Raw genomic sequence first — 72,089 nt, 5'->3', positions numbered from 1 at the left:
TCCTCGGTCCAGTGTAGTGAATTTTTGGGCTCATTTACTCGTGTGAATTCTGTGTTACTAGCCCATCTATCCAGAGGTCTGCTTCTCGACGTTTTCCAATTGATTGTTCGTTTGTTTTCCATCATTTCTCCTCCATTTATATGTGCTTCTCCTGCGTACATTTATATGTGCTTCTCCTGTGTACATGTTAGTAGCATAGTACATAGTGGAAGTAGATATTTTATTTACAAATTATGCATTGCAAGCATAGCTAGTCTTCATTAAATAGGCAATATTGACGGTCGAAATTGGTCGATAATGATCGTCAGCACTCAGCCTCTTCTTGGAGCCGAGTGATGCGGCGGTGGCGGCATTGGTGGATACGGCGGCGACGACGACGACAACGGTGAGAGGATGGCTGTGGCGGCGACGACTCGAGCGGTTGCCCTGGAGATGAAGCCAATGAAGAAGCCGAGACCGATCGAAAATCGTCTAAGTGTTGGTGGAGAAGATGATAACGTCTCGGGCCCATATGTAATGAAGATCTTTTCCTGCTATTTCCAAATTCTTTTTTGAATCGGCTAGGGTTATGTTGGGTCCCAAAACTAATTACTTGGATCCGACTATGATTAATGTATCAATCCCTGGATCAGTAAATATTGATACATACAATATAACTGGTTTTTCATTGCATACATTAAAGTTTTACAATAATTGGTACTCACCTAATTAAACATAGGTGCTAATATTACACAGCGGAAGTTCTAGTACATTCTGACTAGGAAGACCTTTTGGGATTTTCTAAATTATTGGGGTCATCATAGTAATAGTCATAGGGGTCCTCCTCTTGACCCAGATCTGAAAAAGGGGTTATAAGAGCAAGGATGAGTATTCATAATACTCAGCAAGTTATCATGAAAATATGTTATGCATTGGCATATAGTAGGGTTCTTTGCAAAAAGCAGTAATAAACAATCTGGAAGAGTTATAGCAAGAATTTATAAATATATAGACTTTAAATTTCTAACCAGGGTACCATATGAGTCCCGGTACTCAATTCCATGAGTACGGCTATTCGAATAGTTTTAAAGATATTCTACTGCAGTAGATGTACGCTTTACCCGCAGTCCACGACTTGCTGATAATCATTGGCTTTAGTCATGGCCCAGTATTAAGTTATTAACAATTGTGGCACCTGTTCTATGAACTTATATCCTCATATGCTCTGAACGTAATGTGAACAGCAGCAAGAGGAGTTTTGGCGTTCCCGAGGTATTTAAGGGGAACTGATCGTATGACACCACGTTATCTCGATCAGGGTTTAGAAATATACCATATAATTTATACTCGAGTATCACAAACCATTTACCGCCAAAGTCGCCTCACGCGCCTGTCGCCGCCGCCGGTCGGACCGCCCGTATGCTGCCGGTCTGACCGCCGGTAGATCGCCGGTTAGACCGCCGAAACCCGGTAAACACAAGTCGAAGAACTCTTAAAGTGGATGACGACTTTATTGATTCTCTCTGTGTTTACAAAGTGCACCAACAGCACTTCTTACAAAAGTTTCGACTAAACTCGAAACCCTAACTCAAAACTCAACTCAATTGCTCTCAAAAGCGATACCGGGAAGCCTCACGCTCCTCCTCTATTTATACCCGAGGTAGGCAGCCTAAAGCCACAAACCAAACTCATACTAGGAGTCCTAAACACCTTAGGAAACCCTCTAGTACAAGAAAGAAACTTTACATAACCAATCGTACCAAATTTGGACTCCTTCCAAATTCGACTCCGCATCCCATACGCACACAATACCTCCATCGTATGCCATATGGAATCTCCATCAACCACGTGCATCAACTCTAGCCTATGTATCCCGCATGATCTCTGACCACCACGGACGTCGTCTTATCCCCAAGCCGACTCCCGGTCCATCACCACAAATACTCTCCCGAGGTATCGAGTCACCTACACATGAAATAAACAAAGAAACCATATTTCGAGACCAAGCTATCTCCAACTTGACTCATTAGTAGCAAACAACAGTATTACATACGTATAGTATCCATCTAGAAGTTATAATCATGAAATAATCACGGATATCCAAACAAACAACCCGAAACCGAAACCGACACAGCGTCGGCCGGCCAGATCACGGGCTGGCCGGTCCGACCGCTCAATACACGCCGGTCTGACCGGCACACACTGCCCGGTCTGACCGGTCACATGAAATAACAGCCGTATCCTGTAGATTCACCTGTAAATTTCAATCATCTCCAAAACCACTTTGTGGATAAATTCCAAATAACAAAACCAATAATCTCCAATGCCAATTGTTTATCACAGAATAATAATCAAAAACACCTTTGATTTTACATTATGAACTTGTAGCAGCTCGCCAGTACTCATCCTGCTATTCTACGTGTCGACGGTGCCAGTCTCAGACACGACACAGAATACACACCAACAAAGCAAGAACTATGACGTCGATAGAAGAAGGTAGATGCAAAGCACATATAGCTAAATAACTACAGACTAAAGAAAGAATGGAAGTTTGATTTGAAGGAGGGACGATAAAACAACAAGAGAGTCTGGCTTAAATAGAGAAAGATAATGGAATTACAGCGAGAAAGATAAGCACTAGGGGTGTGTTCGGCAGCCCAGGTTTCCAACACTAAATTTGCGCACGAAAAACAGAGCGGTCCATTAGCACGTGATTAATTAAGTATTTGCTTTTTTTTTCAAAAATGGATTAATTTAATTTTTTTAAGCAACTTTCGTATAAAAACTTTTTGCAAAAAAGCACCACCATTTAGTAGTTTGAAAAACATGCACGCGGAAAAAGAGGGAGGGGTTAGGAAAATAGGGGGCCGAACACACCCAACCCAGAAGAAAAATACGGAGTATGAGAAACAGAAATATCACGGGCAGCAACAAAACACATTGGTATATATTCAATCACACCGTGTTTAGTTCCAAAGTTATTCTTCAAACTTCCAACTTTTTTATTATATCAAAACTTTCCTACACACATAAACTTTTAACTTTTCTACTTTTCTGGTATATCGTTCCAATATCAATCAAACTTCCAATTTTAGTAGCAACTAAACACAGCCTACGTCACGAAAAAAAACCTACATAGAGACACGTGAGTGTGCGTGGGAGCACGTGGAATACGCATGCAGCCTTTGAGGCAGCGCATGCCAGCACAAGGCAAGCATATAGCTGAGCATGCTTGCTCACACGCTAGCTTGCTCACAAGTCACAACTGGGCACGCTTGCTCACAGCAGCGATCACAAAAAAAAAAAGGACGAACCAAAAACACAAACTACGAATCAGAAAACAACATGTGTAGATGGAACCGGCTGAGCAGAAAACAATACAAACAAACGAAAGAAATCACTGGCACGTACGCGGGGAGCGTCTACCATGAGGTATAATCACCGGATACGTCGCCTAAATTAAGAAACCAACCGGTCACCCAACAAAAATAAAATCTCAGAGATAATCAGCAGAACTCGTGGCAAGCAGCAGAATGGTCAGAAAAAATTTCAAAAAACTGGAAAAATCAGAACCTAATCGGTGACTACTCGTCGAAATAAGATTTCGGGAATAATAAAAGGTGGTGGCTATCAAGCTAGAAAAGTGGATGGGTTTGGAGACAAGGGATTTTATACAGGTTTAGGTCTTCTTATTTAAGAAGTAATACCCTACTCCTGTCCGGGGATGATTCCGCCGAGTATGTTATTGATTGTATAAACTGGAAAAAAGAAAAAAGCGCCCCAAGAGGCACACGGACCCTCCTTATATAGGAGAAGGAGTCCGCTTTACAAAGTACAGTCCATATCCTAACGGAATATGAGATTATAGATAAAATACAATCGTAACCGACCAGGATCCCGGGTATTTTCTTGACATACAAGTTAAAAACTAACCCAAGTCCTCATAAAGATATTCTATCTATATTTGGTACTGTATATCCGACTAAATTATAACTGTCATGCAGATATAGGGTATCCATAATCTCCACAGTAGCCCCCGAGACCTTCGCAGTTGACGAAATAACCTTCTCGAAACAAAAAACGATAGTCCGAGTGCTTCAATTCAGCTTGCTCCAGCTTGCCGAGTGCTAAAATCAAAGACTGCGAAGGGCGAAAATAAAACATGGTGCATCGAGTAGATGCACCTAATTAGGTGTAGCCCCCGACTATGTGATTAGTTGAAAAACTAAACATATAGTCAAGAACCGAGTGGTTTTATAGCGAAGCACGCATGGCACTAAATAAGATATCCAGCCGACTGCTTCTCAACTTGAACATATCAAGGACAAAAAATACAAGAAGGGCCGAGTGATAAACACTCAAAGGTCCAAAATAAGACATGTTGATAGGAATCCGAGTAAAAATCTCACAAAATGATCCACCAAACATGATAGAAAATCATGGCAATTAATGAGTCTAATAGCCTAGGCTGTGACCCTTACCATAACCCAAATAAGCATATAACATGCTAAAGGAATGACTATTAATAAACCAGTCATCTCAAATCAACCCAAACATCTTTTGCAGCCTAATAAAGCTTACAAAAACGGTATAACACCTTTCTGTCGGGCACCTTTTTATGTGCATCATAATAATTCCAAAGAATTATTGAATCGTGTTAAAAAGGATTTTAATAGCATTGGGCCACACTATTGTGAACACAAATTGCCAAAGCAAAAAGTGCCTAAGTCCCTAGGGATCATAACAGGCCACGCTGATTATAGTATTGGGCTGAAGTACTGTACAGGCCCAGGCCCATTAGTACTCCCGATACCCTAATAATACCGAAGTGAAAAAACATCTCTTCGTCTTCCCCACCGAGACTCTCGCCATTTTCCCTATTTCCTGCTACAGTGCAAAACTGCGCCGGGCAAACTAGGGTTCATCAATCCGCTCCAATCCACCCTCAAAAACTTCATGAAATTTCTCCCCACATCCACCGCTCCGATTCCCCATCCCTTTCCAGCCGTATCTCGAACTAAATCAGACCATCCAGTTCACATTCATGGCGGAAGAAAGAGAAAGCTTCGAGAGTCAATGGGCGCCCTCCGATGTGATGGAAGACAATCTGAAGGAGATTGTGGCACACGGCGTTCTTCCACCAAAAGAGATCATCGGGTGGCGACCGGCATTTGGTGAGGCATTCCCGACCCCCGATACACACGAAATCGTGGTATTTGCTCATTTCTTCTATGGCGGATTTTCTCTTCCAACCTCAAGATTTTTCCGGGGAATTCTGAACTTCTACGGGATTAGCTTGCATCATCTGAATCCAAACTCCATAGTGCATATTGCCAATTTTATTCATGCCTGCGAAGCTTTTCTGGGCATTAGGCCTCATTTCGCCTTGTTCCGCCACATCTTCTTCCTCAAGCCCCAGCCAAATAAGAGCAAACCATGTGTCGTTGGGGGTGCTGGTTTCCAACTCAGGGGAACACTAAGCCAAAAATACTTCTCCATGCCCTTCAAGACCTCAAATAAGGGCTGGCACGCAAATTGGTTTTATGTTCAAAACCCCAAGCCTGTTCTTCCCGAGTACTCCTGTCTTCCTCCAGTTTATCGGGATACTTGAAACTCACTGCCAATGGGAGATGAAGCTGCACAAGCAGTAGAACTGATGGAGAGGATGATCAAGCTGAAAGAACAGGGCCTTCAAGGAGAACAGATTACCCGGCACTTTATCAAGTGTCGGTTAGCTTCAATCAAAGAAAGATCTCGCACAGCCTTCAAATTTGACGGCAAGCATGACCCAAACCGTGAAGATCCAGATTCTCTTGACTTCAAGGTCATGAAGGAAAGGATGTATAAGATCTTCTCAAACGCCATCGTTGTCAGCTACTCACACTTGCTGCCAGTCGTACCGTTCAATGCATTCAATCCTCCACCGGTATGTATTCATACACTTCAACCTTTCTCAAAATATGATCTTGTTTTCTTGTTGAATCAGTTAACAATGAAGGATATTACACCCAGGAATTTGCTTTGATGAAGTCGGATCCCCCAATCGCTCAACGCCGATCTCCCCGCCACCAAACTGGGCAAGGGAGCGGAGGACCAAGAATTCGGTTCGAAACTCAACGAAGTGCTTCTAACCCAATCGGCCAGTTAGATTCTCAAAAGAGGAAGCTGGTTCTAAGTGACGATGAAGCCGATGATACCGCCAGGAGGCCTGGAGACCGAGAGACAACCAAGAAACTACCAAAACAGGCTACTCCAAGGAAGAAAACATCCAGTCGCCCTGTGCCAAAGATCAGGAAGTCTTCTAGGTGCAACTCATATAACGATCTCTCTTGCATTGATGCGCACCCATTGCGGCAATAATACTGATAATCAAATTTGCAGGAAACCATCTGATATAGATCCGTCTGGGAAAGACTCTGACCCGACTAACGTGGACACAAGTTCTTCCAAAGAAACCGGGCCAACTGGTGAGGATCATCCGAGTGACAATCAGCCGGCAACCGATAATGTAGAATCCGGTGATCAACCCCCGACTGGAAACCAGTCGGCCGAAGCCGAAGCCGGAGTTAATCAGGAGCCCCCGACTGGAAACCAGTCGGACGCAGGGCTAAGCCAAGAGATTCCAGAAGTCGAAACCCAAGCAGGCAACCCTCGCGGACAAGACGCCAGCAATGACCGGAGATCTGGATCCCCTTTAAAGGCATCTGAATCCACTCATCCTCGTCCAGAAATCATTACGGGTAAACACTTTGTCTGAAACCATGTTGACCCAAATAACTCTGATCAATTGTCTAACCTTTGTCAATGGATGGATTAGGACCAATGATCGGTGATGAAGAAGAAATTCCCCGTATACAAGCAGCCGAAGATTCGTGCCCTCCAATTCTGGTCAAGTGGTGGGATGACAACTTGCAACCTCAAGGAATTGTAATAAACCGGCAAAAAGAAGACGAAGAGGTATGCCTACTGAAAAAGGCACTCAACCAAGCAACTCGCATTGTAAATGTAAGTTCCTTGACGCCTGACCTCAGCCATCTTGTTTGTCGTCTGGCTCGAGCGCTGATTAAACTGCTCCGCAGAGGATTCATCTTAGGAACGAGGCGAAAACCGCAACCCTAGAGAGACTAGTTCCTCATCTCGGAACCCTCGAAGCCACCAGGAGTCAACTGCACGAGGCCAGAAAACTTGCCAAGAAGAATGAACACGATCTGAGGGATCGGATTGCTGAGCTCCAGGAGTCCAATTTCGAACTGAGTGGCTCAACAAAAGGTTCGTGCAAACTCTGCCCAACTAATTTGTGCTGTTATCTCTGTAATCTTGATTAACCAAAGTTATTGTAGTGCAAGCTGCCAAGATATCTCAACTAGAGAAGCAGATCCAAACTCTGGAAAATGACAAGGCAGAGCTGGCAAGACAGAGGGATTCGGCTTTAAAGGAGGTTGAAGGTACCAACAATCAATACCTCATAAGCCATTATCCTCTATATGCTGATTCATTAATGTGAATCTGTTGACGCAGACCGCAAGATCAAGTCTCAAGCACAATTTGATGTCTTAGTTGACAAGATCAACAAGCTTGAAGGAGCCAGGGATAAAGTCGCTAATGCTGCTACTCCACTTATCCAGGCCATGTTCTTCAATAACGCTGGTTCGAATACACTTGATGCTGCCGAAATCTTCGACAAGCTGAGAGTCGCTCCAGATACTTACTTCAAGAACATCAAAGAAGCTGGAAGTATGGGAGCAAGTCTGGCGTTGGCAATGACCAAATCCCTTTATCCAAGAGTTGACATTGATGCCATTGATGGCTTTGCAGACGGGAAGAGCGAAGAAGCTGCTCTTGACCTCATCAGTGATGCGCAGAAAGCCGCTGACAAGATTGCTGCTGATGTAGTTGAGAGATTCCAAGATGTCGACCTTCGGCCGACTGGGTCTGATAAGTCTGATGATGAAAAAACTGATACTGATTGATATAACAATGACAGTGGAGGCTCAATTTGTACAATATTGATGAATTTATGCTATGCTTGGTGTTCCATACTTAGCTTCTGATTTCTTAAAAGCCTTTGTCAAACCTTATTGAGCCTAAAACCCGCAAAAGCTATTAAAAACCTTCAGTCCTCATTGGCTAAGTCGAAAGACCAAATAGGGCAATGATAAATCAAGTAAGCAAATTGAATTGATAAAAATCACACTCCATTATTTTCATAGTAGCCCCCTGACTGAAAACTTCAAGGAAAAACTTGAAGTTAGCAGTCAAAGAGGAAAGATACAAACGAAATGCCTAAGCATAAAATCGACGAAGGTGTTCAATATTCCAAGAATTGTTGATGAGAGTACCGTCTTCGCGCTTGAGTCGATAAGAACCTGGCCGAGTGACTTCAGCAATTATGAACGGTCCTTCCCATAAGGGAGATAATTTATGCCGATCCTGTGTTGTTTGAATTTTCCTCAGAACCAGGTCGCCGACTAAAAAGGCTCGCGATCGAACATTTCGATTATGATAACGGCGCAACCCTTGCAAATATCGAGTCGACTGAATTAAAGCTGCTTCTCGGGCTTCTTCTAATCGATTGTTGTCGTCTACTCGGCCCTCTTCATAGCCCTCCTCGTTGAAGTTCCGAAATCGTAGTGATTCAAATTTCACTTCACTCGGCAACATTGCTTCTGCGTCATAAACCAAAAAGAACGGCGACTGGCCGGTAGCCCGACTAGGAGTAGTGCGTAAAGACCAAAGTATGGACGGCAGCTGATCTACCTACTTGCCAGCATAGGGACATAGTCGGTCAAAAACTCGTGCTTTGATCCCTTGAAGTATCATGCCGTTAGCGCGCTCGACTTGTCCGTTACTCCTAGGGTATGCCATGGAGGCGTAACAAATTTTAATGCCGAAATCTTCACAAAAGTCTTTAAATGCTCCGCCAGTGAATAGAGTGCCATTATCAGTGATGATCCGATTAGGTACCCTAAACCGATGCATAATGTTGATGAAAAAATCTCTAGCTTTATCTGCTGTGATCGTGATGACCGGTTTAGCCTCAATCCACTTGGAGAATTTGTCGATAGCCACAAAGAGATGCGTGTAACCGCCAACTGCCCTTTTAAACGGGCCGATCATGTCAAGCCCCGAGACCGCAAATGGCTAGGACAACGGGATGGTTAGCAACTCTTGGGCTGGTAAATGAATTTGTCTGGTAAAAAATTGACAACCTTCGCATGTTCGCACAATCTTGTCAGCATCAGACACAGCTGTAGGCCAGAAAAAACCTTGCCGGTAAGCTTTGCCGGCAATGGTCCGTGCAGCAGCACGATTACCGCAAATACCCGAATGTATATCCTTCAACAATTGTCTCCCTTCTTCCAAAAACACACAGCGCTGTAGTATTCCTGACGGACTTTTCGTGTACAGCTCAGTCTCGTGAATAATGTAAAGTCTGCTGCGCCTGGAAATCCGCTCGGCTTCACTTTTGTCTTGGAGGAGTTCTTGTTTGGTCAAAAATCTTATGAAAGGTTCTCTCCAGTCGGCTTCGATCATGCTTACGCCTTGAGTATCTATGGCTTTGACTGTCTCTTTTCTGGGCACGGTCGGTTCGTAAAGATGTTCGACGAACACATCTGAAGGAGCTGCTTCCCGTTTTGAACCAAAATTGGCCAGTCTGTCGGCTACCTCATTGTTATGTCGGAGGACATGGGTGAGCTCAAGTCCATCGAATTTATTTTCCAGCTTGCGTACCTCTTGTCGATAAGCGGTCATATTATCATCCAGACATGACCACTCTTTCATGACTTGATTAACAACCAACTGAGAGTCTCCACGGACGATTAGTCGGTGAATTCCTAGAGATATTGCAATTCTTAGTCCATGGAGTAGCGCCTCGTATTCCGCCACATTATGGGACGCAGAAAAATATATCCACAATACGTAGCTCAATCTTTCTCTAGTCGGGGAGATTAAAACAACCCCAGCTCCAGTGCCTGTAAGCCTCTTCGACCCATCAAAATGCATAGTCCAATATTCCATCTTTTCCTCTGGCATGTCTTCTTGGCACTCGGTCCACTCGGCAAGGAAATCAGCTAAAGCTTGTGACTTGATCGAAGTTCGTGGCTTGAACGATATGTCCAAAGACATCAATTCTAAGGCCCACTTCGCAATCCGTCTGTTTGCTTCGCGGTTATGAAGTATATCCCCGAGTGGAAACGATGTGACTACCGTGACCGAGTGACTTTGAAAGTAGTGAGATAATTTCCTGACGGTAATTAAGACACCGTATAGTAACTTTTGAACCTGAGGATATCTTGTCTTGGAGTCGACTAAAACCTCGCTAACGAAATAGATTGGACGTTGGACTTTTTGAATATGGCCTTTCTCTTCACGCTCGACAACCAGGACCGTACTCACAACCTGGGAGGTCGCCGACGCATATAATAGTAGCGGCTCTTGCGGATGTGGCGAGGCCAAAACTGGTGGAGTGGTAAGAAGTTTCTTGAAGTCTTCAAAGGCTTTCTGTGCTTCGGGCCCCCACTGGAAATTGTCAGTCTTCTTCAGCAGCTTGAAGAATGGCATCCCCCGCTCGCCGAGTCGTGAGACGAACCGGCTGAGCGCCGCCATGCAACCAGTCAGCTTTTGGACGTCTTTTTGAGAGCTTGGCAGTTTCATGTTGAGGATGGCGTTGATTTTCTCCAGGTTGGCATGTATGCCTCTTTGAGATACCATAAATCCGAGCAATTTCCCAGACGGTACTCCGAAGATGCACTTTTCAGGGTTTAGTTTCATCCTGAAAGCACGAATGCTTGCGAAAGTTTCTTCTAAATCCGCGATCAGGTCATCCTTCTGCTTAGTCTTGACGACTACATCATCAACATAAGCCTCAACATTACGGCCGATCTGAGTTGAGAAACACCTCTGAATCATGCGTTGATAGGTTGCTCCTGCGTTCTTCAATCCAAAGGGCATGGTGATGTAGCAGTAGGCCCCAAAGGGTGTAATAAATGAGGTCTTCAAGCAGTCAGATTCTTTTAGTCGGATCTGATGATATCCCGAGTAACAATCCAAAAAGCTGAGTAGCTCGCAGCCGGCCGTTGAGTCAACTACCTGGTCAATGCGAGGTAACCCAAAAGAATCTTTGGGACAAGACTTGTTGAGGTCGGTATAATCGACACACATGCGCCATTGCCCCGTCTTTTTCCGAACCAGGACTGGGTTAGCCAGCCAGTCGGGATGAAGGACTTCCTTGATGAAGCCCGCTGCTAACAGCTTGGTTAATTTCTCCTTGATCGCATCCTTCCTGTCCTGTGCAAGACGGCGGAGTCGTTGCTTGATGGGTTTGGCGTTTTCCTTAACATGTAAAGAGTGCTCAATCACCTCTCTAGGAATACCAGGCATATCAGATGGTTTCCATGCAAAGATATCTTTATTATTTTGAAGAAAGGTGATGAGCGCGCTTTCCTATTTACAATCTAACTCAGCGCCTATTACAGCAGTCTTATCAGGATCAGAGGGATCTAAGGGAATCTTTTTCGTCTTAGCATCGCTTTCTTCGGTCTTGGTCAGCTTGGTTGCAGGCACTTCTCCCTCGCTTGCCGTGGTCGCAGCCAGTCAGATCTCTTCTCGGGCGAGTGTGATCTCGCGGGTCTGGGCCATCTTGCAACTTTCTTTATCGCATGTGACGGCTTGCTTAATGTCGCTCCGTAGGGATATGACTCCTCGAGGACCAGGCATCTTCATCATCATGTAGGTGTAGTATGGGATGGCCATGAATTTGGCTAGAGCCGGTCGTCCGAGTATAGCATGGTATGCTGTCTCGAAATCAGCAACTTCGAAACAAACGTTTTCTGTGCGAAAATTCTCCCGAGTGCCGAAGGTAACTGGAAGAGTGATCTGGCCGAGTGGCGTTGCTGATAGCCCTGGGATGACTCCGTGGAAGGGTGCATTACTCGACTTTAATTCTGTGCGAGGGATCTGCATATCGTCCAGGGTCTTGGCAAAAAGTATGTTGAGTGCACTGCCACCATCGATGAGAGTTCGTCGGAGCTTGACATTGCGAACCACTTGGTCTAGTACCAGGGGGTACCGCCCCGGGTGGACCACTCGGTCGGGATGATCCGAGCGGTCGAACTTAATTGCTATCTCTGACCACCGAAGGTATTGGGGTGTGTTAGGCTGAACCGCATTGATCTCCCGTTCTGTTAGCTTCTGCTTTCTCTTAGATTCATAAGCCAGGGGTCCACCGAAAATGTGATTAAGTTCTTTGCGATGATCTTGAAAACCAGTCGGGGCATCGTCTTCATCATCTTTCTTCTTTGATGTGCCTTGATCTCTGTCTGAGGGCTTACGTGCGTTCTTGACGTATTGCTCCGCAAACTATTTGTAGACGAAGCAATCTTTGGCCACGTGGTTGGAGTTGGGATGATGCGGACATTGAGAGTTCATTATCTTGTCGAAGGTGTTGACGCGGGAACGTTGTCGGGAAGATGGAGAGATTGTGGCCACAAGTTCTTCGGGCTTACGCTTGCGATCCTTGTGGTTGTTACTTCCACTCCCTCCCACTACTAGAAAAATCATTTGTTGCCACGAAAAAAAATGTGGCATCAATACTAAAATTGTGGCAATAAATGCATGTTGCCACAATTTTAAAATCGTTGCTAGCCGTGGTAATAGGTTATTGCAACGATTTTTATTTAGTGGTAATAAATTTAGATGTTGCCACGGAATGGATGTGGCAAAAAATCATATTGCAACACTTTACATTGTTGTAATAAAAATTATTGCCACCACTCCATATGTGGCATTAGTTCTACGTACCAAATTAAAAGTTCAAATATTAATCTATCATCCTATCTATTTATATTTATTTCTTTATACCATGTCTTGGCTAGGATTCGAACCCAAGACCTATCCTTCAAGCATGATCACCTTTACCAACTCACCTACGCATCAATTCTGTTGGAATATGCATATCGTTCCATTTGAGCCTACCTAACTGAGATTTGAATCATATATTTGAATATCTAAAAGATTTCAAATGAAAAAGTTATCAACTATAAAATTATAGATCTCGTCGAGAGCTACAATTTCCACATAAAATTTGTCTCAATCCATATCCATATGAAAAAATTAAGTTAAATTATAAGATGATAATTTTTTTATTGCAACAAATTTGTTGATCGTGGCAACAAAAAAATAGTGAAAAGTACCATGTATTATGTAAATTGCCACAAAAAATAAAATTGTGGCTATAGAACATGTTTTTTGCAACAGGAAGATTTTTCGTGGCGATATCTCATTTTCTATTGCAACAGAAGTACTAAATAAAACAACGATTGTAGATCGTTGCAATAAAACATAATTATTTGCCACAGAAAAATTATCATTGCAATAGTACAATATATTGCTACGAAATATTTTTTGTTGTAATATTTTGGTGGCAATAGCTCAATTATCATGTAGTGTCCTGCGGTCGGCGTATCCTTCTTTGGTTTCCAAGTGGTGCCCAACTGCTTGGACGCCGTGATAGCATCTTCAGCTTTGGCATACTCATTGGCTTTTTCAAACATCTGTTTGACCATCTTGGGAGGTTTGCGTCCGAACTTGCCGACTAGGTCCTCGTGGCGAATGCCTTTAGTAAAGGCGGCGATGATGACGTCGTCGGTGATGTCGGAGATCTTGTTGCGTTGGTCGGAGAAGCGTCGAATGTAATCTCGAAGAGATTCTCCATACTTCTAAACGATGTTGTAGAGATTGAAGTGTGTACCGGGCCGTTCAAAAGTGCCTTGGAAGTTGGCGATGAAGTGGTCGCGTAGCTCTGCCCATGATTCGATCGTGCCGCGGGGTAGCCCGTGAAGCCATGACCGGGCAGAATCCGCTAGGTCCACAGGTAGATAGTTCGCCATGGCTTTGTTGTCTCCTCCTGCTGCGCGGATTGTGAGACCATAGACGGTGAGCCAAGACTCAGGGTTGGTGGTGCCATCATATTTCTCGATTCCAGGCGGCTTAAAGCTGGCTGGCCAATCCACTCGACGCAGATCGCTTGTGAAGGCAGCAACTCCGTCCACGTCGTCGTCGTAGCGATCCGGTGAATGATGGCCTCTTGCTGCACGGCGCTGGTTGATGGTGTCGCGAAGATCGATGGGGCGCCTTCGATGTGGGGAGTGTGGTCGTTCAACTCGGCGCTCCCTATATCGCTCGGGAGGCGAACGAACAGACCGTTCATCATGTCCCCTGCTCCTGCGACTAGATTCGGTGCCGGCAATGCTGAGGCTTGGCTGGTGATAGTCTTGAGATCGAAGATGAGGGACTCGGCTACCAGTCAGGTTGCGGGTGTTTGCGGAGTTGGCTGGAACCGAGGCAGCGATCATGGTCTTCGTCTGGTTCAAGATGTTGACTACATGATTAGCTTGGTTGAGTGCGTCTTCCTTGAGGAGGGTGTCGAGGAGGGTGATTGCTGCAACCGCGTTCTGCTGGGGGTGCGAAAGACCGCTGTCCCATCGACGTCTTGTTGCCCAATGAGCACTCTTGCTCGCCGCCCAGATTCCAAGGCGCGTTGTCGTCGATCTTCAGCCTCCTTTGCAATCCGTTCGCGATCTTGTTGCTCACGCTATAGTCGTTCTCGCTCTTGTCGCTGTCGCTCTTCCTCCAGTCGGCGACGTTCAGCTTCTTGCCGTGCGCGATCTTGGTCCGCTTCTCGGGCTTGGCGTTGTTCCTCCGTTTCATTGTCAGCCATGAATACGCCGAAGAAGAGGGGCGTGTAGTTATCCTCATAGCTGTCATCGAAGTTGTCGAGGTCGCCATGGTCGTAGTGGTAGCCGAAATCGTCGTAGTCGAGGATATCGGTTGGTCGAGAACTGACGCCGGGGGAGCTGAGGTAGCCATCCAACTCTTCCGTCGAGATTGTCCCGAGAGGTTGGAGTATAACGCCAACCTCCCTGGATCTAGATCGGATCGGGGCCGAAGCCGGAGCTCGCCTAGATCTTCGAGTGGGAGATGTCTTGACTGTGCAGACAGCGGCCAGATCATCAGGAAGTTTCATCAGGATTGAGGGATAGGACCCGTCGTCTTGATCTGGTTGCGGAAGAGTAGATTGGATCTCGTCCGAGTGGTTTGAAGCCGACTCGGGAGAGATGATCTTGGAGTAGGCCTTGGCCGAGTTTGGAATACCGAACGGCACGGGGACCTGGTCTCTCCCTGACTGGTTTGAATCTGAGTCAAGGGGAAAGATCTTGCCGAAGTCATTGGTGATGAAGTTGAGGCTGCCGAACCGGAACGCCTGCCCGGGGGGGAAGGCGAAGTCGTCGATGCCAGAAACGAAACCCATCGCACTTAGTCGGCGAGAACTTGACGCTGCCCCTACCTGGCGCGCCAACTGTCGAAACAAGATTTCGGCAATAATAAAAGGGGGTGGCTATCAAGCTAGGAAAGTGAATGGGTTTGGAGACAAGAGATTTTATACAGGTTCAGACCTTCTTATTTAAGAAGTAATATCCTACTCCTGTCCGGGGATGATTCCGCCGAGTATGTTATTGATTGTATAAACTGGAAAAAAGAAAAACGCACCCCTAGAGGCACATGGACCCTCCTTATATAGGGGAAGGAGTCCGCTTTACAAAGTACAGTCCATATCGTAATGGAATATGGGATTATAGATAAAATACAATCGTAACCGACCAGAATCCCGGGTATTTCCTTGACATACAAGTTAAAAACTAACCCAAGTCCTCATAAAGATATTCTATCTATATTTGGTACCGTATATCCGACTAAATTATAACTGTCATGCAGATATGGGGTATCCATAATCTCCACACTACTAGGTAAGTATGCAAGCACTGGCCAAGTTTTAGCTTTATATGTAGGTTGGTAAGGAAAAAGTTTTAAATTCACTAATTTAATTATGAGAACTAGTCATATTAGTCTCACCTTATGTCTTTTGGGGAAAAATTGTAGTCATAAATTTGGAAACACATTTCTATTGTTTTATCGAAGTCAAAATTTGAAAATTGAGTTTTAGGCATGTTAGATGACGATGACGGCACATGGAAGAGGAGCAGCTGGCTTGGTTCGGCAATGACGATGTGGCTGCATAGTCGACGACGAGACGAAAACGACATGGCCACCGGTAGATCAACAACGCCGGGAAGAAGAAGCGACGACGACGGAGCACAAGTAAACCCCTTGGTTGCAGGGAACGAAGCAGCAGGGGGACGATGTCTCAACCACAGCGGAGGAGTGGAAGAAACGATAAGTGGTTGACGGTGAGACGGTGGCAAACTGAGGAGATGCAAGTGGAGACGTCAGCGCTGAGGCGTGATGGCAGCTTGACGGCAGCTCCTATAAACGGCAGCTGCTCATGCTTGCGATGGCAGCGGTGGCTCGATCTTCGCATGCTGCAGCTTGTGTTCTTCGATCGATCACGAGCAACAGCAGCAGAGCGACGTAACTGGGGGCGATGGTGTGGAGGAGTGCTGCAACTTTTTGTATAGGAGAAGAGGGATGAACATTGAACAACCAGGAGATGTAGATGAGAAATTGAAGAGGCTTCAATTTTTGGCATTGAAGAGGAGAAATCGACAGTGGAGATGGAGAGGTGGGTGGGGGATTTGAAAAATGGATCAAGCTTCATCAAGTTGATTTATTTTTTTAGATAATCAATAGAGAGATTGATTAGGGAGGTGAAGAAATTGATTGGTGCATGATTGAAAGATATGACACTGCTTGATGGAGGAGCAGAAAAGCTGGAAATTAAAATCAATTCAGGTGATTAAAATAGATTAGGGAAGGAGAAGAAATTATTTACTGGGAGAGGGATGGGAAGAGACAGTGGTGCTTGATGGAGAAACTGAAACATCGATCCTTTAGAGGTGAATGGGAATTTGAAAAATGGATGCAAGGGGTGAAGGTGATTCAATTTCTGGCATTGGTGGAGAAAATTAATGTAGAGCAATAGATTAGTGGAAATTGAAGAAGGGGGATGGATTGGCCTGGAAACCAGGACAAGTGTGGAGGAGTGGCGTTGGCTGCTGGGCTTCAACCCCTCTGCGCACCGAACATAGAGAGAGATCAAGGATCGGAGAGAGATAGACCGAACTGAGAGAGATTGATAGAAATAAACAGAGAGATTAGGAGGCAACGAGAGGAAGGAAAATAAAAATGAGAAGAAGAGAGGAAACAGGGAAAAATAGAAAGGAGGAAATTTGGATTTATGGAAAATTCAAAATCCAGAGATTTTGGATTGTTAGGAATTTTGAGGAATTTTTTTAGATATGGAATTTTAGGATTTGGAAGAATTGATCAAATTGGGCTCCAGTTCCAAACTCAAACTAAAACCAAATAACTCCAATTAACTAACGATAAAATAAAAGCGCGATGTAATTAATTTATTTAGTCAAATTAAACCTTTTTCATTCATGAAATTTTTACTAAGCTAATTTAGGCAAATAAACACAAATGTGAATTTTCGAAAATAGGAAAATTAAGAAATACGAAAAACGGGACGCGACAACTAGGCCTTTGGGCCGTGTTACACAAGGTGGGCCAGCTATGCCTAAATCCCATCCGACATAATGTAACTTGGTAAAATGGATTAGATAAGGCTATAAAACCTATCCCATGTAAATAGGTGGTAGGTATCTGGATTATAAGGGATAACCTAGCAATCTTTGCCGGCCGCCCCTATGTCTATATAAGGGGATCCGAAAACCCTAATACAGGTCATTGATTGATTCCCTCATATACACTACGTGCTATTTACACGCCGTATCATGCACACATTACAACCTAGGAATATTACTAATGTCAACTACTCTAGATGATACAAAGTTAATAAATGATCGTATAAATGTGTATCTACAAATAACAAAACTAATAGATCTTATAAGTGAATATAATTAAATGAAGAGAAAAGGTAAATGAAATTTACCGCCCCTTGAAGAGAAAAATATTTTATTGTCTATTTAAAACCGTGCAGAATAAATATAATGATGATTTTATAATTTACAAGCAAATTGGAATAAAAAATTATATACAACTTCAAAAATTTAATTAATATTACATCGTGTTATACCTCTGTATACTACTCTATGAATATTATTTGAAGCACCTACTAATAAATTTTACGGGCAAAGTCAACTACTGTTATGTAAATACTTCAATTCAGTATTATCATGTGGTCTCCTTTGAGGATGATCTAATTAAATGGACACAAAAAGAATAAAAAATATTACCAGTACAACACAAATACAAATAATTTGTTTCGGTTGCGCACTTTATACGTGTACGTAGCAAATGGTTCAATTCAACATACAAGAGTGAAATGGAGTGAGAAATAATGGAAACTAACCGTGTACTCTTCAATCTCCAACGTAAAAAAAATTAGAGGAAAACCTCCCCATCCTCTAACTGGTCGAGCAATAACAAGTGGCACTGCTCTGCTATGTTCTTTGCCCGGTCACGTCGAGATAATAGGTGTCGGTTCTTAACTAGAACCAACACCTATGTCTGACAAAAAGATATATGTCGGTTTTTAAGTGCCAGCTCTCCGACGGCTACTAGTAAGGGGAATAGTCAAAAGGTACCGGTTATATCTATAACTAATATAAATATTCGTATTTTTTCGGTCGTCACATGATTTTCGTCCATATGCCCGATTTGTCATGTATCCGTGCGATCCGTCCCTCCCCGAGTCTGAGTCTGTCTTAAAAAAAAATCCCCGAGATAGATCCCCAAATCAATTAATCAACCAGACAACCAAAAACAACACGAAAATACCAAATTTAATCTCGACCTCATGAATTTGATCCCTACAAGAAACCTAATACCCCATGTATTTCCTCCCTCCCAATCCGATCCGGCAATACAGAAAGTTAAACAAAGACAATCATATATGAATTTGCTGGCAAACAAAAGGCAGCAAGAGGCATGTCGGGTTGTAGGCGACGTGCGGCGGCGGAAGTGCTTGGCGCGGTTGTCGAGCTTGTGGACGAGCTCGACGCGGGCTGGTGGCAGGGACAACATCAAGGCGACCGGCGCATTTGGTGGCGGCGCGGCTCTGAAGCCCTTCCTCCCGCTGGATCTTGGGAGGGATAGCGCCTCCGGGCGGCTTCCACTCCTCACGCCACACGCCACCGAAGCCGCTGCCATGGAGGGGTGGGTGCCGCCTCCCGTCGCACTGGGCCGCACCGTCTCCACCCGCCGCCGCCACCCGTCACCAGCTGTAACGCCCCGATTTTCGTTCGGGATTAAAAATCATTTAATAATGCATTTTCTAGAAATTAAATAAAAGTTAAACCAATTTAATCAAGTGGAATTATGGAGGAAATTAAAATTTCCTTTTAAAAATCATTGGGCGAGAATATTTTGTAATATTCTTTGTGCCTTAAAATACTCTCCGGATTTTTCCGTGAATTTTCGGAGCTCAAGAAATAATTTTAAAGTCACAAAGTTCATTTTATCAATTAAAATAAAAAAGAAAAGCAATAAAATTTCCTCCTCTTTGTTTTTGGGCCGCTCGGCCCAATCCCCCTCCCTCCTTCTTTCCCCTCCGGCCCAGCCCGGCTCGCCCCTTTCTCCCTAAGTCCACATAACCCCCTCCCCCGACTTCCTCTCTCCTTCCCTCGCCGACAGGTGGACCCGAGGGCCCCACCTGTCAGTTCCTCCCCCTTCCTCCAGCCACCTCGCCAGTAACCACCCGCGGCCGCCATTGCCGCCCACTCCGCCGCAAAATCCGCACCACCCCGCCCCTCCCGCTCGCGCCCAAGTGGTGGAACTGCACCCCCACCACCTCCTCCACCGTTTCCCCCATTTTCCCCCAAGAAAACGGCGCCGGTTTGCCCCGCCACGAGCTCCACGTCGACACCCCGCTTCCCGCCGGTTGCCGCCCCAAATCCACCTCGCTCCGGCTCTCTCCCACCCTCTCGAGGCTATAAAAACGATCCCTGTGCCCTCCTCTCCCATTTCCCCAACTTTCCCGGGCCCGTCGCGCCTTCTCCCGCTCACCCCGCGCGAGCCCGAGCTCCGCCGCTCGTCGCCATGCTTCCAGCCGCACGCCACCATCACTCCCGCCGCCGCTGCTCCGTGCAACCGTCACCGACGGCTTCGTTGCGTCGTCCCGTACCCCGGCATCCCCTCCGCTCCTCCATTCCGCCGCTGGAACCGTCACTCCACCACACCACCCGAACCGCCATCATAGCAGCCCCCTCCGGCTGCCACTCGCCGCCGCTCCAAACCATTTCCGGCCTCACGTCCTCCTCCAGTGGCATCGCAGCGTCGATAGGAAGCCCGGCATTCCCCTCATCCGAGCACCCTGTCGCCGATGCCCGTTCCCGCCGCGCGAGGTTGCGGCCACCCTCATCCGCTTCCTCCCGGGCGCCGCTTGTCGCCGGAGCAGCGCCGCCATCCTCCGCCCGAGCTCCGCCGGCCGCCTTCCGTCGCCGGCGCCCCTCGGTGAGGACCCCCTCTGTCTCGTCTCCCTTTCCCCCCTTTTTCTTCGCCTCCCGCGCGTGCCGTCGCACCGGTGGTCGTCGCCGGCGACCATCAGGCCGTGCGCCGTCGCTCCCGGCCGGCCGACCGGTGAGCCGGCTCCCGCTCACCCGTGGCCGCCTGATCCCCCTTCGGGGCGATCTGGGCCGTCCACGTGGCCTTCCCGTGCCACCCGCGTCGGTGCCTCTGTGGCGCCACGTCGGCGCCACATCCGCTAGCCGTCCGTCGTGGCCGCTACGTGTCTGCCACGTGGTGTGCCCGTGGACCAGCGCGTGCGTGTACTCGGTCCACGGTGCGCCCGCCACCCGTGAGTCACCGACAGGTGGGGCCCGCTTGCCGGCGCCACCTCTCCCCCGTCGGATGACGTCATAATTGATTTAAATTGCGCAATAAATCGGTAATAATTCTAGAAATTCATTAAAATGGCTCAAAACCTTCTAAAATTCATATCTAATTCATACGAACTCCAAATTGGGCCATTCAACTTGCAAAATTCATCTAAAATTGAGCTCTACATGTTTGTTTACTTTTTATGTACTGTTCCCTTGGTTTTTATTAGAGTTTTTCCTTGTTTTGCGTGCCAGCGTGTAGAATCCGTCGTTTCGGAAGTCCGCGGTCGCGAGGAAAAGAGTTCGGAAGATCAAAGTGAAAAAGCAAGGCAAGTCACACATTCCCCTTGAGCATGTTGATCCCAAGTTATAAATGTTTTACCGTTTGCAAATAAACATGCATGTCTTGCTAATTACATGGGATTCGGGTATTACCTATCTGCTCGCTTGTGCCATGTTTACTTGATATCTGTTGTTTGTCAACCGTGGGTAATAAATCGCCTAGCTTGTGTTACTTTGATGACCTAGCTAGAACTATATGCTTAGCCATGCTTAATTACCACTAGCGCAGTTGATGGGATAATTGCAGTATTAGACCTTCTAGTATCTTGTTGAGCTGCGTGCTCGAGACATCTGGCCATGCTTCATGGTCGTAATTATCCAACTAAAATGCGACTGAATGGTGGGCTGTGGTTGCATGGTTTTGCTAGTCGCACCCATGGCAATTAAGGACCGGTTCACGGGATGCCCTGGAAGAACTTATCGTACTTACCACAAGCCAGCGTGGGCAACGGCTGGGCTTGTAGTGTAGCTTTCCTCTAGCTGACGCATCCAGGCAAGGGTGGGCGTGATGGAGCGGGGCGGGCCCTGCGACGGCCTCTGTCGCTTCCGGATTCACCTAGGCACGAGAGGGGACTGCCCGTTGCCCGCTGGGGACGGGGGTGAAACCTGAGGTGTGGTGTGCTTGGCTAGAGGTGGTTGTGCGATGGGTCCTGTCACGGCCTCTTTCCGGTATGTCGTGGTGGCATGTCGGCGCACGGAAACGTGTCGTGGGGCTGTGTCTTGTGGGTACAGTTGTACACCTCTGATCAGAGTAAAACTATTCGAATAGCCGTGCCCGCGGTTATGGGCGGTCGACCAGATTCACCGTGATTAGTCCCATCTTAATAAATCGACCCAATACACTGTAGTTCAGGTGGGTTGGTTGGGCCTGTTCAACGTGGTGTAGCGTTGATCAGTGGAGATTTAATGTTACTTTAATTACTCAACAGTTTTACTGTTTTGCTCAATAAAATGTTTTACAACCGCCTTTATGCAAATAGCCACAAACCATCCTTGTATCCCCTAGCACGTCTGCATCGTTGGTGTGGCTTGCTGAGTATGGTGGTTGTACTCAGCCATGCTATTATTTCCCCTTTTTAGAAGTGTAGTGCTTCTGAGCTGAAGACGAAGTTAGAAGACCAAGGCTCAGACCCCAGTTGAGTTTTGCCTGTGGAGTGGAGCTGAAGCCCCGCTAGGATCGCCTTTTACCGTTGCTGCTGCTTTTGTTTCGGTGTGAGGACTAAGTGCCTCTTCTGTAAGTATTTTACGCTTTATTTACGTTTGGAACTGTATATTACTTGTCGTTTTGTGTACCCTGGCTGGTCCTGGACAGGGATTTAATACATGAAATAGTCTGGAAATTTGGGCTAAATTTCTGGGCGTGACAAAATGGTATCAGAGCCAACTTGATTGTAGGTTGAGCCAAATGGTCAAACCCTAAGGACAAGCTTTCTGAAAACCCTATTTGCAAAATGTCTCCTCTTGCCCTTCGGCATTTCTTTGCGAAACGGTTTTTAAATTTCTCCTCCCTGCCCCTCCAATTCTTTTAGTTGTCAAACCTGGAGGACAAACCGCCAGCGTCATGCCTGCTCGGAAGTCAAGTCGAGCCTCAAGCTTCGTGCAAAGAGCGAAAAGATCTGCCCAGAGTCGTCGTTCCACGAAGATTAAAGAAGAGTTTCCTCGAAGATGACCTAAACCCAATCTGTCCCAGAAGAATTGTTTCGTTAGCTTCTAGATCATGTGTTGTTTGCTTGTGTGTAGGGGTATGGTTTGCGTCATTGGTGGGGATGCGACCATACTAGGTTGTTTCCTTAAGCAACTTGAATCAATAAAAATCTACTCGCAACAGATCATTAGTCAAGTGGTTTAAGGTCTTATCTTTAGCAACCCCTCTCTTCCACCTCTCTTCCGCCCTGGCAGAAGATGGTCAGTGTTAGAGAGAAGAGCAACGACGGTATATTAAAGTCACAGATCAATGGTTCAGTTGAAAGCTGCAAGGTACCCTAATGCCAGAAGAACCCCTGCTCATGATTAACTTTGGGTGTCCAAGATCAGATGATGGGTGTATTGATGCAGGAGATGCAAAGCTTGATGCAAGGTCAGATGTAGCGGAAGTAACTCCAGCCGCAGTGTGTTGAGGTCAGAATCAGTGGATCAGTCCGAGACAACAAGCTACCAGCTGAGTCAGAGCACCTCGCTCTGGTCAGATTATGGTTAGCCAAGGTCAGATGATGGATGTATCAGATGTTGATGCAGCAACCACAGAGTCCGATGCAGCAGATGCAACGACAGTGTCTCCAACAACAGGTACAAGCTCAGATGCAAGCCGGAATCAGGATCAGAGCCAAAGCCAGTTTTTTTCCAAGAGCAAACACCCGCAACCTCAAACAGTAGACCACCAAGCCCTTAGCAGACCAGCACAGCCAAGCCGCCACTAATCCTAGGAGCAACAAGTGATACCTACAGAAGGTACGGGTTTCAAGGGCACCGATAAAGATTCTATTGTTTCGCTAGCAACTGCTTCAAGGCTACAGAATCAGCATTAGTAGGGCAATCAATGTCAGGGAATCAGTGATCTACTTTAACTACAGAGAAACAGCTCAATTCTTCAGCAGCAACTGCAGTCAATGTCTCAAGCATCAGACTTCAATGTGGTTATCAACATCAGCCATGCACCTCATGCTGCTCCAGCTCAGTGGTCTGGCAAGAAATTAATAGAAGAGTTGCACCAACAGTGAGAAGGTCTCGTTCCTTTCAGCTACCAAGAGGATTGATGGTTGTCTTAGGAACGTCATCAGTCAAAGTTTTGTTCTTATGGGAGCTTCAGCTCGTAACCAACAAAAGGACAAGTCAACCATGTCAGAATCACAATGGGTAAATGTGCTACCGATTAGCAGTTCGGTAAGCAAGAGTCAACAATTGTGCACAGGCCTTTGGTGTTCAAATACCGTCCTCGTGCATAGAAGTTCCAATCTAGTGATATAGTTGGAAAGGGAATATTGAATAGAGTAGGAGTCAAGCGGTTCTTTCCTTTTCACCTTTGAGTATGCAAAAGCAAGTTAACATGTGTATCTGCAAGTTACAAGAAACCAAGAGTTTCCCCTCTAACTCATCGCACTTTTGTTGTGCTCCAAAACCTGTTTGCGAGCCAGTAAAGAAAGGATTAACCAATGAAGTGACAATGGTTGGATCCATAGCTCTCAACACTATGAAATCTCTCTAAAGGCAGTATAAAGGGTATTCAAGTGTAAGGAGTAATGAAAAAAAAAATTCAGAAGTAACACCATACAAGGAATCTTGGGAACTCTCTACCCGTGGAAACCGTTAGAGAATGGTAAGCGACAATTACACCTTAGTGGTACGATTATGAATCATGGATGGTTCTCCATAAGTTGGAAGCAACCACTATGAATTCCAGAAATCCTCATGATGTTTCCCGGAAGTTGGCAGAAATTGTTCCATACATGGGCAAGAAATATACAAGAATCAGGTTCAGAAATGTGTAGTCAGCAGGGTGTGTGGCAGAGAACCTCTTTTCTACATATCAGTTTTACCGAAGATATGAATGTGAAGTTGTTATCATCAGAGAGTAGAAACTCTCGGCGGCATCAAAGTCAGTTTTCAGCAGACGCCCAGATTGCAGTATTTTGGGGAAAGCAGTTGCAGGGCTTATAGTACGTCAACCCAGGAAGAGTCAACAAAGGAGGATCGACGAAGTGTAATGTCGTGTCAAGAGAAGGACTCTTGAGTTTGATATGCTAAGTGATCAGTGCTTGTTTCACAAAGTGACAGCTATGCAATCTGTTCAAGCATACGGTACCGAAGTCAGGCCAGAAGCATGCTAGTTATGCCAGCAGTAGAACTGATGGGGAAGTAGTCAAGAGTTAGTAAGATCAGGAGCTAAATGAGAATTTCTTTACAAGGAGTTTCCTATCAACAACTGAGGGTTAAGTTCCAAGTCTTGTCCTGGATGAAAGTGCATCGTCATTGCTTTATTTTGATTGATCGATGAAGTTTTCTATTTTCAAAGTCAGGGCCATTCGTAAATTCGAGAAGTGACGATTTTTCTTCAAGGACAATAGTTCAATTATTCCCGGTCACGCGAAAGTATGACTACTCTCTGTAAGGGGGGTAGGTCGCAGAGATGAGTTTTGGTTCACCTCATTGCCGTTTCCCTTAAAGATTCAACCCAGTGCAGCAAGTTGGTTAGTACTTGAAAGAGCCAGTTGCAAGGCGTCAGCAGAGTAACACTGATCCCAAGTCGTCTAATTGAATTCGAAGGTACGCCGGTGAGGCCAGGTCAACCGTTCGGCTTAAAGAAGTAGCATCAGGAACAGCCGCAATCCAGACAAGGACAGACCAAGCCAGTTTCCTGAAAATACTTGTGGTTTGAATCAAGAGCAAGTCGAGCAAAGTCATTGTCTGTGGGTTACAGAAGAAGTTAGTTTCAAGGTTTCGGAAAAACTACACCGATCCCCTGTAAGCAAAGTGAATCCTCAGTTTATCTAATTGCCAGCATTAGCAATTCAGTCCAAAAAAAATATAGAAGTTCTATGGGCACCAGCAGTTCTGGTCAAGGTCAGACTAATCAGAGTCGGTCCGTCAGTTTATGGGAAGCAACAGAACGGCAAGCTTATGCAGGTTTGGTTCATCGAGCAAACGGTCAGTTGAATCAGAAAGAGGTAGCATGTGTAAGCAGATCAGTCAGACTGCCCGCCAGCTCCAGCTTTCTTTCTAGCCATCCCAGAATCTCGGGACGAGATTCCTGTAAGGGGGGTAGATTTGTAACGCCCCGATTTTCGTTCGGGATTAAAAATCATTTAATAATGCATTTTCTAGAAATTAAATAAAAGTTAAACCAATTTAATCAAGTGGAATTATGGAGGAAATTAAAATTTCCTTTTAAAAATCATTGGGCGAGAATATTTTGTAATATTCTTTGTGCCTTAAAATACTCTCCGGATTTTTCCGTGAATTTTCGGAGCTCAAGAAATAATTTTAAAGTCACAAAGTTCATTTTATCAATTAAAATAAAAAAGAAAAGCAATAAAATTTCCTCCTCTTTGTTCTTGGGCCGCTCGGCCCAATCCCCCTCCCTCCTTCTTTCCCCTCCGGCCCAGCCCGGTTCGCCCCTCTCTCCCTAAGTCCACATAACCCCCTCCCCCGACTTCCTCTCTCCTTCCCTCGCCGACAGGTGGACCCAAGGGCCCCACCTGTCAGCTCCTCCCCCTTCCTCCAGCCACCTCGCCAGTAACCACCCGCGGCCGCCATTGCCGCCCACTCCGCCGCAAAATCCGCACCACCCCGCCCCTCCCGCTCGCGCCCAAGTGGTGGAACTGCACCCCCACCACCTCCTCCACCGTTTCCCCCATTTTCCCCCAAGAAAACGGCGCCGGTTTGCCCCGCCATGAGCTCCACGTCGACACCCCGCTTCCCGCCGGTTGCCGCCCCAAATCCACCTCGCTCCGGCTCTCTCCCACCCTCTCGAGGCTATAAAAACGATCCCTGTGCTCTCCTCTCCCATTTCCCCAACTTTCCCGGGCCCGTCGCGCCTTCTCCCGCTCAGCCCGCGCGAGCCCGAGCTCCGCCGCTCGTCGCCGTGCTTCCAGCCGCACGCCACCGTCACTCCCGCCGCCGCTGCTCCGCGCAACCATCACCGACGGCTTCGTTGCGTCGTCCCGTACCCCGGCATCCCCTCCACTCCTCCATTCTGCCGCTGGAACCGTCACTCCACCACACCACCCGAACCGCCATCATAGCAGCCGCCTCCGGCTACCACTCACTGCCGCTCCAAACCATTTCCGGCCTCACGTCCTCCTCCAGTGGCATCGCAGCGTCGATAGGAAGCCCGGCGTTCCCCTCATCCGAGCTCCCCGTCGCCGATGCCTGTTCCCGCCGCGCGAGGTCGCGGCCACCCTCGTCCGCTTCCTCCCAGGCACCGCTTGTCGCCGGAGCAGCGCCGCCATCCTCCGCCCGAGCTCCGCCGGCCACCTTCCGTCGCCGGCGCCCCTCGGTGAGGACCCCCTCTATCTCGTCTCCCTTTCCCCCCTTTTTCTTCGCCTCCCGCGCGTGCCGTCGCACCGGTGGTCGTCGCCGGCGACCATCGGGCCGTGCGCCGTCGCTCCCGGCCGGCCGACCGGTGAGCCGGCTCCCGCTCACCCGCGGCCGCCCGATCCCCCTTCGGGGCGATCTGGGCCGTCCACGTGGCCTTCCCGTGCCGCCCGCGTCGGTGCCTCTGTGGCGCCACGTCGGCGCCACCTCCGCTAGCCGTCCGTCGTGGCCGCTACGTGTCTGCCACGTGGTGTGCCCGTGGACCAGCGCGTGCGTGGACTCGGTCCACGGTGCGCCCGCCACCCGTGAGTCACCGACAGGTGGGGCCCGCTTGCCGGCGCCACCTCTCCCACGTCGGATGACGTCATAATTGATTTAAATTGCGCAATAAATCGGTAATAATTCTAGAAATTCATTAAAATGGCTCAAAACCTTCTAAAATTCATATCTAATTCATACGAACTCTAAATTGGGCCATTCAACTTGCAAAATTCATCTAAAATTGAGCTCTACATGTTTGTTTACTTTTTATGTACTGTTCCCTTGGTTTTTATTAGAGTTTTTCCTCGTTTTGCGTGCTAGCGTGTAGAATCCGTCGTTTCGGAAGTCCGCGGTCGCGAGGAAAAGAGTTCGGAAGATCAAAGTGAAGAAGCAAGGCAAGTCACACATTCCCCTTGAGCATGGTGATCCCAAGTTATAAATGTTTTACCGTTTGCAAATAAACATGCATGTCTTGCTAATTACATGGGATTCGGGTATTACCTATCTGCTCGCTTGTGCCATGTTTACTTGATATCTGTCATTTGTCAACCGTGGATAATAAATTGACTAGCTTGTGTTACTTTGATGACCTAGCTAGAACTATATGCTTAGCCATGCTTAATTACCACTAGCTCAGTTGATGGGATAATTGCAGTATTAGACCTTCTAGTATCTTGTTGAGCTGCGTGCTCAAGACATCTGGCCATGCTTCATGGTCGTAATTATCCAACTAAAATGCGACTGAATGGTGGGCTGTGGGTGCATGGTTTTGCTAGTCGCACCCATGGCAATTAAGGACCGGTTCACGGGATGCCCTGGAAGAACTTATCGTACTTACCACAAGCCAGCGTGGGCAACGGCTGGGCTTGTAGTGTAGCTTTCCTCTAGCTGACGCATCCAGGCAAGGGTGGGTGTGATGGAGCGGGGCGGGCCCTGCGACGGCCTCTGTCACTTCCGGATTCACATAGGCACGAGAGGGGACTACCCGTTGCCCGCTGGGGACGGGGGTGAAACCTGAGGTGTGGTGTGCTTGGCTAGAGGGGGTTATGCGAAGGGTCCTGTCACGGCCTCTTTCCGGTATGTCGTGGTGGCATGTCGGTGCACGGAAACGTGTCGTGGGGCTGTGTCTTGTGGGTACAGTTGTACACATCTGATCAGAGTAAAACTATTCGAATAGCCGTGCCCGCGGTTATGGGCGGTCGACCAGATTCACCGTGATTAGTCCCATCTTAATAAATTGACCCAATACATTGTAGTTCAGGTGGGTTGGTTGGGCCTGTTCAACGTGGTGTAGCGTTGATCAGTGGAGATTTAATGTTACTTTAATTACTCAACAGTTTTACTGTTTCGCTCAATAAAATGTTTTACAACCGCCTTTATGCAAATAGCCACAAACCATCCTTGTATCCCCTTGCACGTCTGCATTGTTGGTGTGGCTTGCTGAGTACGGTGGTTGTACTCAGCCTTGCTATTATTTCCCCCTTTTCAGAAGTGTAGTGCTTCTGAGCTGAAGACGAAGTTAGAAGACCAAGGCTCAGACCCCAGTTGAGTTTTGCCTGTGGAGTGGAGCTGAAGCCCCGCTAGGATCGCCTTTTACCGTTGCTGCTGCTTTTGTTTCGGTGTGAGGACTAAGTGCCTCTTCTGTAAGTATTTTACGCTTTATTTACGTTTGGAACTGTATATTACTTGTCGTTTTGTGTACCCTGGCTGGTCCTGGACAGGGATTTAATACACGAAATAGTCTGGAAATTTGGGCTAAATTTCTGGGCGTGACACCAGCCGCCTCCCCTCTTGCGCCACTGCCTGCCGCCTCGGCTCCGCTGCTCCGAGAGAGAGAGGAGAGCGAGCGAAACAGAAGACCGAGAGAGAGGAGAGGAATACGAGAGAGCGAGAAAAAAAATCAGGGATCTCAGGCTCTCGTCCTTATCTCCTCGGTGGGTGGGCCCCGCCGGCTCGGTTCCTTTCAATATGCTCGCCAGCTCCCCTGCTTGGCCTTATCTCCGTTGTGGATGGATGGATGGATAAGGCACTGCTTAGTCCTCGAAACAAAAAATTTCACGCTATCGCATCGAATATTTGACACATAAATATAAATATAGTATAAAAAAATTAATTACATATATTGCGTGAAAATTGTGAGACAAATTTTTTAAGCCTGATTGCGCCATGATTTGACAATGTGGTACTACATAAAACATTTGCTAATAACGGATTAATTAGGCTTAATAAATTCATCTCGCTGTTTCCTAGAGGAATTTGTAATTTGTTTTGTTATTAGACTACGTTTAATACTTCAAATGTGTGTCCGTATATCCAATGTGATAATTAAACCCAAAAATTTTCCCCAACTAAATAAGGCCTAAGATGACTCTGTTCGGTTTTTTAGGTTCCAGTAATATAATATATTATAGTTGTCGATTTTAAATTAACTGACACCTGTAAAATATTACAAGTGTTGGTTTTTTAAAACAACGCCACCTCTTATCTTATCTTAATTTTAATTAAAAGATCCATTATTTTCCTTTCGTCACCTTGTCCGTTAACGCGTTAAATTTTTTTCAGTGTCCTAAAAAAATCCCTCATCCACAACATCCGAGATGAGAGTACAAGACAAAAAGAAAATCATCCAGAGTCCGCAGCAAATGCACGAGCGATTCAGCGAAAATTCATTGCAAACATAGATACAAAATCCAATAGGACAATCAAGCGAAAGAGGAAAAAAAATAAAAACATCACCGGAAGCCGTCGCCACCATCGTAGCCGTCGGATCCAACGCGGGAAGCAGCCGCTGCAGCCGCCACACACGTAGCCGTCGGTGCCGCCGGATCCGCCGTGGGAACCGCCGCCGCCGTCATTGCCGTCGGCGGATCGGGCCGCGGGAAGTCGTCAGCATCGTCGTCACCGTCGGATCCTTATATTTGTTATAATTTTAGTTTACCCGTTGCAACGCACGGGTATTTACTTATTAAAATTGTTTAAATAATAAAAAATTCTTGACTTATCCCCTCTGTTTTTTTTCTCTGTCTATTGCCTAGTTTTGCTTTTGAGTGCGATTTGAACTACTTTTCCAAGGAATCGGTTTAAGATTCAATGGAATACATTTCTTTTTTATTATAGTATCGGCAAGGAATGTCGATTATTAACTCGATATTTAAATATTATTAAATAGGCTTTCTTTGTACCATGCATAGGACTGCCCCCTCCCCATTTCCAAATTTTGGTTGTCTGCTCTTGTTTTTTATTATTTTTCCCTCATTGTCTAATCTTCTTTCATTTTTTATGTCGACCTCAAATACAATTTGTAAATCAAAAATAATATTCACTCTCACAAAATTAATAAGATTTATTTTTATGATTTGTTAAACTCCACACATTTTCCTTGTATAACAATACACAGGTATATTCCCACAAATGTAAAGTGGGTATAGTTTAACCGGATAGGTTTCTTGTGGTGGAACCAGTTAACCTGGATTCAAATATTTGATTTGACACGAGTGCTCGGGGCATTCGTCGTAACTTCGTCAATCTCAATGCTCACGTCGTGAGCGCGTTTTATACTATGTGTTTCTAAAAAAAATTATATTCTCGCAATTCAAAATACATTGAGTACAAATATTCCACTCGTATTTTATTACACTTACCTACATAAAAAAATAAATATTTTCGTGCATGATACAAATTTCCATCTGTCGCCTTTTGGGCAAAGACAATCGCATTGTTCGTCCATCCATTTTCTCTCATGCTACAAATCATCCAAACTAAACTCATATATATTCCACAAATATATAGAAGATTATTTATCCAAAAACAAACAATTCTTTTAGCAGATTAGTTGTCTAAACCAAACAACAATTGTTGTCACTGTACACACTCCGTAATCACCCGGTGTAACGCACGGACACTTTTGGTAGTATATATATGGGTTAGGACCAACACCTTTCGTTGACGACCTTAATGGTGCCGGTTTTATTATGGGGCCCACAACCAACAACATCGATGAAACGTAGGTCAAAGGTGCCGGATTTTATACGGAATCAACAACTATCTCTAACAGGAAATATATGTGTTCGTTCCATTTAAAAACAAACAGCTATTTGCACTGAAAGATGCCGGACCTTTCCTTTGTGCCACCATGGGCGGAAAAAATACCATAGGTGTTAGTTTAGTTGCTCCGGTACCTATATTATCTTGGACCACTATTACCTTCGAAATCTCTATCTGACTTTCCGTAGTAGTGACGGAAGGGGAAACAGTGTCAGTTTCGAAATGTACCACAGAGATTTCGTCCCGAGCCTAGGACCACAGCACTTGTGAACGGAAGACCTTTTTTATTTTTTAGACCTTTTTATTTTTAAATTTTATTAATAGACCTTTTCAAAAAATATTTTCAAAAACTGAACCTCTTAACCATACCAATCGAGTGGCAGCGTTGCTTGGCCACGCCAGCCACACTGGGATGGCAAGGGGCTGGCATGGCAGGACAGCATTGCCACGCTAGCTGCGCGTGGCGCGACAGAGTTATTTGGTTCAGATTTAGAAATATTTTTTAAGGGTTTATTAATAAAATTAAAAACTAAAAAAGCCTAAAAATAAAAGAATATTCTTGAAGGAAAGGCATATATAGAGATTCCAGAGCCCACCTTATTAAGGCCTGGTTTAGTTCCTAAAATTTTATTTCTTAAAAATATCACATCAAATTTTTGACACATGCATGGAGTATTAAATATAGATAAAAATAAAAACTAATTACACAGTTTGTATAGTACTTGCGAGACGAATCTTTTAAGCCTAATTTGTCCATGATTAGCCATAAGTGCTTAAGTAACTTATATGTGCTAATGATAACTTAAACATGCTTAAAAGATTTATCTCGCGGTTTCCAGGCGAATTATGAAATTAGTTTTTTCATTCGTGTTCGAAAATCCTTTCCGATATCCGATCAAACATCCGATGTGACACCCAAAAATTTTCTTTTCGCTAACCAAACACACCCAAACTTCTATTTGAACCCGGTTGCGAGTGTGGAAAGAGACTTCTTACTTTATTATTCAACGGGTTAAGTAAGATTCCTACTCCCCGTTGAAAATTCAACTAGACCGCCGACCACACATATTTGTACTGCTGTACGTCTGTTATGTTTAAGTTCTAGTGGCTACAAATATCACACGTACATGTTAGTAGTATGGATATTTTAGTGGCAAAAGTCCAGGACGTACGAGTACCGAGTTGGACAGGATTGTATTCATTGATAAACGTAGGATTGTATTCATTGATAAACTACGAGATTTCATACGTTTTGGTGCAGAAATTACCAAGCAATTTTTAATATATTTTTTTCGATAATCGAGTTAGAAGTACAAAGAAAAAAAATAAAACATCTTCTATAATAAATAAATGATACTCGCGCTTTAATATATAACATTTTGATAAGTATATGGTAAATATAAAAATGATAGTTAGATTTGTTAAAATATGGTGGCAATGATGTGAGATAATGATTGGATATGCTTGTATGTTGATTTGTAGAATTAAATATATTGTAGATGATGTTGTATGCTTGACTAAGGTGAAATATGTAATTGTTGCTAGTAGTGATGATGTAGTATGGTTGCATGTAAGGTTTTAAAGTTAGTGGGTTATATCTGTATAGAATGTATAGATATAGATTCGGCATGCTATTTAGATATGTAGCATTAATCAATTATATTTAGAACAAATTTTGAACTGCATAAGTTGTTATATTTTAATACGAGAGAGTACCAAGAAGACAAAAAAAAAATTGTGGTTAGGCGAGGAAGCACTGAAAACAATCATTGGTGGTCCGGTGTTAAGATGTTCCAACCCATTACTTCAACTCATACTAATCCTCAGACATGCGTTGAGGACTTCATCTTTCAGAAAGGCATGAGGATTGTGAGAGTTTAGAGGCCTTATAGGATTCCCGCATAGATATGCAGTTCTTCCTTAAGTTCTTTCTTCTCAAAGATATCTGTTTTGGGGCTCCGAGACGTCGAGGACAAAGGTGTAATTAAGCGTTCTTTTCAGCTGGCCTCTAGTGTTACCATTCGACAGCCCAGGGAGGACGAAGAAGAATACAAGTTCAACTATAACCATCTTAGCATGGATTGATGATCCAATAATACACAAGGAGGTATGCACACTACATCGGACATCTATCATCTTTCCAACCATAGTATACAAAGTTTCTATTCATACTTCTCAATTTTTTTTCTTCATCAGTTTTTTCTATATGTCTTCGTGATTTTTAGCAATTTATTATTTTCCTGTCCGAAGAAATTTGGGTATGGATACTACTTTTATCGGAACGAATCAATCGCTAGCTTGATTCGTTTTGTAGATGGCATATGACAGATATTAAGAAATTCATATGAAATTGACTGGTGTGGAACTTCAAAATTAGAAAACCATTGCAAAACAACGGCGGCGACGGCGATTCTGCTAGCCACAAAGAAAATTGCCATTGCTCTGGCAGGTTAATTAGATCCGTGCCAATATAACTTTACAGTTTGGGAATATATCATTATTTAACTATTCATAATTATGCCATTATAAATTTACGGTACTTAGCCATTCATCCCAGTTTCTAAGACTTATTGTGAGATTTATGGACTAAACCGTCCAGCCTTTGTCCCCTCTTCTCTCTCCTGTTCATCATCTTCAACCCTTGTGCGGGCCGATGTTTACCAGCCTGTGGCATGGGCACCACCATGTGCAGGCGCCGCCTCCGCTTGCATCGGCTGACGGTGGAGTTGTAGTTGTTAAATATGTGATCTGATTTTTGACCACAATATATTCAAATTAATTTTCTAATAGTACTCTGCATTATAGGATTAGTTTCCTGTTAGAACTTCTAGTCTGTGCCTATTAGGACTCCTAGCTAGATTTCTTCTATATATATATATATATATCCCTTTTAAGCCGCACGAGGAGAATGCGATAACCCAATGTATCCTTGCGTTTGTATTCAACTCCTCAACAGTGGTCATTGCCGGTTGGCGCCTGTGGTTTTTTCCGTAAGAGTTTTCCACGTAAAATTCGTGTCTTCGTTGCACATCTATTTTCATAACAGTAGTGTTCCGTTTGCGACAAGTCCTCTAGCTCCAACTACCCAGGCGCTCGGCGGCCCCAAGACGAGAAACCGGGCCGGTCAAGCTGCCAACATCACCAGGTCCCTGTCACCGCCTTGCTGCGTTTGGCCAAGGAATGCGAGCCAGGCATGTCATCCACAGCTCTGATGGTGCAACGAACAGAGCCCGTTCAATCATACAGAGATTGATTCGTGTACAGTACGCTGTAACAAAAACACAGTACAAAATTGAAACCCCTTGATTTTGCAGTCCTTGTTTTGCCACCTCAATCTCCCTAGCTTACGGACACAGTTAAGAAAAAGCCTCTAGTTAATCAATTCACAGCACATAACAGAAGCAAAGAAGTGCGCTAACCTAAACCTTCTGCGAAGTGCCAGCTGCCAATCAAGAGCGTTCTTCATCACGTTGGGGTTTCTGCGCCTCCTGCCACTGCCGCCGAGGCGGCTCCCGATGACAGCTTGGACTGCTTTGTGGAAAATCGATGGAACCGCTTGTGTAATTTCTTTGGATTTAGGGATGAACAGTATAGAAAGGAGGGGATGAAGGTGAGTAGGAGAGAAGAAAAGGGGAAGAAGACAGGGATAATTTGGTTCATAAATTTTAAAAACTATGGTGAAGGAGTAAGTGTAACAGCATGTTCCATTCAAAGAAAAAAATTCCGTTCAAAAAGTGTAACAGCATGTTCTCCAGAACTGCGTAACCCAACCCATCCAATAGACGGGCCCACTTACACATACCACTCTAATTAAAATTTTCATCTTTGCTTCACGTAAAATGATTAACCTGAGAATAACATGTTTGGAGAGAAACCCTTATAAATTGGTTCCACTCTTACTAAACTAGCAAAATGGAACTAAACATATATACACAGGCCAAATCCAAATTGGCTAGGATGTCACGGTAAGTATGGAGGCACACATCCACTAACTATAAATTATAACAGCATATGGTTTTAAATAAACGAATAATAATTATAAAGGCACATGGATGTATTAACCCATGAAGTAATAGTAGGCCAGGGCAGTGCCTAGTTTGCAAAACATGCAGAGTAGCTAATACATGTCTAGACCCTTGCTTGTTCTTTACCTTTACCATAACATGGTCCATCGTGACCAAGCATCATTTACCTTCCCCAGCTTTTATAGATAACCATTTCAAACTCCACATCTTTAATATCTTTCACTTTATTTTTCATTAATCGATCTTCACTTCAATATCTCAACTTTCTTATCCTTTGACCAAGGAACACATTCATCTTCATATACTTATGTGCCATGATACACCTTCTTTTAATTATTGGGAACTATTTGTTTTATTCAACACAATGAAATTGTTAGTCCTAATAATCTGATTTTCAATCTCCACTTACTGACAAACCGATCACATATATATGATATGAATATAATGAGTATTGACTAACACCACCAATACTAATATATTTGCGCAAATGCAAATATCCCAATCGGATATAAGTGATTAACTTCTGTCAAATACATACAAGGTTGATCTTAAGGTAAATATATGTATATATCATTTGCTCCCCCAAAATTTATGTGTATAAAGCAAGTATATGCATAATTAGAGATGAATAATTGGGAATATATCCTATACAAGAGTAGAAAGCATTTATGAAAAATAAAACAAACATATAATAATAAATACATGTGTTCACCATTTCTATGTTCTCAGAATAAAGGGACCAAATAAGATAAAGCTAAAATAAAACACCGTTGTGACATGCATATGTACATTACATGGAAATAATATACAAGAACAGGTTAATACACATGTTGATGGAGTAAAAAAGCGATACATATAGTGCGATCTCCAAGCATTTCATCTTCGTTAAGGTTAAGCTCCACTGTCAACGGAAACATTTCTATCTCAACTCTTATAAGGTCCGAGAATGGACTATTTGCCAACTCATGAAGAAATGTTAGTACCACCATACTAGTTTATCATAAATCACTAAAACAATAATTACAAATGATTGAGCATAGATCAATTGATCTGTTTTTAGTGATGGATGACAATCCGTTATAAAATTATTTAATAAAGGATACATATGGATACGTACAAATTTTATATAGGATAATGCAGGAATTCATGCTGTATATTTGGCCTATGAGAGAAAAAAAATAGAACATGAGCAGTTTCTTACATACATCTTGTCATTTTAATTTTCAAATACATATGGGACGGATAAAAGAATATTCATACAAATATTAGTCTCATATATAATTAGATTTATCATTAATCATCAAAATCAAATAAATTAAATTTGAATTTACATTAGCCTACAATGATAAAACTAGGGAGAAAACAATAGGACTCAAACTAGCTTCAAAATTAGAAGCTCCAAGAGGATAAAAATATTACCACAATGAGATATATTATACCAATGGATAACACGTGATCTTCTTTTTCTTTTGGTAGTTGATGATGGTTTGGACCTGTGTTGACAATTTCATCAACTAGCACTGGTGGAGAAGTGCTTTTTACTCCCGGTTCATAACCCCATAGTCCCAGTTTTCCAACAGGGACTACGAATTCGGGACTAAGCGATCTTTAGTCCTGGTTCAAATAACCGGGATCTTTAGTCCCGGTAAAGAGAGGGATCTTTAGTAATAGCGGCAGTCCCAGATGGTCCCCTTTTTTTTTTTATTTTCTCCCAAATCAAGTGTGATGCATATCCCCAAATCAAAGTAATATCCCAAATCCACTTCACAGATAAAGTAACATCCTAAATCCACATCACAAATGTTAATGTTATATATACACACAAATCAAATACATCACAAATCCTAAAAAATTACACACAAATCAAATACATCACAGGTCATCGCAAATCCATCCAATACAAAATTATACATGTGAATCACAAATTTTTTTAAAAAAGAAAACAACGCCGTTGCCGCCGCCCGCCATGGACCCGCCACTTGCCGGCCGCCACGGCCCGCCGCCGGCCGCCGGCCCACTGCCGAGCACGGCCCCGCCAGCCGCCGCCGCGAGCGGCCCCGCCGGCCGCCGGCAGCTTGATGGGAAGGGGAGGATGGGCAGGAAAGGGGAGAGGAGGAGGTGGAGGAGAGGGGAAGGGATGAGGAAGGGGAGGAGGTGGAGGGGATGGAGGGGAAGGGGAGGATGGGCAGGAGAGCAGGAGGTGGAGGAGAGGGGAGGGGATGAAGAAGGGGAGGAGGTGGAGGGGATGGATCGGGATGAGGAAGGATCGATCTGATCTGAACTGTAGGAACGGGAGGAGAAGGGAAAGAGGGGGAGAGATTCGATATGTGGAGGAGAGGATAAGGGATAGGGATTATATACTATGCTTGGAATTTTAGTTCCGGTTGGTGTTCCCAACCGGGACTAAAGACCGGAACTAAAGTGGTGATCTTTAGTACGGTTGGTGACATCAACCGGGACTAAAGATCCTCGGCACCCTGACATTAATCTGATAGGGGATGAACCGGGACTAAAGATGATCTTTAGTCCCGGACTAAAGATCGTAGAATGGCCCTGGGGTTTTCAACCGGGACTAAAGATCATTTTTAGTCCCCTTTTTTTGTGAACCGGGATTATTGTGGTTTTGGGTCGATCCAGCAAAGATCATTTCTCCACCAGTGTAGGAAGATAGCCTGCGCATTTGCGCGGGCATATGTATTAATTTGTTTTGAAAATAGTTTTAAAAAAGTAAATTAAATTAAAGTAAGACGTTTTCTATTATTTATTGAGTGTTTATTGTATCTTTTTTTTGAAAAAATATCGACAAACTATAATAAATGTATTTTTTTTCCCACCATGCTAACCCTTTCTTTAATTGCTTCATATATATGCTATTCGTTCGTTATGCATGTGAATCAACATATATAGAAAAGTTCTTTAAAAAATATGTAATGTATTTTGAATTTTGTGATTGAGTCTAATTTCGAATTTGTGTTCAAATCAAATTATTGTTTTATTCTAAAAAATTGGAACCTCGTAAATTTTGATTTTCAAGATCCGAATGGTAGCAAAGGTTGCAAACAAGTATGTTCTAGTGATTGACAAGACTCAAAAAAAATATAAAAGGGGACATCTGGAACATAAGGTTCTGTTTTTTAAGATCCTTAGGAGAGCGCGAGCAAGTTAAGAGTGTCAAATTGAATGGATGGTGGGCCACGTGAGCAAGTTAAGTGTTATGAAACAACAGGATGATCTCATTCATATAAAAGGATAAATCACAACCGAAGGCAACCGCGCCTCTTCCCTAGGCGCTCCTTGGCAACGGACGCGATGGTTCCCAACCATTGCGTCTCCGGTTGCCACCCCTTCCCCATCTATAAATTTTACTGCATTGATCAATAAAGAAATCCGCTCATTCATTCCCTCTACATTCTTGTGTTCAATTCTCTCTCGCTCATTCTCTCTAGCTCAATCAATTCTATTCACAATACGTTATCAGCACTTTCGCTCTCGCGAAGTGAAAGAAGGAAATATCGCTTTTTGATCTACAGAAAAAGCGAACAGAAGAACAGAAGAAACTAAGGAAATCGCAGAAGGTATGTCTACCTTGATTCCATCCTCGATGCCGTTCTCGGAATCCCTCGCCGTGATCACGCATGCCGTCTTTGCCATCTTCGTCGACGATCGACGAGGACGCGCCGGGATCTCGTGGAGGCAGGGCTAGGGTTGGTGGCCGGCGCCACTACCCTCGCCGCCGTATGGCTGCCACTCCGATCGTGGCTGCCCCGCCGGTCCCTGTCGCGCCTACTCCTTCTCCACCGATCGTTGCACCTTCTCCTCCAAGAACTGCCTCGACGAACGCCGAAACACCTTCACCGCCACCACGCCGAAGTTGCTCCCCTACTCCCGAGCCGCCGGCTACGGCCGGACCGGGACACTTGCCATGCGCAAGGGGGAACCGCCGCTCTTCACTCCTTCGTCGCGCCCACACGCCGGTGCCGCCGCTGCGCGCCGTCCCGTCCTCCGCGCCACGATTGCCGTTCCCCACGGCTCTCCTAGCCGGACCCTAGCAAATGGGGTCATGGGGAACGGCATCCGGGTCCGGCTGGCCTCCGACTCCGATGAGGAGGGGGGGTGATGGCCTAACCCGGCCAGCAAATTGCCGGCGGACGGAGGGGCGGCTGCGGCGGGAGACTGCGGAGGAGGCGGCGGAAACGGCAGGAGGCGGCGGTAGAGACGGAGGCGGCAGAGGCGGCGGCGGAAAGGTGGGGGAACAGCGGCGGACGGCGGCGAAAACGGCAGCGGCGGCAGCAAAAATGGCGGCGGCGGCTGCGGCGAAATGGAGGAGGCGGCAGCAGCGCACAAGTCGCGGGCACGGGTTAGGGTTCACCCTAACCACGCTCGACCCCCTCTCCTACTTGCTCTGCCCACATGGGCCGGCGGCCACATATTGGGCCGGGCTAGCACCCCCTGTCCCACTTGCACGCCGGCCAAGTGCCAAAAGGTATTGGGCCGAATCCTATAGATTTCGTCCCATCACCCAATTTATTATTTTTTTAATATTTTCTAATTTTAGCAGCAATTTTCATCTAAGTCCCTATGTTTTATTTAATTTAGTACAAGCAGTTCATCAGTTGTACAAATTACTACGTAATTGTCCTATAGACCACTGATGTTATATTTCACTTAACATAGGTGTTTATTTAAATACCCTGTTTCACTAAATTTCATGTTGTCTTAACAATATGCCTTTTGCATATTATTTCAAGACACGCTCTACTTCCTCGCTTTTTTAATTTACAAAATTCTATAAATTTTGTACTTTGATTTAGCAAATTCTCTTAATTATGTACTATATGATTAATGGAGGATTTAATGCATGTTTGACTGCACATTTTGACTCGGATAGTAATCACATGTAGATAGAGACCTATACTTTGGTCATTGCGACCATAACCTAGGCAGCGAGTATCTTGCCCATCATTAAGTGGTCTACATTTTGAGATGATTACCCGATGGAGTCCTACAAATTGGCTGCACTGGTCATAACCTAGGCAGCAAGCATCTCGCCCATCTCACAGAGGTCTACATCTCACGATGATTACCAACATGTGTTATTTTCCGAGCATATGTTTTGAAAAATGAGATTATTTGAAATTTGGTTGAACACAAGGTAGTGGAGTCCTAAACATTGGCTGCGGTATATTCACCAGAATATGTTTGCCTGGAGACCATGTTCTAGGCAGCAAGTATAACTTGCGTACTATTAAGAGATCTACTCCTCTATTTAATTACTTGGAGATTATCCACATTGTGCCACCTAATTTCGAATTCTAACTCAAATTGTCAGGTCTATAACCTACATCTTTTTGAAACATTACATAATATGAAGTCTTACAATTCGCATTGAGATTACAACCACAATATCATGTTTTTATTAATTTACCTCTGTAAATTAATAATGTTAATCATGATTATATGGGCATAGCAACTATAGAGTTCGACGAACTCGCCCTCGATGGGAGTAACTACCCAATTTGGGCTTCTAATATCAAAATAATTTTTTTCTTCTAGTGGGATTTCACACACAAATTAGGAACCCAATGATTGGGATCCACCAGTCGAGAACAAAAAGCTATATATTGCCCTTTTCCTTCTGAGACTCTACATCTATAAAGATCTCAAACATGAGTACATTTTGGAGACAAGCCCTCTCAACCTATGGAAAGCTCTAAAAGAGCGTTATGATCAGCAAAAGGAACTCATTTGGCCCGAGGCTAATTATGAGTGAATTTATTTACGCCTACAGGATTTTAAAAACTGTGGCAGAATACAATCATGCTGTTCATAACATTTGCTCCAAGTTGAAGTTTTGCGACAAAGAGCCAACGGAAGCAAAGAAGATAGAGAAAACTCTATCAACTTTGTTTCCAGAGGACAGGATATTGAACCAACAGTATCGCACTAAAAGGATTCAAGGGAAATTCCTCAAATAACCCTAAGAATCTGACTAGAAAACGCAAACGCAATAACAAGGCGCAAATCCAATGGTCGACAAAAAGGAAAAGGGAACGGTAAGGCACCACAATCTCGTGGCAATAGCAACAGGCATTGCAACATGTGTGGATCTGACTATCATGTCACTAAAGATTGCTGCATCCCAAAAACATCTTGTTCTCCTTTACCAGAAATCCCTAAAGGAGAAAAAGTCTTCTGAGGAACTAAGATTTGAAGCTCACTTCATTCTTACAAAAGAAAGACCGGAGGTTTAAAGTTCTCACTAGGCTCCTATTGAACCAGAGAACACCCTCGTTCTTCTCCCAGAGGATACCGCTGCACTTTCTGCAATGGATGACATGCTCATCGAATACTGCTCAACGGACCCACTTAGAGATTTACTGTAATCTCAGTGCGTCCCACTTAGAGATAAAGCTGCTTTAATCTCAGTGTGTTTCAGACATTACATTGATATCCTATAGTTTGTCAAAACAATATTAGTTGTAATAAGTAGATAAGTACAAACTCCCTTATATTATAAGGTTGTAAGACTTGCTAGTCATTAGAGTATGTACTATTAACCTATGTAAACGTCATACTATGTATTTGATGTTTTAATTATTGTATGTATGTATATATATTGGATAAAGAATTCTTAATCAAGCAATTTTTCTTTCATTATAGAGGTCTAAGGATATCACTCCGATTGGAGAGGATTTATGTTTTGTGGACAGTGGTACCACAAACTCTATACTTATGGAGATCAAATACTTTCAAACTCTCAAAAAGAGAGAAGGCAAAGTTTTGACTATCGCTGGGCACGATACTGTGATAGTTGGCTCAGGACGAGCAATTATTACACTACCAATGGGTACACATATTACAATCGAGGATGCTTTATTGTATCCTGATTCAACCCGTACACTACTAAGTTATAGAGATATCCGTCAAAATGGATTTCACATTGAAACTCATATGGATAATCGAGAAGAATTTCTTCTCTTAACCAAACAAAACAGATATGGCAAACGCATTTGCGAGAAAATTCCATCTCTCACATCGGGATTGTACTATACATACATTAAGCCCATTGCACATGTTGCGTACAAAGTAATTTTTCAAAATGTTGATGCATTCCACACATGGCATGATCGACTTGGGCACCCCGGTATCGGGATGATGAGAAAAATTATTGGCAACTCTATTGGTCATCATTTGATCACTGATAAATTTCCCAAATCCTCTGATTTCGTATGCACTGCATGTGTTACTGGGAAACTGATTTTGAGACCATCCTATCTCAAAATTAGAGCCAAACCACTAAAATTCCTTGAACGCATTGAAGGAGATATCTGTGGCCCTATTGTGCCAAGATCTGGACCGTTCAGGTACTTTATGGTTTTGATTGACACATCTACTAGATGGTCTCATGTGTGTCTTTTATCGGCACGAAACCATGCCTTTGCCAAACTAATGTCTCAAATTATAAGGCTGAAGGCAAATTACCCTGAACATAGGATTCAATCAATCTGTATGGACAACGCTACCGAATTTACATCTCATGCTTTCGATGATTATTGTATGGCATTGGGAATTCAGGTTTAGCACTCTGTTCCATATGTCCACACACAAAATGGTTTGGCTGAATCATTGATTAAAAGAATTAAGCTTATTGCTTGACCATTATTGATGAATTGCAAATTACCTTCGTCGTGTTGGGGTCATACAGTTCTGCACGCTGCTGACCTTGTCCAACTACGACCAACTGCATATCATGAAACTTCCCCAATGCAGTTAGTACGTGGAAATCCTCCAAGTATTTCCCATTTGCGTAAGTTCAGATGTGTTGTATACATACTGATCTCACCACCACAGCAAACTAAAAAGTATTTAGAACCCTTAACAGGTGATCTATTTACTGCCCAGTTCGCTGACTCTATCTTTGACGAGGAACATTTCCCGGCATTAGGGGGAGACTTCAAGTACCAGAAAGAAAGTCAGAAAATTGATTGGGGTGCCCAAGGTATTCCAGCCTCAGATCCACGTACTACTGAAACTGAACTTCAAGTTCAGAAAATCATACATTTGCAAAGACTTGCAAATAACCTACGAAATGCATTTACTAATTATAAAGGGGTGACAAAATCTTTCATTCACGCTCAGAATGCGCCAGAAAGAGTGGAGGTACCAAATAAAACTACTCAACTTCCACTCACTAAAAAGAGAGGAAGAAGTATGGCCACTCAGCGAGAAACAATTGCTAATAAGCAAAGAAAGATGGTAAATGCAAACCAACCTTTAGTTGGTACACACCAAATTGATACTATATATCAAGCAGATCGTGATAGTCTGCAACCTAGCTCAGTGGTGCACAATGCTAAGACTAGGAATTCGGAAGACCATAGACACATTGTTTCGGGAGATTACGATGAGTCTATAAGGGTTGATGAAATTGCCATCAACTACTCTGAAACTGGAGAATCTTTTGATAGAAGAGCTATAATTGTCGACATTAATTTTTCTGAACAAATTGCTGATTGCCTCCAAGTTGATCCAGAACCTAGGTCTATAAAAGAGTGCCAAAAGCGCTCTGACTGGAACAAATGGAAGGACGCAATTGACGCAAAATTAGCCTCGCTTTACAAAAGAGATGTATTCTCGGCTGTAATGCCTACTCCTCGTGGTATCTTTCCTGTGGGATACAAATGGGTTTTCGTCCGAAAACGGAATGAAAACAACGAGGTGGTGAGATATAAAGCAAGGCTTGTAGCACAAGGTTTTACACAAAATCCTGGCGTTGATTTCAATGAAACTTACTCTCCAGTTATGAGTGGTATAACTTTCCGATATTTAATATCATTGGCAGTACAAAATCGTCTATTTATGCAGTTGATGGACGTAGTGACAGCATACTTTTATGGGTTACTTGATTCTGATATTTACATGAAGGTTCCTGACGGAATCAACATCCCGAATCAAAAGGTAAATCGTAACATGTATTGTGTTAAGTTGCAGAAGTCACTTTATGGCTTAAAACAATCGAGCAGGATGTGGTACAACCGATTAAGTGAATTCCTTTCACTAAAGGGATACACTAAAAATGATGCTTGCCCGTGCGTCTTTATCAAAAAGTCCCCCACAGGATTTTGTATTATCTCGGTATATGTCGATGATCTCAACATCATTGGCAATACACAAGATATTAATGAAGCACGTCATCATTTAAAGACGGAATTTGAGATGAAGTATTTGGGTCAAACCAAATTTTGCTTAGGTCTACAACTTGAGCATTTACCTTCTGGAATCCTTGTGCACCAAAGTGCATATACCCAGAAAATTTTGGAGAAATTCAATATGGACAAGTCATATTCTTCCAAAACCCCTATGGTGGTTCGATCTCTAGACATAGAGAAAGATCCATTTAGACCAAAGGAAGATGGTGAGGATGTGCTTGGACCTAATTTTCCATATCTTAGTGCTATTGGCGCACTTATGTACCTTGCAAATAGTACGAGGCCAGATATTGCTTTCTCGGTAAATCTATTAGCAACATACAACGCTGCTCCTACCAAACGCCATTGGACTGGAGTTAAGAATGTCTTTCGATATCTTAATGGGACAAGAGATCTTGGACTTTTCTTTAAAAAGAACCAGGATTCGACTTTAATTGGGTATACTGATGCTGGCTATCTATCTGATCCCCACAATGCTAGATCACAAACAGGATTCGTATTTTTACAAGGTGGAACTACTATTTCATAGAAGTCTTCTAAACAGACTCTGGTAGCCACTTCCACAAATCATTCTGAAATAATTGCATTATATGAGGCATCACGTGAATGTGTATGGCTTCGCAGAATGGTTAACCACATATTAACATCTTGTGGTATTGGTTCATTGGAATCACCTACCATTATCTATGAAGATAATGCCGCTTGTGTTATTCAGATGGAAACTGGTTATATTAAGAGCAACATCACTAAGCATATTGCTCCTAAATTATTTTATCCTCATGAGCTTCAGCAACATGGAGAGATAAACATCTTGCAAACTAAGTCATGTGATATTCTTGCTGATTTATTCACAAAATCTCTGCCATACTCCACATTCTTTAAATGTGTCGAAGGAATTGGTATGAGATGACTTAAAAATTTGCAGGATTCAGGGGGAGTACATTCCTCTGGAAAATAACCTATTTTCGTCTTATTATACTCTTTTTACTTTGTATGAGTTTTACCCTTTAGGTTTCCTCATCCAAAGTTTTTAACGAGGTAATATCAACATAAGATTATATGTCTTATCATTTGGCTTTTCCCCACTGGGGTTTTTACTAAATGATAACTGTAGACATTATAATATTTTGGATCATACTATGAGCTTTACTCATAGAGATCTAAAAATAGTCAATAATATATCACGATTCTCTCCTTATTTTTCCCATTGGGTTTTCGAGGAGTTTTACGTGATGTATTTAACTATAATTATTTCTAAGATTATCTTTACAGATATATGGAACAATGAAAGAGCAATGATCAAAGCTGGATTCGATCAAGGGGGAGTGTTATGAAACAATAGGATGATCTTATCCATATAAAAGGATGGATCGCAACCGAAGGCAACCGCGCCTCTTCCCTAGGCGCTCCTTGGCAACGGACGCGATGGTTCCCAACGACCATCGCGTCTCCGGTTGCCACCCTTTCCCCATTTATAAATTGTACTGCATTGATCAATAAAAAAATCTGCTCATTCATTCCCTCTACATTCTTGTGTTCAATTCTCTTTCTCGCTCAATCTCTCTCGCTCAATCAATTCTATTCACAATATTAAGGGTGGCAAATAAGTAGGATGATGGAGGCTGGTGTATCTTTTGAAAACATTTTTTTAAGTTGTTGAAACAACGAGACAACTATTTAATAAATTTTAAATAAATTTAAGGATGTAGAGAAAAAATATTGATAATTTTACATCATAATATAAATTTTATCGATGCTAACCACGTAATTGTGCATGCCACCCTGATAGTTACGGAAAGAAAAGAAGATAAAGGCCATAAGGACAATGTCCTCTGAACATATTTTTATATAGAAATGGTTTAAATTTTCGTCCTCTGTCGTTGGTCACATAGACAAAGACGAGTGCCGTTGAGCAGGTGTCCTATGGATTTCTAACAGCGAACCGTTGTCATTTTAGCAGAGTGCCGCTATTATTATTTTTAGGAGTGTCGCTATTTTTGACACTGAACAGCTGAGAATTCGAGGAAACGACCAAACCTTTTTATCACTGTTAGTTAATATATTACGATTCCTAGTAGTGAGAATGGCAACTAGGTAGTTGTAGTTGTACATGATGCTCCGATCCTTTTATTTTACCTGAAACTATGGTTTTCTTCTGAATAATCTCATTACGGTGGTGTGCCTACTCTCGGACCAAACTTGCTATCTATTTACGGGGGTTTTTTTTTGTTGAGCACTTGATTGCATTTTTTTCTCTTATTTTCTTCATTTTTAGGGGGTAGAGGGGGAGGGGGGCAGGGTGATAGTTGACATCTATATATATTACTAGATAAAACCCCGCGTGTTGCTACAAGAGTTCAGTATAATAACAATAAGTGAGAATAATATGTAAAATAACTAGATAAAATAAGCTTACAGATGTCGTTTCTGATATTTAAAATATATAGAATGATAATTTAAATGTAAAAGTAAGGTGATGTGTCTTTATAAGAGTAGAAAATGATAAAGATAGTTTGGAGCATAGATTTATCATATATATAAGGGCTAAAAACAATTGATGTCATATGACTTAATGAGAGAAAGGAGAAATACCATTAATTAAGTGAGGATGAATTATATTGGTACATAGGATATTATTAAAATGATGAAAGGATATATTGAAATATTATGTAAATTATGTGGGATGATGATTTAACATGCTTGTATTTTAAAAGCTCTAAAATTTAACAAATTATAAAGTTATAGATAATATAGTATGTTTCACTACTGGAAAAAGGGTTTTCCAGGTAGTCAAAATGACCCTTTTTCCAGGTAGTCAAAATGAGTTTTTGCTGGTGGGCAGAGGTGCTGCTAGCGACAAAAGGCCAGTGAAAATAATGCACTTTCACTAGCGGTCGACCGACCGCCAGCGATGGTGGCAGCTCATTTTCACTGGTGGCGGGGTGGCCGCCGGTAAAAATCTGGTTTCGCTGGCGGCAATTAACAAGACCCGCAAGTGAAATTAATTTTGGAGAAAAAAAAGAAATCGGATCTGCAACCCTTGCCGGCCGCCAGTTCCATCCATACATTGTCGCCGCCGCCTGCGATAAGAATTTTTGGAGCAAAAAAACTTACACCAAAATTATCCAAATGCATGTTCGCAATTCAAAATCTTCTCCAAAATCCCAAATCTACAGTTCACATTAATGATAAAAAAACCCAAAATCCCCAATCCCAAATCACATTTCACAAAAGTCATGGTTGAAGTACTAAGACCGGTGACGGTGGATCCGCCTTGCTACGGTAGCAGACGCTGTTTCCGCCCTCGTCTTGGTAGCCGTCGTCGTCCCGGTCTTGCCGCGGTACCTTGCCGTGTTAGCTGCCCGCCATTGTTGCTACCGCTGCGGTATCTGGGAAAGTGGGACCGCTGTCATCGTCCCCTTTGTTGCTACCGCCTCCTATGGCCTCCTCCCTCTGTTGCCACCATGGCCGCAGGCCTCCCCGATCCACCCGAGTCAGATCTAGGAGAGGGACGGGAGAGGAGAAGCGAAGCCGGTGCTGCTATTCCCTCTATTGCCGCCATGGCCGCCGGCCTCCCCGATTCGCGCCGGCCAGATCTGGGAGAGGGAGAGAAGAGGAGGAGGGAAGCCAGCCGCTGCTTCCTCTGTTGCCGCCGGCCTCCCCGATCTACACGGGCAGATGTGGGAGAGGGATGTAAGAGGAGGAGGGAAGCTGACGCCGCTGCTCCCTCTGCTACCACCGGCCGCCAGCATCCTCGCCACCACCTCGTCTTCTCTTGCAGCCGAATCCGCTGCCGACAGCCTTCCATCACTGTCGTCGTAGCAGCCAATTGTGTGGTGCGGTGGAGGTGGAAGTTGAGGGAGGAGGGAGGAGGGAGAGGAGAGGAAAATGCGTGTGGATGGAGGAAAATGTGGAGGGCGGTGGGGCGCGCGATTTTATTGTCATGGAATTGCTTTTCGCAGATGGTGCTCTTTACTCGCCGCCAGCGAAAAACACAATTTTCATTGGCAGAAGCTTAAAATATCCACCTTAAAAAATAGTGGATATCTTAACTCTATTTTTTAAGTTGGATATCTTAAGCGTCCGCTAGTAAAATAAAAGGGTAACATCATGAAAAATTATTTTTTAGTAGTGTTTGCATGATGTTTGAATGTAATAATTGTTACTGAATAATGATGGGGTATCTTGTTAATGGATAATGATGTATCATATTTGCATGAAAAGCTTTAGAATTTAGTGGGTTGTAACTTTATAGTAAGATAGGATTAACGTTCCATTGCTGTTCATTCTTTAGGTTATATACTCTGGCCAACAAGCTGGGTGGTCTGATTCGACGAGCAATCAATGGCTGAGACCCTGATTCTTTTAGCCGTGAAAAAGATTGGAACTGCCCTGGGGAACGAGGTAATCAACCAAGCTACTTCGTTCTTCAAGGAATTTGTCACACAGCTGACCGAGCTTCAAGGTAGTATGGGGCGTATGAGGAGGGAACTCCGGCTCATGCACGAATTTCTTACCAGAACGGACGTTCGCCATCGTAACAACAGAAATTATGAAATCTGGGTGGAGGAAGTAAGAATGCTAGTCCATCGGATCGAGGATATTGTGGATGACTACATGCATCTTGTTGCCCACAAAGAAGAAGGATGGGGTACCTACCTGAAGAGAGGATTCAATAGACCCAGTGTTCTACTATCATTGAAAAGGATAGCATCATCGGTTAAGGAGGCAGAGGCCAATCTAGTGCATCTCTTCCAGGCCAAAGAGCGATGGGCTTGGATGGTTACTAGCGGTGAATGCTCTGGTCACATTTTTGAGACATCCCGACATCTAGCTAGCATGTCACGCTGTCTCGATGAACAAGATCTTGTGGGGGTGGATGAAAACAGAGAAATTCTCCACGAGTGGCTGGCAGGTGATGAGTTGCAACGCGAGGTGATAGTGCTGCATGGGATGGGAGGTCTCGGTAAAACAGCTTTAGCAGCCAATGTGTACAAGAACCAGAGAGAAAAGTTTGAATGCTACGCCTGGATCTCCATCTCTCAGACATACTCTATTAAGGACATTCTAAAATGTCTGATCATTGAACTTTTCAGAGATGACCAAACAAATGCTCCATCAAACATTGAAAACATGGGCATTGAAGGCCTTCAAGATGAATTGAAGATGTTCCTAAGGGACCGGAGGTATTTGGTCATACTGGATGATGTTTGGGCACCAGAAGCAGTCAATCACTTGTTAATGGCACTTGTTCCGAATCACAAGGGAAGCAGAGTACTAGTCACAACACGCAACGATGATGTAGCTCACCTTGTTTTACCAGAAAAAAGGATAACTCTAGAGCGTCTAACAAATAATGAGTCATGGGAACTCTTCTGTAAGACAGCTTTCCCTAGAGCGAAAACATATGGGTGCCCCTCAGAACTGACACAACTTGCTGCTCAAATAATTAACAAGTGCAATGGGATACCTCTTGCAATTGTCTCTGTGGGCAGGCTCCTTTTTGTGCGTGACAAGAACAAAAAGGAATTCAGACGCATTCATAACCAGCTTGAATGGGAGCTAATCAATAACCCAAGCCTGCAGCATGTCAGGAATATCCTTTACTTAAGCTATATCTACCTTCCAACAAATCTGAAAAGTTGCTTCCTATATTGTAGCTTGTATCCAGAGGACTATCTTTTCAAAAGAAAGAAGCTCATGCGGTTATGGATAGCAGAAGGGTTCATTGAGAAGAGGGGTATACGTACAATGGAGGAAGTGGCAGAAGAGTATATCAATGAATTGGTTCAGTGGAACATGTTACAGCTTGTTGAAAGGAACTCGTTAGGCAAGATAAAATCATTCAGAATGCATGATATCATACGTGAGTTGGCAGTAAATTTGTGCCGGAGGGAGTGCTTTGGTGTCACATATAGTGATGAGGATAAATATGGGGGGTCTCTGGAGGAGAAGAATGGGCGTCGAATGGTAATACACAGACTAAACAATCATTCAAGCCAAGCAATTTCCAGCGCAAATCACCTTCGGACTTTGATTGCATTTGACAATAGAATGCCATCTTATAATCTGTTAACTCTAGCGACGAAGTGCAAATATATGTCAGTACTTGAGTTAAGTGGGCTACCTATTGAAAAGGTTCCAAGAGCTATTGGTGGTCTGTACAATCTCCAACATCTAGGCCTACGGAATTCCAAGGTGAAGTTGCTCCCAGATTGTATCGAGAGGCTCACCAACTTAGTGACGCTAGACCTTCAAGGATCAAAAATACAGGAGCTGCCTAGAGGGATCGTTAAGCTAAAGAAGCTCAGGCACTTGTTTGCTGAAAGAGTGAATGATAAATATTGGAGAAAATTCCGGTGTCGATCTGGTGTACCTACTCCTAGGGGATTAGAAGAGATGAGAGAGCTACACACACTGCAAGCAGTGGAAGTGCGGGGTGAAAGATCCGTGTGGTGTTTGGGAGCGTTGAGGCAAATAAGAAGTATCAGGATATGGGGTGTTAAGGGAAGCTATTGTGAATGCCTGTGCGAGTCCCTACGTAAGATGGAATTTCTATCCAACTTAAGCATCACGGCAAGTGATGAGAAGGAGATCCTCCACTTGAATGACCTGAACCCCTTGCCTCCAAACCTTGAAACACTAAGCTTGGGTGGACGATTGGCACAAGCAGACTTGCTGCTGGGTGCAGCAACAGCAGATGGTCAGAATCACCCACTATGTTCGGTGCTTCTATATTGGTCCCAACAAGAAGAGGACCCGCTTGAATCCTTGTCTCGGTGGTCTAATCTGACGAAATTAGTGTTGACAAGAGCATACGTTGGAGTGCAGCTGGTGTTCCTCCAAGGGTGGTTACCAAGCCTCAAGGAACTCAGTTTAAGAGACATGCCTCATCTTACTCAGCTAAATATACACCAAGGCACCATGACTAGCCTGCAACAACTAAGACTAGTCAACCTTCGTTGCATGACAGAGGTCCCTCTTGGCATCGAGTTCCTTGTCACCACTCTCAATTATCTGGCCTTTCGGGAGATCACCGCAGACTTCTTTAAGGTTTTGCGCTACTGCCCTAGAATCTGTGGTATCAAATGGTGGTACAGTCTACTAAGAGAGGACTCTGAGGAAGGAGAGGGACATCTCTCCGAGTCTGATGTGTATCTCTCTGAGTCTCTTTCTGAGTCTGATATGTGTCTTTCCGAGTCTTTCTCTGAGTCCGATATGTATTTCTCTGAGTCTGATATGCACCCCAAGGAGTTTGATGGAGAAGCAGAATATCTCTTTCAACGTATGAACAGATCGGAATACTACGACACATCGCAGCATCGCCATGGTATCAAGACTGTCCGGCACGACGACAGCAGCAGCAGATCCGGGACGGACATGACGGGTAGAGAATGATGTAGAGGAGCAAATGAAGATATGTGCCAATCAATAGGGATATGGGTTTTGGTCGGTCTATCTAGTGAACATTCGTTCCAAATGAACACCCCACTTTCCTTTTTTGGTACCCGTATGGTTTCATTTTTTTATAAGTTTATACATCGAAATTTGCACTTATAAATTTTAGACTTTGTATCAGGGAATCATATAAATATATAAACTTTACACTTGATATTCAAACATTGGAATCTGAATCCAATTGCACATTGGAATCAGATATAAAGTTTGTGTGGAAAAGTTCAGTTGTATAAACTTCCGAAAAAAAAGGAAACCACACAATGCCAGAAAAGGAAACTAGGACCGCTTGCGCGTCTGAGCTTCGCTCAAACGTCCGCCAGATAGTTTTCTTTTTATGGGGTTGGTCTTGTTGTCTGTGGGGATAGTATATATTACCTCCATATTTTAATGTATGACACCGTTGACTTTGTGTCCAACGTTTATCCGTTCGTCTTATTCAAAAAATTTATGTAATTATCATTTATTTTATTGTGACTTGATTCGTTATCAAATGTTCTTTAAGCACGACATAAATATTTTCATATTTGCACAAAAATTTTAAATAAAACGAATGGTCAAACGTTGGTTGAAAAGTCAATGGCGTCATATATTAAAATACGGAGGGAGTATTATTTATGATTGAAGGGAGGAAACCTAAGAGATCTCATCATTTCCGTGCTATATATAATTATTTGACAAGGCGCTAATTTGACTTTAGCAAACAAAATTAGGGTGCATGACAGTCTCAATAGTACAGCTAGCTATTGATTCTCTGTTTGTTCATCAGGTATCAGATCCGAATCACGCCAACACACGCCATCTGGAAGGTTTTTCGACTGCATTGACAGAGGGCTTGGCCGCTGATCGCGCATGACGATTCACCTGGGAAGGAGCTATGATATTTGCTCTACTTTATCACGGAAATGAGTGTAATAAAGTAGGATACGGACATACGGTCGATTAATATTATTTAGCTAGGAGTATATATAATCACATAATCCTCGTTAGACCGGGTATTTTTTTTAAGATAATAGAAGTTTTTATTGAACTCAGTCAATTACATCAAGGTGATCTAATTATCCTGAGAACCTACTAAGATTCACACAATCGAACATACAAAACCACACTCAAAAGGAAAAAAAGAATGATATGGAGTATTGAGGACCATCAATCCAAAGATTAAATCATCACACATAAACAACTTATTGAGGACCATCAATCCAAAGATTAAATCATCACACATAAACAACTCTTTGGCCATCTCCTCCAAAATCACGATTAAGAGCCACCAATTTTAAAACTAGATCACCACCTATATATATATCCTTGGCTTCTTGATCACCTTTTTTAAAAGTAGATATGTTGTAACTACCATATCCGGCGAACCATGCTTCTGTAGGATAGTCCATATATATATGAAGCCAATGGATAAGAGAATATATAACCTGCAAAGGTCAAGATATGACTTTTTTTTATCAAAAACCACATTATCCTTGCATAGTCAAAACGACCAACAAGTAGCAGACACTTCTAACATGACATGTGCTTTTATATTAGGGTAATTTGGAACCATACCATTATAATTTTGTAAAGATTGAGATATGCCATTGGTATCTCAATGACATGTAGGACCCACATGAGTCAATGACATGTGGATCAGGATGGCATATCTCAAATTTTACAAAATTATAATGGCATGGTTCCAATTTTCCCTTTATATTATTATAAATTCTAGCAAGCCAGCTTCCAAACATTTGCGCTACACAATGCGGTGAAGGAAGTCCATATGCTACTTGGATGATGGACCAAACAGAAAGGTAAACGACATTCGAAGAAAAGATGTCTAATTGTCTCGTCATTGCATCAAAGACAACGGTTCTTATTGCCTTGTCATTTTTTTTTTGTTAAATTATCCTTTGTTAATACCATTCCACGACGCAAGTACCAAAGAAAAATCTTAACTTTTAGGGGTATCCTTAATTTCCAAATATGCTTATTAATGTTGGAAATATTGTTGTGAATTAGAGTTAGATAATGAGACTTCACTGAGAACTCTCCGTTTGAGGTTAAGTTCTAATGAAACTCGTCTTGCTTCTGAGTTAATTGAAAACCAGTCATACATGGTAGTTAATTATTCCACACCTCTAGTTTTGATCCCATAAGGTCACTTCTGCCGAACCATGTATCACTTATGCCGTATCACATTCATTTATCTTGTCGGATCGGATCCAGAAATGGATATATATTTGATCAGAATTGTTAGATTCCAGTCACCTAAAATCTGTAAAATATTCAGTCAATTTTTGTAGCCGTGCATTGTGAACTCGTGGGCCAGATTTGTGCATGACTATTCATGTCTGTTTCTGTTGTTAGACCCGGAACACGCTTCGGACATGGTACAGGAATCCCCCTGCTTCATTTTTTCCTTTCATCGATCCCCCCTCTCACTTTTCCAAGAGAGGTTAAGAGTTTGAGAAAAGGAGGTGCCATTGTTCTGCGTGGAGTGAAGCTGATCTGCCCCCTGGCTTTTGTTAACGTCAAAATTTGGTAAGATTCTCTAATGGATTTGGTTAGGGAAAGAAGTCGATCAGCCGATGGAAATCCTATCCAGAAGTGACCGAGTTCAAGAAGAAATCACGAACATTATGTTATGACAATTTAATTCTACCTGTTAATTAGATAGGATTTAGTAATTTTTCTTTATCTTTAGTAAGTTTTGTCTAGTGTCTGATCAAGTGTTGTGTTTTTCCTTTAATCTTTAGGAAACCTGTATCGTGTCCTATATGGACTAATATCCACCCATGGATATAAATATCTACACTCAGGGTCTTTGTACGATATCTCTCGATCAATACAACTACTCTCGGCGTATCGTCACTCTCTTTTTCGATTTTTTATTACTATGGTGGCACCTGACGAGGGGCTGCGTCAATTTCGATCTCCGATGAAGGGGTAAGTCCTAAGTTCCGCCGGTCCTAGCAATTGTATCGGTTATATTGATGTTTCTCAAGGCTACATTGCTTCGATCTACTAGATTGCCATGGTTCGGTTGGTATATTTTGCCTACCTAGTATTTCAACTCTATCTTTAATTACATTGTGTTTAGGGATGCATCGGTTTAGTTGGGACTGTCTCGGTTAGGTATGATCTTCTGTATTAGTTGATATATCTCTACAATTGTCAGGGTTACGGGTAAGGTATACCCTCTACCTTTCGATATACGTCACATATCGATATGGTATACTTGCGCGTATACGGACGTTTTCGGCATACGTTAAGGAAATTCATCATGGAGTTCACAGATGAAAGGAGTTCTACTCGGACAGAACTGGGTCGTCATTGTATCATGCCAGGTCCGATGTCTCCAAGTCCTACTTGGATACCAGTTGACCAGCGGTATAAAAGGGATCCCCGGGAGGATCTAAGGCATCCACCACAGCCTACTGAGTTGAAGCCCACAGGAGCCAAGTCGCGGGAGACCTAATCGAACCTGTTCGATTACAACCTCGTCCGTATCATCGAGTTCCGCTTTTCCCTTTGAAATCTATGGTTTCCATCATATAATCCCATATCAACTGGATTAGGGCTATTACCTATCAAAGGGCCTGAACCAGTATAATCTTTGTTTTTTGCCTACTTGATGTCGTATTACGTAAATACCCTCTATATCCGGTCTACGGGTATCCCCCGTCTACAGTGGCGCACCAGGTAGGGGATCTTGGTGCTCAAGGTTCTACTACTATGTCATCCAGCTTCGTCGACAACAGCATCAACACCAACCTCAACCAAGGAGTTCCTGCTTCAACAATGCTGGTGTGGACTCAAGTCGGCGAAATCATCTTCCCGGTTTACACCACGGTGTCGATCTCGGCTGGTCCATCAATGACTGGAAGCGAGAACGCAGTGGCTACAACCCAGGACGACTCCATATCGAAGGATCCTCCCGCCGAAGCGGAGAACGGAACGTCGACGACATCCGAGCCCGAGAAGGATCCTAGTGCGGCCAAACCTTGTCTTTCCGACAAGAATCACGAGCCGACGAGGATGACTTCTGAGGTGACAAGGTCCTAGTGTCCTATCCACAAAACTAGAAAACACACCTTGCAAGCCTGTTGGGTTTTCTAAACGTCCATGCTGAAATTCGTGCCTGCAAAGAGCGTGGAATTCAGCGTACTTCTCCAACTTGTGATGTCTATTGTCCTATTCATAAGACAAAGAATCACGACCTCTCAAGTTGCAAGGTCTTTCTCAGCGCCATGAAGATGTCACCTCCTAAGGCCCAGCAGTCACATATCCCCCTTAGGGATAAGGACAAGGAACAAGGAGCGACGCTGACCCCAGATCGATTCGTTGGGGTAATCGACATCGATCCCCACGAACCGTCAGTCCTGTACCTGCTCGAAGACTATGGCTCATCGTCGACAAGTACGCCACGCGAGGTATTGGCTATCGACGGGACCGGCACGTCAGCACGCGCTAATGCGGAAGCCGAAAATCAAGTGACTACACTAGCCCAACACATCAGGGCCGTCAACGCAATACTGAGGGAAACACCCTACGATCCCGTTCTAAACGACGATCTCGCACGGTGGACAGAACGGCTATGGGAATCAGTGACCAACATCAGCAACGCATTCGAAGAGGCCACTGCCGCAGCGCACCCGGAACAGCCACCAACTGGCGATGCTAATGGCGAAAACCCTGAACAGCAGGAACCGCCTCATTGAGCCACCCCTCCACCTCGCGGCACCAGCAATCTCCGCGATCACCTGAATGGCCGCCGAGAGGCGTGACGCGCACGAGACAACGAGAATCGTTCCCAACATTGCGTCTCTTCACGACGTCACGATAACGAAGAACGAGGAGGCCGTTCGAGCGAAGACCGAGACCGTGATAATCGCCACAACCGCCACGATCACGACGATCGCGAACGGCGTGTGCTGGGCGATACTGGTCGAGGACGCCGCCATAATGACGACGACGATGGAGATCGGCGCCGGGACAACAACGGGAGATGACGACAGGATTCTCGAGAACCCGGCTGACGCCCTCGTAATCGTACACCGGAACTAATTGACCCATTGTCATCGTCGTCATCTTCCTCATCCTCATCATCAGATAGACATCCACGAAGGACGTACGATCGCCGACAACCCACCGCCCCCAGCGCTGGGTGTAGAGCTTTCAGTCGTTCACTGCGTGATGTCCGATGGCCTGAGAGATTCCGACCAGGAGAAATAGAGAAGTATGAAGGGAGTACTGACCCAGAAGAATTCCTTCAAGTTTACTCCACGGTACTCTACGCCGCCGGAGCGGACAACAACGCGTTGGCGAATTATTTGCCAACTGCATTGAAAGGCTCTGCACGTTCATGGCTGATGCATCTCCTGCCCTACTTGATTTCTTCGTGGGCAGACCTATGGTAGCAGTTCGTTGCCAACTTCCAAGGAACTTACAAGTGCCACGCGATCGAAGACGACCTACATGCGTTGACACAGAACCCGGGTGAATCCTTGAGGGATTATGTTCGGCGCTTTAATGAGTGCAGAAATACAATCCCCGAAATCACCGATGCTTCTGTAATCCACGCCTTCAAGTCCGGTGTCAGAGATCGCTATACTACCCAGGAGTTGGCAACGAGATGCGTCACGACTACTCGGAGATTATTCGAAATTGTCGATCGATGCGCTCACGCGGACAATGCACTGAGACACAAGAGTGGAAAAGAAAAGCTTAAGCGGAAATTCTCACAGCAGAATACGCGGACCCTCCCAAGCGCTCAGACCCACAAGGCAGCGACACGAACAAAACATGGTGCCCTATACACAAGTCGGACAGACACTCTCTAGAAGATTGCCTTGTCTTTAAAAAGTCGCTCGCAAAACACATGGCATTGGAAAAAGGCAAGCGAGTACGTGTGGTCGAGAAGGACGCTGAGGCGGCTACTCAGGAATCGGACTCAGCATACCCAGACTCCGATCTCCATGTCTCGCACATCTTCGGAGGTTCCACGGCATACTCCTCAAAGCGAGAATACAAGAAAGTGGAATATGAAGTCTGTTCGACGTGGTAGGGAGCTGCGCCCAAGATGGGCGATATCTGATTGTGGTCGAACCCACTATTCGGAATATCAAGGTCGCGCGAGTTTTGATCGATGGTGGCAGCTCAATTAACCTACTCTTCGCCAGCACCTTGGACGTGATGGGGATCCCACGAAGCGAGTTGACACCCACCGATCAACCCTTCCATGGAATCACTCCTCAGTCATCGTCCAAACCATTGGGCAAAATTACGTTGCCTGTGACTTTCGGCCAAGCAAATAACTTCCGAACGGAGCAGATCACCTTTGATGTTGCTGAATTCGATACAGCATACAATGTCATCATTGGGAGAACTGCACTCGCGAAGTTCATGGCCGCATCTCACTACGCGTATCAAGTGCTCAAAATGTCGGGACCGAAGGGAACAATCACTATCCAAGGGAATGCTAAGCTGGCAGTGCAATGCGACAAGCGGAGCCTCGACATGGTCGAGCACACGCCCAGCCCACCTGCCACAGCTGAGCCACCCAAGAAAGTGAGCAAGACAAACAAGACGGCACAATCAAGATCGTTACACTCTCTAGTGCCAACCCCGACAAGACCGTCAAGATCGAGGCATCACTAGGTGAGAAATAGGAACTCGCGCTCATCACCTTCCTCCGCGACAATGCTGACGTGTTCGCTTGGCAGCCGTCCGACATCCCGGGGGTACCCAGGGAGGTGATTGAGCACAAACTCATGGTGCGACCCGACGCTAACCCAGTCTGACTCGGATTCAGCAGATCTTGGATGTAGCCGATTTGGTCTCCAGCCGACTCTTACTCTGTTTCCAAAACGATCTTCATCTTTGATTCCACTCTGATTTAATCTTCATCTTCGATACTGATATTACCAAATTTGGTCGTTAACAGTGTCCAGAATGTGCAAGCGGTCGTGGTCCCAATCTTCTTCCGGAAGAGCCGACTCAACAGTGGCGATGCAAAAGTGAGGCTGTTGGGGCCGTTGGGGCACAGTGAGATCAACTCTAGGGACACGGAGATTACCTCCCAGGTTGACCATGTGACCTTCACGAAGAAACCTATGAGGGTTAGGGTTAAGACTCGCCATTGGCAGGGAACTCTGTGTCATGAGAGGTTTCTCAATTACTACCAAATTTTGAACTCTCCAAACACGATTTCCATTACTCCGAGAAGCTAGGTTGGCAACAACCATCAAACCTTGAGGAGGAAAACCAGACTTAGAAGGGCAGTCGCGAGCCGAATGGCCAGATTGCATATAAACACGACACTAGAAAGGTCTAGTACATTTGGACATAGGATGACCCTTATCCAAACAATGCCTAAAAAACAAGTCGACATTTAAACCATGCATAGTTTGAGGATCCCGATTACCTCGCTTGTTTTGAATTTCAGATGAAACCACCGTCTTACTAGCTGGAGCATCACCGGCGTCCACCGTGCCATGAAGAGACTTCTTAAGATTTTGAAAATCCTTAGAAATGGGAATCATCCGACTCTGAACAGCTTGCGCATAAGAACAATCTATACGATGAGCAGAAGACTGAAAGGAAGGCCATTTAGAGGACACAAAAAATCCACTCCTCTTGCTTATGGCACCAAGAATCATACTCCTACTGCCAATTGGGTCCACCATTCCTCCAAAGGAAGAATCTCAAAGCAAAATCATCACAAGTGTAAGATTTCAACCGATAAATCCATAGACCAACTTGGTTTGAGTAGACCAAAAAACAAAAACATCAATCCTTTAGCAACTTAACATTAAGATCAACAGGAGAAACCACCAATAGAAGCTCTGAGAGCCAAGGCCACTGAAGAAGGGGTGAGACGGAAATTGGAACGTGGAAGATCCACCACTAATCGGAATAGAGAAGAGTTGAATATTGCAGAAAAATGATCTAGAAAATGGAACCGATGCCAGGCTTCATCACGAATGGCATCGCTGGGGGAAAAATTCCATCCCCCCGGCAGTGCAGGCGTCAACATCGTTGGTCACCAAAGATCGCCCATGTGTACGCCTCCTCCAAGAGAAATCACCTCTATGTGGGTAGATTATATTGTGCTAGTGATGTGTGCTAGTGATGTGTACTACCCCGTTGACGAAAAATCCGCGCTCGACCGATGGTGCTAGATCCGTGTTGGCGTGAACTAAGTCGACGAACACAATGGCCTAGATGATTTGCTTAACTCCAGTGCAGGTTCAAATATTGATGAGATGCGGGAGTGATAGTCAGTTTGATCCCGCAACTGATGAGATAGATAAATATTTTGATCAACAAAGAGCCGGTCGGCTAATGAGCTGATAGAGCGATACCGTCGATGTCGATGCCAACCGATGTCGAGAGGGTTTTGAACAATCAACTATATATCCAATGTCTATTTTGACACTTGAATAAATAATAATATAAAAATAGTCAGCTGATGATAATGTAATAAGACAACAATGTAAACCAATAGAAACTAATCGGCTAATAATAATTTGATGGAATAAGCACTGATCCAAAAGTTGAAACATACATTGGCTGGAGGAATGATGTCATTAAATCCAAACGTTTAGATAATCAATGAAACCTTTGTTATCATTTGCTAAATCCAACTTGTATATAATACTTGTGAGCCGATGCAACGTCTAGATAACTCATAGGCTGAAACCCTGATGAAACCCTTATTGGCAATAAAAAGCAGGCTAGAGACTATGGTTCTAAGCACGACTTAGTAGGTCAAACCCAATTGATACAATACTAAGTATCAAAAGAAACATAATGTCTAGACAGTCAAAGCTATGATTTTTCAGGATGGTAGATACCTTAGCTAATGAAGATTGATGAAACTATATATTTAACTAATACCAACAAAACCCTAAAAAAGATTTGGCCGATAGAAGTAAATTGAGCAATCGACTTGGATTAAGTAAGATATATAATAAAAATGTAGACAAATATATCAACCAAACCGTAGCGATCCAAGAGGTCGGAGTGATGCAGACTTGAACAACACCAACGTAGCCAATACGATTGGCAGGCCCGGCGGAAGTTACCCCCTTCACTGGAGATTGAAGTCGATGCAGCACTGCGTCAAGAGCCAAGTTCCACCTGTGATAAGTAAAAAATCTCAGAAAAAGGGTGGTGATGCCCTGAGAGCAGTTCTATTGATTAAGAGATGAATTGTAGGGACCCCCGGTGTATATATTTATACCCATAGATAGATACTAGTCCATATTGAACACGACACATATTTCCTGGAGATAAAAGGAAAGATACAAGTCCTGAGTGGACACCAAATAAACACTTCACAAAGATGAAAGGAAATTACTAAATCCTACCTAATTAATGGATAGCCGCCATGTCATAGTCTGAAAGATATTCTTGATGAAAGTAAAGTAATATCTTGAATACTGTATCTAATGAAAAAAAATACTTATATTTTGAACCGGAGAAATTACTAAAATAGTGAGACACGCCAATAGGACGCGTATGTCTGATAACATCATATTGCTCTATCCTCCATAAAATCGCGTCCGTAAAGTTCTCTTCTTTTTTTTTTTCCCTCGATTTTCCGCTCTGCTGGGGTGGGCTTATTCTCGGGCCCTTCTCACTGCGGCAAGGCCCAGCCCAGCAAGAACGAAGGTACGACCCTCTTCAGGCCGCAGCACCCCCCTCGCCGACGCACAGCCACATATCATGATTTGGCAGCCGGCTAGCCGCCGGTGGAGCGGGCCGCGGCGGCATGGAGCAGCTGGCCGAGGAAGACATGCGGCGTGCCCTGCTTGCCCGCATCCGCACTGGACCAGGCCATCCGCCGCCGCCGCCGCTGGCGGCCGCTCTGGTAATGCGTATGACGTCGGAGGGTAAGGGGAGCTAGCTGTTGTGTGCTGTACATCCTTAAATCCTTGTGATCTATCTGCTTTTTTGTTATGTGCGCTGATCGTTGTATGCATTCGTAGCAACATTTATTCTGGGAAAAATTGTAGATCTTATTACGGTTACTGGAAAGAGAACGAATGAATTTCATTAGGCGAAGAAAGGGGAAATTTTGGATCAAGAAATTTCCATCTTGATGCTGAGCATGCGAAAATGTCTCGTGTTTGTCGACGGTGTAATGAGGTAGGAATTACAAGTGGCCTATTATTGTTTATATGATATAATTTTGTCATCTTGCCTCCGTCACTTGCATTATTGCAACCATTGGCAACTTGACATGGACATCAACCAACGAAGACTTTGTCTATTTATATTTGCTCCTACCATCATGTCCTAATGGCCAATCGGATTAGCTTTACTCGGCCCACCGAACAAAGTCATCTCTGAAATCAATCTTATATTGGTGCCGGCATCCCTTTCTATCAGTCCAACTAATATGTGCTATTTCTACGAAGCTTCGGTAGGAGGCATATATGATTAACATGTTGTATCATATCCCTTTCCCTTATGATCAGTGAGCTTCAGATTTGACGCAACATTTCTCTCCGAGTCTGGAACTGCAGCGTGACTTCATCCTCTGCAGCAGACCAGAGGACATATTAGCTGTTTTTGTGTAAGTACAATTATTGTTTGTCCTCTTGTACTCCCTGGCAACCAATTTGCTCTATATTTACTAAATATTGAATAAAATCTTATTTGCTTCAAGGCTGCTCTGAGGCTGATAGGGTACAAGGTGCGCGCAAATCCGCCAAAAGATGGAGGTTGCCATTGACGCAGCACGCTGGGTGGTTGACAAAGCACTAAGCCCATTATCAGGGGGCTTGTTAGAGACATGGGCAGCAAGTTCTGAGCTCGGCGTGAACATTGATGCCATCAAGATGGAGCTGCTGTATGCCAAGGGGATGCTTGAGAATGCACAAGGCAGGGAGATCCGCAGCCAGGCGCTAAAGGAGTTGCTGCAGAAGCTACAACAGCTAGCGTTTGATGCCGATGATGTTCTGGATGAACTGGACTACTTCCGCATCCATGATGAGCTCAAAGGCACCTATGAGGCAGCTGATGTGGATGATGCAAGTTGCTTCCGTGGAATCCTTGTCAATTCTTGCCACACTGCTAAAGCTGTGGGTAAATCGCTCTCGTGCTTTCATACTGATGCTTACCATGGTGACCCAGATAACCCAAGAACTGAGGCAAGGCAGCGTGTCCACATGCTTAGTAAGTGCCTTCCATGCTACTCTTGTCCACTTATCCATGAAAACAATGCTGACGATGCAGTAAAATTACGAAAATGGTGGCAGAAGCACTGCTGTGTGTGTTCTTGCAGTCCAAACCCAGGGCCAGATCGTGCAAATCAAGTGCCAATGCTTAAGTTTGACAGGGTGGGAATATCAACAAGGATGAAGCATATTGTGGAACAACTACAACCGATATGTGCAAAGGTCTCCGTCATTCTTAACATGGAGATGCTGGGTTCCAATAACAGTAATACTCAGGACAGTACTACAAGCCAGCGAATAACCATCTCAGAAAGTGTTGAGCCTAAGTTATATGGACGGAACAAGATGAAGGATAAAATTATACGTGATATAACAAACGGTATATACTCTGAACAGGACCTCTCTGTCTTGTCACTATTTGGTCCAGGTGGCATTGGGAAAACAACACTCGTGCAATACATATACAACAACCAAGAAGTGCATAGCCATTTCCAAGCAACGATTTGGGTATGTGTGTCCTTCAATTTCAATGTTTCAATGCTGATACAACAAATTAAGGATCAAATCCCTGAAGTTGATGGTGAAAATGGAACTGCTGAAGACCGTATTGAACAAAGATTGAAATCTAAAAGATTTTTGCTGATCCTGGATGACATGTGGAAATGTGATGGTGAGGATATGTGGAAAAGGCTGTTAGTTCCTTTTAGAAAAAGCCAAGCTAAAGGTAATGTGGTTATAGTTACGACTCGATTTCCTGCTTTAGCTGAAATGGTTAATACAATGGACCACCCAATAGAGTTGGAACGTTTAGAACAAGAGGAGTTTATGCAATTGTTTGAAGCATGTGTTTTTGGTGAGGCAAAAGCACCCTGGCAAGATCATAGTGAACTACTTGACATTGGGAAAACAATAATTGGCAAACTGAAGGGTTTCCCACTTGCAGCAAAAACTGTTGGAAGGTTACTAAGAAATAACCTTACTTTAGATCATTGGAGAAGAGTTCTAGCAAGTAAAGAATGGGAATTACAAACAGGTCATAACGATATTATGCCTGCACTGAAACTGAGCTATGTTTATCTTCCTTTTCATCTGCAGAAATGTTTTTCCTATTGTGGCTTATTTCCTCATGATTACGAGTTCGATAGTGGAGAGCTGATTCACCTGTGGATGGGATTAAACATTTTATGCTGTAATGGACAGAAAACATTTGAAGAAATAGGATTAAGCTATCTTGATGACTTGGTTGATCATGGGTTTATGAAGAAAAATGAAAAGGACGGACACCCTATCTATGTGATGCATGACCTACTACAAGACTTAGCACGAATGGTGTCATCGCATGAATGTTATACAATAGATTGCTCTCATGAAAGATTCAGAGAAATCCCTCCTGATGTCCGTCACTTGTCTATCGTTATGGGTGGTGCAGAGGAAGATGCGTCAATAAATGAAACTTTTCATGGAAATGTGATTCTTATAATGAAGAGATTTAAAGTTGAAAATCTACACACTTTGATGATATTTGGATGTTATTACCGAAGCATGGCGAATACCTTTGGAGATGTGTTCAGAAAAGCAAAGGCTCTCCGTGTTCTTCGTTTGTCTACTATGTACTATCCTGTCGATCATATACTGCATAACTTTTCCGCGCTTATGCATCTCCGCTACCTAAAGCTTGGGTCAGAGTATGATAAGATATCCCCACCGAGATGTATATCTAGATTCTATAAGTTGATTGTCCTTGATCTGAAAGATTGGAAAGGAAGTATCAATTTGCCTGTAGATATGAGCAACCTTGCAAGATTGCGGCATTTTATTGTCTCACACGATGAAACTCACTCAAAGATTTGTGAGGTAGGAAAGCTGCAAACACTCCAAGAGTTAAGAAGATTTGAAGTCAACAGAGAGAAAAGTGGTTTTGAAATAAAACAGCTGGGACATTTGATACAGCTCAGTGGATCACTTAGTATCTGTAATCTGGAGAAAATGCAAGCGAAAGAAGCAGATGAAGTGAATCTGTTGTCAAAAAATAGCTTAAAGAAGCTAACATTAGAGTGGGATGTTCAGCGATCCCAGAAGGAACCTGACAAAGAACAACATATTCTTAACGTTCTTCGACCTCATGACAATCTCCAAGAGCTATGCATCAGAGGACATGGAGGCCATAGTTGCCCACCATGGCTTGGTAGCAAACTTTCAGTAAAAAACCTACAATCCCTTCATCTTGACACCGTCAACTGGACTGTCTTCCCACCACTCGGGGAATTTTGGCTCCCTAAAGAACCTGGTCAGGAATATCTTCGTTCTGTCCAAGGAAAAAGCTTTCAAAACTTGAAAACTCTAGAACTTGTTGGACTCACAAGATTGGAAAAATGGGTTCACAATGAAAAATTTCTCCTGTTCTCCCTTTTAGAAACTTTCATAATTAGAGATTGCCCAGAACTGGTAGAGTTACCAGTTTCTCAATATGCTAGTCAGAAATTTAAGCAAGATGTGATGATTGATCTGTTTCCTAAGATGCAAGAGGTCAGAATTGCTGACTGCCCAAAATTGGAATCCCTACCACTTATTCCATGGACTGATACTTTGCTCACTGTTGACATGAAGAATGTGGGTTCAAGTTTGGAAAAGTTAGTTTACTCCACTAAAAGTTCATCATCCAAACTATTGTTGGAAATCAAAGAAGATCATCATCTGGAATGCCTTGATGAGATGGTTGCCTTTCACAATTTAAGTAAAATACATGAGTTGGAGGTCTCAAAAAGCCCACCTTTGATGAATAAACACCTTCACTGGTTAACGTCACTGAAAACACTCAAGATAAGTGATTCAAGTATTACATTGCCGCTACTGGGAGGGCCAGATGATGAGAAAGACACACTTGCTTTGGAACGCCTTGAGATTAAGAACTGTAGTGCCAATGGGAAGGAATTGACCCAATTTCTATTGCAACTGCCTAAGCTCTCCTTCTTCAGGATGTCTTCTTGTCAGAACGTAACTAGCATGGGTGTAATGGCGCTGCTGGCCACAGCTGAACCAACATCAATGCCATCGTCTTCGACTTCAAGTAATGAAACAGGATCACAACTACAAATAGAAGAAGTGGGTGATGAAGTAGGGCTGCTGTTATTCCCAAAACATCTCACCGTTTCCCTGCGTGAATTACAGATTACCATGAACCCAGGATTGAGCCTGTTGGCTTCCCTTCCTCCTGAAAATAACTCCAGGCCAGGAGGTCTTCACAATCTGCACTCCCTGCAAACACTTTTCATAAGAGGGTGCCCCAAACTTCTCTCAGCCTACTCCTCATCCTCCTCTTATTGTTTTCCGTTTCCATCTACTCTGGACAGCCTCAGAATTGAGGATGTTGAGGATATGCATACGTTCGCGCCCCTCTCAAACCTGACTAGTCTCACCTATTTATTCATAGAGAATTGTGGGAAGGATTTAAGAGGAGAAGGTTTATGGACTTTCTTCACTCAAGGCTGCCTCACCCGTCTGTGCGTTTATCGCAGTCCAAATTTCTTCGACAATTTGGTGCCTCATCAACAAGAAGAGCTTCCTGCATACTGCAAAATTGAAATGCTCCGGACAGATGATATTGCAGGGGTCCTTGTGACACCTATCTGCAGACTCTTTTCTTCTTCGCTTAATGTTTTAGGCCTATGTTCAAACAAAGAGATTGTGAGCTTCACAAAAGAGCAAGAGAAAGCACTTGAACTCATCACCTCCCTCCAGGACCTCTGCTTTTTTCACAATGAGAAGCTGCAGTCTCTCCCTGCAGACCTTCGTGGACTGAACAATCTAAGGATATTGGAAATTCTGAGGTGCTCAGCCATCAGGTCTCTGCCCAAGAATGCCTTTCCAAATTCTCTGCAGAAAATAAATGTTGATCGTCGCTGCAGTGAGGAGCTACAACATCACTGCATTATGTTGGAAGGGGTCACAGTAAATATAGACCGACCAGTTAACACAAATTTATAATGCAGAGTTCTTCTCGGGAATTTTATATTTTAGTCTTGTAGACTTTCCATAACTTGCGCATCCATCTACAGATTGTATCTACTCTTAGAATATAAGACATGTATTTGTATACTATATAAGTTTTTCTTTACTCTGAATGACAGAAAGAACATTTCAATGCTTCTCAAACATGGACAATTCTGCAATTATCATTTAGGATTATAATTTGTTTGACCCCTCTGGAGTCTGGACCATGCTAATAGATATGTGCGGTGCTGTGCTCAAATCATGCTATATTTACACTTCTGCATATCTTGTGTATTTTTATTTGGATCCTGGTACCATTCATGCATCATATGCTTTAATTCACATGGTAATATATTTTCCTTGCGTTGGCTCTGTCCCCTAATGTGCCATACAAATGTAAAGATTGTACTGCTAGTGAGCGTAGATTGTACAAAGATTGGGGGTTACTTCCATTATCTTTTTTTTCTTTTAAAAGGAATTTCATTTGCTGCTAGTCCGGTGTTTTCATATTTATAGTTCCTCTGTTCTTCAAAAGAACACATTTGTTTTCATCTCATTTCATCAGTTCCACCATCTCCACCAGGCAGGGAATTTATATTCTTCAACCTTTCACCTTATTCTCTTAATAGGAGTAAACTATGCCAACACCTTCGCATCATTAATACATTATAAATGGCTTGTCCATAAACTTGATATCCTCTTAAGCTTCGGCCTAATGTGCTATATTTTCTATACTGCTGGCTTCACATAGATGCAGGTTCAATCAGACATATTCAAAATTTACTGATTTTTTTTTTATCTTCTGAATCATTTTCAACAAAAATCCAGTTCTGGATACATTCTAACTTTTGGGTTGGTGGTCCAAACAATGTTGTGTGGTGTACTAGTAATGGGACGAGTCATGATCATTTTACCTCCCTCAACTATTGCCTGAGTGAAAAAAAATGAACTCTCCACCATAAAACAAGAGATTTTATAGTTCTCGACTTACAACCGTTCGTAATGGTGTTTTCAATTATTTTGACATCTCCATGGAGCTAACTAGGAGCCATGCTAGTAAAATGCCCATGATATTGATGTAAAAAATAAAATTAGATTGCCCTTAAGAGGCATTTTAACCAGTTTTGATAGTTCATAGGAGTTCTCAAAAAATGAAAAGTTCAAAGGTATGTCCATTTTCATAGTTTGAGAGTTGATTTGCAGGCTCGGGTAGTAGTTGATGGTGTTAGTTGGACCTTACACTGTTTTTTTTTCAATTTTATATTGTGAAACATATTTTTTTTTCAAGAAGAACAGTAAAGTGTTTGCCTTCTACAATTTTGTTGGTCATTTGTCTTGATGAAATGGTACAGCGTGCTGTAGCAAGTAGCAACTATGGGAATGTACCCTATTACCCAATCTCCACCCATGCAAGGTTACTTTGAACAACTTCGTAACAACCTTATGGAATCTTCTGCATATAGCCATTTGGTAGGGACCAACCAATTTTCAATATGCACATCACTCTCGATCGATCGATCGACGTGATGTGTGATACATATATATCGATCCACCCGATAGCTAGGGTTTCCATAGGAGAGGCGACGAGGGAGTCACCCGCGGCGCTCCGACGATCACCGGCGGTGATTCGCGGCGGAGGGGATGGCCTTCGGGAGTTGGGAGAGTGCTCCTCAGTGCGCGAAAGAGTTTTTGATCAGGGGAGGGAGGAAGCCCATGGTTTTCAGCCCGATCCAATAGTGGGGGAGAGAGAGGTGGAAGGGCAACACGTGTCGAGATCCAACAATGGCGATTTTGGAGATCAGTCGAACACCTTTGAGTCGACTCTCCTGACTCCGTTTCTACACCACCTGTGGGGAGCTAGTCTCGAGGAGCTAGGGTTCCAAGGCGGGTGGAGGAGATTGGAGACGGGGGAGATGCAAGGGGAGGTGAGAGAAGTGGAGGAGTGGCCAAGGGTAGGCGTTGGTGGACGGCGGCAAGAGTGGACGGCGAGCGTTCGAGGGGATGGCCGGAGTTTCGCGAAGGTGGTATTGATTGATCAAAGCATGTTGCACGGCGTAGTCAATCCGATCTTGGAAATTATTAAACTGTAATTGTGATGTATTACCATCTGGACCAAGATCCTCACCTTGCACCCCCTGGGAACCATCACCTTTATCTCCTGAGCCCTCTGCAGCACCTTTACCACCTGATTCGGTTGTACCAGCTGGAACTTGTTGTACTTCTCCATCCTTGGAGGAACCTGTTCCAGGAACATCAGCAACTAATTTTACCTTATATTTTTGAACAACTGTTCCCTTGCGGGTCTCCATGAATGAGTTCAAGAACTAGTGTTGTGTTTGCTGCATCATCAGATCAAGCTCCTTCTTTTGCTCAGGTGTTAGCTTGTCTACGGTGATGGGAACAATGTTTCCCTCATTAACTTCAAACCCACCAAGCTTTAGATTATTAGTCTTGGGAGGGACCTCTTTGCCAACCGAAGACGGTGATGGTGGCAGTTTCTCAGCCATGAGATAATGTATTGTGATTCTGACTTCTAATCGGTCCCACCGAGCGTACCTGTAACATCCTGAAAATTCCTGATAATAAAAATACTAAAATTTCAAACTTTTTAAAACTTTTGCATCATGCTGGATATTATGATTGCTATTGCTTGCTAAACCGTGAATCGTCACAATGGAGAATTAAATTAAATATGTACAATTTACAAGAATACATTATCCATATCATTCCCATAAATATTATGCACAAGACAGGAAGCTAAATGAAGGAAAAGTTAATTATTAATTTGTATGGTATGAATTACAAACCAAATATTAAATATTCAAACCATGTTGATAGCTTGGTTTCATATTTAACAAATGGAAACAGTAAGATTAAATGGAATTCATCTGAATTCAATCTCACGTGAAATAATGACCACTTCATTACAATGATCCCATATATAAAAGAGTATTTCGCTGGAATATTTAAATTAATATTTAAAACACTTTATCAAGCCCATATGGTATAGATTTCACTCATATAAATAAATAGAGTAAATACATCACTACCATTATAATGGTCACATTAGAATATTTTAATTAATTTTAGAAATATCAAAGCCTAGAAGTTATATTGGATAATTTTTGGATAATCTAATGGAAAGCAAATTCATTTGGGAACTAATGAATAACCAAATAAATATTCAAATCAAACATTTGTATTCTCAAAACAAAAATGTATAGATTACATTTCAATTCAAATCCAATCCCATTCACTTTTGCAGTTTAGCCCTTCCCTTTCTCTTTTTCCTCTCCCCAATTCCTTTTCTTTTTCAGTCGATACTGTTCAAGAGCCGCAACCTGTTCGATCCGAACCAAGCGCAAGCCGAACGCCTACGCGCCTCCTTTTCCTCGCGTCGTGGCCGCGTCGCACGGTAGCCACTCCCTCCCGTATACCGCGCTCGTGTGGGTCCCGCCGCCCGACCGAGCCGCCGAATCCCCACGCGAAAGCTGCGCCGCCACGCACGCCGGCGTCACCTCGTCCCATTGCGAGTCGCCATCGAAGTTGAGGGATAACGGCCGCCACGTTGCCCGGCGTCACCCTAGAAAATAGGCCTGCACCTCCCTATCGGCGGCCGTTACCACTGCCCGTCGCTGCCAATCATGTCGCCATTGCATCTCCATCACATCGCCATCTCGTCGCCCCTAGCTGAGACCGTTGGATAGGGTAATGTGGTGTTTCTTCCCCAGCTAGCACTCCCTCTTTTGGAACCTTATCACATAGGCAATCATGCCCGATCGAAGCATTGAACCCAAATCCTGGGAGGATCGAACCTTAGCCGCGTCGTCCACCTCATTGCCCTTATCCGATTGCCATTAGAACTCTAGCCCAGCTATTGTGTGTTGGCATCCTTATCCTCCGCAGTTTCCTTACACCCTAAGCTAAGCTCTCATAAAAACCTCATCCGTCTCTGCCTTCTTCCTGGAATGCATTTCGTCGAACACCTTGGGCGCGTGCTGCACCTTCTTCTCCACTCCACCACTACAGCCGATCTTCGTCGTCCTGCCATCTCTCGGTAATTCCTCACTCCTGTGACTTCTTATAGTCCCCTATTATCTAGTTTCCCCGTCAATTTCATCAATTAGGGCCGTAACCATGCCAAGACCGAGCTCCGAAGCTCCGCACATGGAGGTCGCCGTGGACAAGCCATCCCGGAGCTCCTCCTCTCCATCTAGCTAGCAAAATGGAACCCCCGTACGCCGTAGATGCTCATGCACTCTTCAATTTGGTCAGAAACCCTTCCTGTCGTCCTAGCCACTTGCAGCCGAGCTCAGCAATGGCGCAGCCATGGCGGCCATGCGCCCCGTCCCTCCAAGCGCCGCCGTAGCCGGTAGGTGGTCGCCGGAGCTTCTCTGCGCCTCCCCTGGCCGTCACCGGGTCGCCCTCGGCCGGCCTTCCGTGCACGTCGTGTTCCCCTGCTGCTCCCGCTCGGTCGGGAGGAAGAAGACGAAGGTTGAAAACGACCTTCAGCCGAGCCACTGACAAGCCGTCCCAACTCCTGCTATTTCCTTTAGAAATTTAATCCTGTTAAAAAAAAATCAAAGCTTCGACCCCACATGTCAGCAGCGGTTAGGGATAAGAATATATTTTGGATTAAAAATAAATGAATTATGAACAGTAGCTTTTCACAATTTCTCGGATTAATTCGAAATTGAATCTTTAAACTAGCATAACTCACTCATTTTAACTTCGATTTGAGTTAAATTTGAACCTAAATTCATCTAAATTCATAAGCTT

At 43.9% G+C, this 72,089-nt stretch overlaps 2 protein-coding genes across 3 annotated transcripts; both read left to right on the top strand.

Annotated features, from left to right (window-relative positions):
• The first annotated feature begins 32,960 nt into the window (after positions 1–32,960).
• Positions 32,961–52,308, top strand: LOC127754448 (disease resistance protein RPM1-like). 2 transcript variants are annotated; one of them, XR_008012832.1, is made up of 2 exons: positions 32,961–33,561; positions 45,961–46,405. XR_008012832.1 is itself a non-coding variant. In XM_052279986.1 (2 exons), exon 2 carries the CDS (start codon positions 49,033–49,035, stop codon positions 52,084–52,086), a length of 3,054 nt encoding a protein of 1,017 aa, XP_052135946.1. In that variant the 5' UTR covers positions 33,177–33,561; positions 48,983–49,032; the 3' UTR covers positions 52,087–52,308. The 2 variants fall into 2 exon arrangements, 1 of the variants encoding a protein (XP_052135946.1); XM_052279986.1 differs by lacking the exon at positions 45,961–46,405 and adding an exon at positions 48,983–52,308 and having other exon boundaries at positions 33,177–33,561.
• A 9,495-nt stretch (positions 52,309–61,803) lies between these two features.
• LOC127754798 (putative disease resistance protein RGA4) lies at positions 61,804–67,492 on the top strand. The gene is made up of 3 exons (XM_052280385.1): positions 61,804–62,286; positions 62,619–62,716; positions 62,810–67,492. Exon 3 carries the CDS (start codon positions 62,859–62,861, stop codon positions 67,302–67,304), a length of 4,446 nt encoding a protein of 1,481 aa, XP_052136345.1. The 5' UTR covers positions 61,804–62,286; positions 62,619–62,716; positions 62,810–62,858; the 3' UTR covers positions 67,305–67,492.
• Positions 67,493–72,089: the final 4,597 nt, after the last annotated feature.

This window comes from Oryza glaberrima, chromosome 11 (assembly GCF_000147395.1).
Source record: "Oryza glaberrima chromosome 11, OglaRS2, whole genome shotgun sequence".
Taxonomy (NCBI): domain Eukaryota; kingdom Viridiplantae; phylum Streptophyta; class Magnoliopsida; order Poales; family Poaceae; genus Oryza; species Oryza glaberrima.
Note: the sequence above shows the minus strand (reverse complement) of the source record. Positions and strands in the feature narration are given on the sequence as shown.

Coding starts and splice junctions, on each gene's coding strand:
- LOC127754448 (XM_052279986.1), top strand. CDS start 49,033: ATGGCTGAGACCCTGATTCTTTTAGCCGTGAAAAAGATTGGAACTGCC.
- LOC127754798 (XM_052280385.1), top strand. CDS start 62,859: ATGGAGGTTGCCATTGACGCAGCACGCTGGGTGGTTGACAAAGCACTA.